Genomic DNA, 69,544 nt, shown 5'->3' with positions numbered 1-69,544 from the left:
ACTTTTGAATTTTACCGTATTATTTATTATTATTTGGCCATGCCATGCAGTACGTGGGATCTTAGTTCCGCAGTCAGGGATCGAACCCTCGCCCCCTTCCCTTCCAGTGGAAGTGCCGAGTCTTAACCACTAGACCGCAGGAAGTCCCAGATGATGCTCATTTTGAACTGTGCGGATGCATCCAGGACTGAGGGTTTTCTAGAGCTTTCCCCAGGGAGGATGTCCCTCCCCTCGGGGAGTGAGACCTCCGAGGGTCCCTGAAGCATGCAGCTTCTAGAGACAGAGGCAGCCATCCTGGGTCTGCTCACCCCGGAAGAGGGCAGCTGAGTGTGGGACGTGGGCAAGTGTAACAAGCACGGAGAGGCCCCGGTTCCTAGCAGTTCCCAAAGGAAAGGTCCCTGAAAGTGGGGAACCATTAAGCTTCTTGGCATCTTAAAACCAAGTGCAATTCAACTTCAGAGATTGTTAACACACCTTCCGAGGCCGTTACTAGGAAGCTTTGTCTGATTAAGTCCCACTCTCGGGGTGTCTTTTTGAACACAAATGTGCTTTTTTTCAAATCCCAGAGATGTAGGATTAAAATTGGATATTCTCTCTCTTTGAAGAAGTTGGGTTTAGGACGAATTCAAGGATGACTGATTCTACAGAAAGGGGAGCAGATTCAGGAAGAAATGAGGTGCAGGGCAGAGATTTCCCCAGAGTGGTCGCTAAGCTGCGTCAGAAATCTGGGGGGAGGGGGAGGGGCAAGAGTCTGCATTTTGCTTTAAATGACAGTTTATCATGCATAGGATAAAGAGCACAAATCTAAGTGTATAGCCCGGAAGCATTTTACCTGTGAACAGAGCTCTGCGACACCTCTCAGGCCCAGACGCGGAGCCCTCAGGCACCTCAAGGTGCTCTCTCCCCGCTGCAAGCACCGAGCCCGCCTTCCACTGCGGCCAAGCCAACCTCTACTCTGACCTTTCTCACCATGAGTTCATTTTGACTGTTCTTGAATGTCACACAAATAGACTTATACATCATAAGCTCTTTTTTAAGCTTTTTTTTTTTTAATGTGTACCATTTTTAAAGCCTTTATTGAATTCATACTTTGCCAACAAAGATCCATCTAGTCAAGGCTATGGTTTTTCCAGTGGTCATGTATGGATAATGAGAGTTGGACTATTAAGAAAGCTGAGTGCCGAAGAATTGATGCTTTTGAACTGTGGTGTTGGAGAAGACTCTTGAGAGTCCGTTGGACCCCAAGGAGATCCAACCAGTCCATCCTAAAAGAGTCCTGGGTGTTCATTGGAGGGACTGATGCTGAAGCTGAAACTCCAATACTTTGGCCACCTGACGTGAAGAACTGACTCACTAGAAAAGACCCTGATGCTGTGAAAGATTGAGGGCAGGAGGAGAAGGGGACAACAGAGGATGAGATGGCATCACGGACTCAATGGACATGGGTTTGGGTAAACTCCGGGAGTTGGTGATGGACAGGGAGGCCTGGCGTGCTGCAGTCCTTGGGGTCACAAGGAGTCGGACACGACTGAGTGACGGAACTGAACTGAACAGCATTGCTTCTGTTTTATGTTTTGGCTTTTTGGTCTTGAAGCAAGTGGAATCTTAGCTGCCCCCCAGGGATCAAGTCCACCCCCTGCATTGGCAGGCAAAGTCTTAGCCACTGGGCCGCCAGGGAGCCCCCATCGTGCACCCTTTTGGGTCTGGTTTCTCTGCTCACGTTGTGTCTGTGAAGTGAATCTGTGTCCTGTGCACCCACGGTTTGCTCTCTGTATTGAGAAGCAGTGCTCCTCTGTATGACTATAGGGCTGCTGCTTATTCATCTTCTTCCCAGGGGGCATTTGAGCTACTTCGAGGCTATTTTGAAGCAGACTCCTAGAAGCACTCTTGTACATGCCTTTTGTGAACATATGCGCTGGCTGGGTGGCGTCACCGACTCGATGGACATGAGTTTGAGTAAGCTCCTGGAATTGGTGATGGACAGGGAGGCCTGGTGTGCTGCAGTCCATGAGGTCACAAAGAGTCAGACACGACTGAGTGACTGAACTGAACTGAGCTGCGCTCATTTCTGTTGGGCAGATATCTAGGGATAGACGTGATGATTTTGTGACTTGAGGGCTTGGCTGAAGGTTACCTCCAGTGGGGAAGGACATTGGCTCCTGCAAAATGCCCACAGCATCAGGGACAGAGGCAGCAAAAACAGACATGAGTTTCAGGGATTCAGTCTGTCCTTGTGTGAGTCTCCTATGAGCTCCAGCCTGTTTTGTTTTTTTTTTTTTTGATAATTTTATTTCTCTGTTTGACTGTGCTGGGTCTTTTGTTGCTATGAGAGCTTTTTCTCTAGTCGAGGTGGTCAGAGGCTACCCTCTACTTGCTGCGCACGGGTTTCTCATTGAAGCAGCTTGTCTTGTTGCACAGCACAGTCTCCAGAGCAACAGGGCTCAGAAGTTGCGGCTCCAGGCCCCAGAGCCCAAGCTCAGTAGCTATGGCATGCGAGCTTCGCCGTCCTGCCGCATGTGAGATCTTTCCGGATCAGGGATTGAACCCTTATCTCCTGCACTGGTAGGTGGATTCCTTACTCTGAGTCACCAGTGAAGCCCCAGGTCCAGCCTCTTTTGATCTCCACCACTTTATATCCACCTCCTGTAGCCAACTTTCTTACCTATGGAATTCAACCTCTGACGTGAGATGCAAAAACTACAGTCTTGCAAAACTGCTTAACCAGCTGCCACACTGGGTAAGTCGAAATCCCCGGGACAAATCCATAGACACAGGACGCCTGCTTCCCTGATGAAACCTGGCCGACGGTGTGGGTGAGTGTTTGTCTCGATTAGAAACTGCCGGACAGTTTTCAGAGTGGCTGTGCCTGTTTCCACTTGCACAGCAGCCTCATCCTTCTGTGATCTTTTCACCCTTTCAAACTTCCCCCACCCTGGTAGGTGGGTATCTGCATTTGTAAAGCAGGCTTTCCTTGGGATTCTCATGAAGGATCAAGGATAAGAAATTGGTTTGGAGGTTCAATGCAGGATACAGGAAGCTTGGGGCTGGTGCACTGGGATGACCCAGAAGGATGGTATGGGGAGGGAGGTGGGAAGGGGGTTCAGGATTGGGAACACGTGTACACCCATGGTGGATTCATGTTGATGTATGACAAAACCAATACAATATTGTAAAGTAAAAATAAATAAATAAATAAAAGAAAAAAAAAAAAAGAAACTGGTTTGGGGAAAGACTGGCAGCTGAAGGAAGCCAGTTAGATCTGGAATTCTGTCTTCACCACTTACTGACTGTATGAATTGGTTGACTTTTTATCTCTCTGGGCTTCAATTTTTTCATCTATTGGATTAATTATTAATCATTGCTAACAAGGATTGAGTGCTTACCGGATGCCAGACACTGTTCGAAGCACTGGACATATATTAACTCGTTCAACTCTCTCAACAAATGATGAGGAGGGTGTTATTATTATTTCCAACCTAGAGATGGGGAAGCCGACACCAGGATCCACCCAGGCGGCCTGGCTTTGTGTTTTGTCCCTCCACACAAGGCCACGTGGAGATGAGATGACAACAGGGAAGTGAAGGTTCTGCCAAGGACGGCACTCCCGGCACATATCGATGCTTCTTCAGCGGGTCTCAACGGGGAACTGCCGTGCAGTTCTATCAGATATGCAGAATTTAATATAAACAAACAAGCGAACAAAAAAGCCAGCCATGATCATGATATATGATACAGCCATAAAGGTAGGATTTTCGTAGAAGCCAGAAAAATCCAGCACTGTCCAGAGAAAAGGACACCTCTATGGCCCCCTGCCTTGGATATTCTCGTCCCTTGGCAGGTAGGAGGCTCTAGAGGAGTGCGTCAGCCTTCACCTAAGTGTCAACCCATCAATTCCCTTCATTCTGACTTTGGATTGAACAAAGTATTGATTTCCTTTCCCAAAAGTTTGTCCTTCCTGAAGAGATTGTGCTGACCAGCCAACCTCAGGATTCCTGTCTCCTAGATGGTTTCATTTCTCAGTGTAAATTAATAAATTGCATTTCAGGTTTAACAGTCAGTCTCTTGTGAGTTGGTTTAGTTTAGGTCATTCCCCACTCCTTTCTCCCCCACCCCCACCCCGACCCCACGACAACAATTAAGTTCCCAGGGAGAGGCCGGAGGGGAGACATCAACAGGGTAATATAAGAAAGATGTCCAAAGAATGGCATGAATATGTGCCCTTTGAGAGTGCAGAGGACAGAGAGGGGGCTTCCGGGGGCAGGGGAGGGCGTGGAAAGGAACTTCAAGGAAGACTTCCTGGAGGAGGAGGACATTGGCACAGGAAGAGGGATAATGCATAGAGGTTGAAATACAGGCTCTGGAGTTGGCTTGCAAGTCTGTCTCTGTTCCCATACTGGCTGTGTGACTCGGTCAAGTTCCTTTATCCAGGTCTCAGGTGCTTCACCTTTAAAGTGGGCATAACACCAGTAGCCACATTATGGGGTAGCTGTAAGGATAAAGTGATTATATATCACACGTGAATAGCTCTTAGCGCAGTGCTGGGCCCACAGGCGGCACTCAGAATGGCTGTCAGGAGTGTCGCTTTGTTAACATCCAAAATGATGCTTTCATTGAGGAGAATGCTACGAGAAGGCAGGTGAGGGCCTGCCTGTCCCCAGAGGCAATTTTGTTTCAAAGGGATGAGTTGAGTCAGTGTTTCCTTTAAGACCCGGAGGGCAGAAAGCTCTTTGCCATACACAGCTCCTTCCGGGAGCATGGTCACAGCCTGTCCTGCGGTTTCACAGAGCCGTCTGTATAATCTATAAGAACCCATCGGCCTTGAGAACTTCCGAGGTTTCTGAGTCACTGTCAGGCCGTTTCAACTTCCCAGCAGAAAGGCCCAGGGCGACTCTCCCCTGAGGCCTTGTCTGGCCTCCTGCATGGGTGGGGGTGGGGTGGGGTTCTTCCTGCTCCCCCCCACCCCTGACAGATCCCCAGCCCGTTCAGCCTCCGCACAGAATCCCAGCATCACCGGGGATGGGGCTGAGCCAGGTTCAGCTCAGGCTGTGCTGCTCTCCCCTATGAGAAGATGCTCCCAGCTTGGTTCCCAGGCCTCCTGCTTCTCCATCCCGTGTCCCGTGATCCTGGGCAGACTTACCTAATCTCCCCACAAGCGTGATTCTGGTGGGGCCCAGAGGAGAGGCAGAGGAGAACAGGTTAGGGGGGCGCCAGGGTCTCCCCGTGCTCTCCTGGGCAGCAGAAACCGCCCCCTCCCGGGTACTTCCTCACCCCCACCCGGTTCTGAGAGCTGACGGAGAACGATGTCCGATTCGTGATCTCTGAAGAAGAAGACTTAGCCTCGGGACCAGGGACCAGGCTGGATCACTCAAGAGCTTTGGTATAGCAGTTTTATCAAAGTGAATAAGGGACAGAGAGAGCTTCTGGCACAGACATCAGAAGTGGGGAGCATACTGCCCCCCTCGCTAGTCTAGGCAAGGCCTTCTGTATTTTTATCAGAGCTTCTCCCCCAACGTACAGCTCAAATGAACAAGATTAGAATTTACAATAGAAAGGTCTTACCGGACCCACTTCCACAGTATACAAGTTTTAAGATCTCGAGATTGGTCAGAAGGTTCCTGTTAAGGAGAAACATGTCCTTGAGCAAGAAACATGTTAGATACGTTGATAAAGATACACTGACTAAATTAAAGATCCACTAAGACAAAGCATTGTAGAAAAAAGCCATTGTCCTGTTCTGCTTCTTGAGAACCCCAGAGCCCTATCTCCTCCCTGGGGAGACTCCTACCGGACTTGCTATCAACCTAAGAACTGACTCTGCGTTTGTTCCCACTTCTGCCTTTGCACAAAACTCAAGTGTTTTCATCGGCCCCAGCTCTTCCCTGTCCTCTTTCTCCTGGCGGAGCTAGGCATCTGAAAAATCCTGCTGTTTTCATTTGGGAATCCTGTCTCTCCCCCTGGGTTCATCTCCTCTTTTCAGCAGAATCCACAACGGTGGGTGCGAGTTGCCGGGTAAGTGAGGCTGGGAGACACAGATCCCTGGGTAAATGGAGAGGCAATACTCTGCTGTCCTTTTAATCAAGGCTACCTTCCGAAGCGGGTACCCAGCCCCACCCCTATTACCAATAAGTGAAACCCACCCACCTCATTCCAGCGCATGCTCTGTCCAGCACTTGTGGGAGCCCCGTCCGAGGGGATGGGTGGGATACAGGATAAGAACGTCTGTTGTGCTTGAGCAGTAGGGTGTACGGTCCAGCCCTGCCACACACTGCAGGGTGATCCCAGGGGACTTGCTTGGCCCCTGTTGGCCTCAGCTGGCCCAGATAATGGATGCTAATAACACCACCGATCCCCACAGGATTGTCTGAGGTTCAGAGAGAAAAAGCTCAGAGCACTTAGAAGAATGCCTGACGGACAGTCAGTGCTCAGTGAAGAAGCCGCCTGATGCTTGTCATTCTTTCTTCAGGGGTGGGGAGGCCTTGCTGTTGACTGCATCTCCCAGCCTGGTCCTTAGCTCTGGAGATTCAGGAGTCAACAGGGCACCCAGGGCCCTCTGTTCCAGCAGAGTCTGTGCAGGAGATCGAGTTACCAACAACCGGTGGCTTGATGAGCATCAAATGAGAGCTGAGTGGAGAGGGGTGGGCGGAGGTGGGGGGCTCCGGAGGCTGAGTGTGGTGGGGGCCGTGACCCATTTCTATCGCTGGCACTGGCTGAGCTGGTTTTAACATCTGTGGACTCCAGTCTCCACCAGAGCACCCCTCCCCCATGCTTCTTTGGGGGAGGGGCCCTTCCATATTCACTCTAGGATAAAGAGAAAGGTCTTCCCAGCGGGGCAGGGGGCCTCACCTTCACGCAGGGCTCTGGGGTGCCTGCCCAGCCCCCTCAGACCGCTTTGAACACACCAGGGGACCTGCTCAAGGGTCCAGCGGTAAGACTGGGCCCCTCTCCATCCTTTCAACAGACTTCCCCAACAGACTTCCTTCTGCAGCTCAGAGTTCAGTCCACCCGGCCCCTGTTTTGGACCAGTCCAGTCGGTGCTGTGAAATGGTCACCCTCGGTCACAGGGCTGTGCAGCTGGGAGCAGCTAGAGCTCAGATCTCGGGGGCGGAGGTTTTGGAACAGAGCTCAGCCTTTAGGCTGTTAGGAGCACTTTGCCACCCTTCTCAAATATGACTCTGTGATTTCCTCCCTGTTTTTTGGTAACTAAGTAAGTTTTCTTAACAACAACAGCTGCTATTTATTAATTAGCTAGTGTACTAATTAGACAATTTCCTTACATCTTTAATCTATACAGCAACCTGATTTCAACTTTATAGAAAAGGACACTGAAACCCAGAGGGGTCAGTAAGAGCAGTAATTGGCCCAATAACAGTGTCTTTTTTTTTCATTGCCTCAAAATGATTAGTACTTTTCTCCCTGATTGAAATGTAACAGAAAATGTGTGCATTTACATTTTGCCTTCTGAAGGAGGGCCTTCAAACCTCATTCACGACCATAGCCAGGAGAATCAGTTTGATTTGCAGCAAGCCCAGATTATGAGAAGGCAATGGCACCCCACTCCAGCACTCTTGCCTGGAAAATCCCATGGATGGAGGAGCCTGGTGGGCTGCATGCAGTCCATGGGGTCGCTAGAGTTGGACATGAGTGAGCGACTTCACTTTCACTTTTCACTTTTCATGCATTGGAGAAGGAAATGGCAACCCGCTCCAGTGTTTTTGCCTGGAGAATCCCAGGGATGGGGGAGCCTGGTGGGCTGCCGTGTATGGGGTCGCACAGAGTCGGACACGACTGAAGAGACTTAGCAGCAGCAGCAGAGCGTGTGGACCTTAGTTCTCTGACCAGGGACTGAACCTGCGCCCCCTGCACGGGGAAGGTGGAGTCTCAAACACTGGACCCCGCGGGAAGTCCCTGCACATAAATATCTGGAAGGGAGTAAGGGGCAGGGGAGAGCATGTGGACACTGTCTCAAGGGTGCCCTTTAGGGTGGGGGTGGGGGTCGGTCCTGGCCAAGAGTATTCGGAGGAGGAGGAGCTCAGTGTAGATGTGGGGCTGCACTGGGAGCTGACGCTGCTGAGGGCCAGTCACAGCTCGTGCCCAAGGATGACCTGGTGCTACTCATTCCTATCGCCTTGTTTGGCAAACCGTTCTTCCTTGATCTAAATAAACATACCCGCCTCCCCACCCCTTTGTCATAACATCCATCGGGTGGAGCCTGCATATCCAGACACGCTCATAATGGGAAGGAAACCTGCCCCCAAGCACCAGTACTTGGGTGGGAAGCAAGAGACCCAGTGCTTCTCCTCTGGGAGGAGTTTGAACAGGTGAAAGTGAAGTCGCTCAGTCGTGTCCGACTCTTTGTGACCCCATGGACTGTAGCCCACCAGGCTCCTCCGTCCATGGGATTTTCCAGGCAAGAGTACTGGAGTGGGTTGCCATTTCCTTCTCCAGGGCTTCTTCCCAACCCAGGGATTGAACCCGGGTCTCCCACATTGTAGGCAGACGCTGTACTGTCTGAGCCACCAGGGAAGTCCTTGAACAGGTAAGCAATGTCACCCAATGGGAACCACGACCGTGACTCTTGCAGCAGAAGGGCGACGGTTTGGAAGGAGGAAAAGTCCAGATGAGAGACAATGAGTGTCTGAAGGGGACAGTAGCCGAGGATGCAGAGGAGAGATATTAAGGGGCACAATCGATAGGGCCTGATTGATTGATGCGGGCTGGCATCCAAAGGCCGTACTTAGGCAGCCACTCCAGCCTCAAGCGTTCCACTGCCTTGCTCTAGCTGGTTCCTGAGCACTCCAACTCTGCCCAGGCTCCATGCTGGCCTCTGCCTGCAAGACTGTCCCCTCCGTCCAGAAATCCTGGGCCCCTAGGTCTGGCTCCCCAGCTAGAGCGTGAGCTCCTGGAGGGAAGGTGGTGAGTCTCTTGTCTCTGAATCCCAGCACCGGGCACAAAGTCTAGAGCGCCTCCCCCGGATGTTTGTGGAGCGAATCGACCCATTAAAAAAAGAGGCAGAGTGAAGGGGAAGGAAGTGAAGAGGGAAGGAGGGAAGGAGGGAAGGAAGGAAGAAAGACCTCCGGGCGCACCATCGGATCTTACTGTAAGCACCCCGCTCTGTGATATTACAGGCTGATCCTCACCGGAGTCAGGCTCGAGAATCATCTCAGTAGCATCCGCCTCTTCTGGCTTCTGGAACTCGATCCACATAAAACGGGAATGGGTCAAAAAGTATCCTATTATCGCATCCCAACAGGGTCAGCAAGATGGACACGTGGCCAGAGGGATGCCTTCTGCAGACAGAGCTGTGGGTGTTGGGGGGCCACTGAGAGCAGACAGAGTACCAAACAAGCAGACAGAGCCCTGACGGCCTGTCCGGTCCCAGCTCCGGGCCTGGATTCACAGTCTAGAATCTCTCCCTCTCTCTGCTTTGACTGTGTTCCCTCCCTTGCTGCTTCCACACTTGCTGATCCCTCAGGTCCTCCGGAGACCAACACGTAAGCCAGAGCAGGAGAAAGGGCTTGAATTAATTCCAGTGTCTTTGTATCTTGCTGTCAAATGGAAAATCTTGCATCTTAGGTCCTGGTTATCCTGAGCTGCTATATTTTCTTTCTTTGTTTTCAGCCAATCGATCAATTTTTTTTTTTTTTTTTTAGAAAAGACTTGTTTTCTTCAATGTCCCATTGTGGTGGTGGTGTTCAGTTGCAAAGTCGTTTCTGACTCTTTGCAGCTCCCACGGACCGCAGCACGCTGGGTTTCCCTGTCCCCCACTGTCTCCAGGGGTTTGCTCAAACTCATGTCCACTGAGTTACTGAGGCAAGTGACCGACGTCCCATGTGCCAGTGTGAAGCCTGGGAGTGTGAAGAGTGACAAGACGAGGCAAGTTCCTCTGAAGTCCCCTCCCAAGGCTGCTTCTGCAGGCCCTGGAGAACCCAGCACTATGGTGGACAGTCTGGCTACTGCCTGGCTGTACAGCTTCATCAACCTGTCTTCTGTTTCTTTCGTGATATGATCAGGACCTTAATTTAAGGTGCTACGCTCCATCTTACAGGTGGGGCCTGCAAAGGGCTGGCTTGCAGGTGTGCTAAGCTGCTTCTGTCGTGTCCGACTCTTGGTGACCCCACGGGCTGTAGCCCGTCAGGCTCCTCTGTCCATGGGATTCTCCAGACAAGTATACTGCAGTGGGTTGCCCTGCCCTGCTCCAGGAGGTCTTCCTGACCTAAGGATAGAGCCAGAGTCTCTTTTGTCTCTTGCATTAACAGGCAGGTTCGTTATCAGCAGTGCCGCCTGCCAAAGGGCTGGCTCGGGTGCTTGGCTGGTTACACTTTATCCTTTCTGTTTTGGTAGCGACCTGAAAATATTCCCTGGTTCTGACTTTCCACTGTCCTCCTGATCTTTTAATTTTTCCTCATTAAAAGGAAGGGTGGGCTTGGAATAGCTTGTGTCCCTGAGCCCCAGGAGGAGCCCAGGAGGCTGGGTGTGGGGGTTTGTAGAGTGCCTTGAATATGCAAGAAGCTTTCTCCTCCAATTCAGCTTTCTCCACAGGGAACAGGAAACGGTCCCTGCGGAAGCCAGCAGCTCACTTGCTCTGGGCAGGAATGGGAGCTGGGCAGCTGGGTTGGCTGGCTCTCTCCTGCAGATCACAAGCTCCGGCGGGCAATTATATACATCTTTGATTAATAAAAAATGGAGCAGTGAATGAATACTTAATCAGCAAGGTCTGGTGGGTTGACTCTTTCAGAACCTGAGCTGGGGGTGTGGCAGGAAGTAATCAAAGGGGTCCTGGGCATTGAAAATGCAGAGCACCACTCCAGGTGGTGGTCTCTGAAAAGGTGCTGTCCACTGAAAAGAAAAAAAAAAACACAACAAAAACGAAAAGTGGCAAGTTATGTTTCATTCGGGGATCTTTCTGAAGAGACGGCCTGGGACACAGCCTCTCACATAGCTCCAAGGAACTGTTCCAAAGAGCTAAGGGAGGAGCCAGGATATCTAGGAGTTTTTACTGGAGAAAAACAATAAACAGACACACAAACACCCAAGCCCCCCCCCCCTCAAAAAAAAGAAAACCCACTCCATATTGTCATACATGAAAAGATAACTGCCAATCACAAAAGCAGACAAGTAGGGGATCAGGCAAGAATCTCCGCTTCTTGAAGTTTTTCCTAGATAAGATGCTAATTATCTGGGGCCAGTATCCTGTTTCCTCCCTTCTTAATCCCCTCTGAGAGCACAGTCTGGTTGCCTGCAGGTGCTGCAAGGACATGACAACCCACTCCAGCGTTCTTGCCTGGAGAATCTACAGTCCAATAGATTGGGAAGGGGAAAGGGGTGCCTAGTGGGCTACAGTCCATAGGGTGGAAAAGAACTGGACATGACTGAACACATTAGACAGCATATTAAAAAGCAGAGACATTACTTTGCGAACAAAAGTCTGTCTAGTCAGTCAGTTCAGCCGCTCAGTTGTGTCCGACTCTTTGTGACCCCATGGACCGCAGTACACTAGGTCTCCCTGTCCTTCACCTACTCCCAGAGTTTACTCAAACTTATGTCCATTGAGTCGGTGATGTCGTCCAACCATCTCATCTTCTGTCATCCCCTTCTCCTCCAGCCTTCAATCTTTCCCAGCATCAGGGTCTTTTCCAGTGAGTCGGTTTTTGAATCAGGTGGCCAAAGTATTGGAGTTTCAGCTTCAACATCAGACTTTCCAGTGAATATTCAGGACTGATTTCCTTTAAGATGGACTGGTTGGATCTCCTTGCAGTTCAAGGGACTCTCAAGAGTCTTCTCCAACACCACAGTTCAAAAGCATCAATTCTTCTGCACTCAGCTTTCTTTATAGTCCAACTCTCACATCCATACAAGACTACTGGGAAAACCATAGCCTCAACTAGACAGACCTTTGTTGGCAAAGTAATGTCTCTGTTTTTTAATATGCTGTCTAGGTTGGTCATAACTTTTCTTCCAAGGGGCAAGCATCTTTTAATTTCATGGGTGCAGTCACCATCTGCAGTGATTTTGGAACCCCCAAAAATAGTCTGTCACTGTTTCCCCATCTATTTGCCATGAAGTGATTGGACCAGATGCCATGATCTTAGTTTTCTGAATGTTGAGTCTTTTTCACTCTCCTCTTTCACTTTCATCAAGAGGCTTTTTAGTTCCTCTTCACTTTCTGCCATAAGGGTGGTGTCATCTGCATATTTGAGGTTACTGATATTTCTCCTGGCAATCTTGATTCCAGCTTGTGCTTCTTCCAGTCCAGTGTTTCTCATGATGTGCTCTGCATATAAGATAAATAAGCAGGGTGACAGTATATAGCATTGACGTACTCCTTTCCCGATTTGGAACCAGTCTGTTGTTTCATGTCCAGTTCTAACTGGTGCTTCCTGACCCGCTTACAGATTTCTCAAGAGGCAGGTCAGGTGGTCTGGTATTCCCATCTTTTTAAGAATTTTCCACAGTTTGTTGTGATCCACACAGTTAAGGCTTTGGCATAGTCAATAAAGCAGAAATAGATGTTTTTCTGGAATTCTCTTGCTTTTTCCATGATCCAGCAGATGTTGGCAATTTGATCTCTGGTTCCTCTGCCTTTTCTAAAACCAGCTTGAACATCTGGAAGTTCACAGTTCACGTACTGTTGAAGCCTAGCTTGGAGAATTTTGAGCATTACTTTGCTAGCATGTGAAATGAGTGCAACTGTGCGGTAGTTTGAGCATTCTTTGGCATTGTCTTTCTTTGGGATTGGAATGAAAACTGACCTTTTTCAGTCCTGTGGCCACTGCTGAGTTTTCCAAATTTACTGGCATATTGAGTGCAGCACTTTCACAGCATCACCTTTTAGGATTTGAAAAAGCTCAAGGGGGATTCCATCACCTCCACTAGCTTTGTTCATAGTGATGCTTTCTAAGGCCCACTTGAGTTTGAATCCCAGGATGTCTGGCTCTAGGTGAATGATCACACCATCGTGATTATCTGGGTCATGAAGATCTTTTTTGTATAGCTCGTCTGTGTATTCTTGCCACCTCTTCTTAATATCTTCTGCTTCTGCTATCTTTCCGTCCAGTCAAGGCTACGGTTTTTTCAGTAGTCATGTATGGGTGTGAGAGTTGGACTATAAAGAAAGCTGAGCACCAAAGAATTATGCTAAGGGAAATCAGTCCTGAATACTCATTGGAAGGACTGATGCTGAAGCTCTAATACTTTGGCCACCTGACGCAAAGAACTGACTCCTTGGAAAAGACCCTGATGCTGGGAAAGATTGAAGGCAGGAGGAGAAGGGGACGACAGAGGATGAGATGGCTGGATGGCATCACCGAATGGATGGACATGAGTTTGAGCAAGCTCTGGGAGTTGGTGATGGACAGGGAGGCCTGGCCTGCTGCGGTCCACGGGGTCGCAAAGTCAGAACTGAGCGACTGAACTGAGCACGCAGGCACACCCTGCAATGGGAGGCATACGAGGTACTTTTTTTGGGGGGGTCTGCACTTTCTGGCTTGGAGAATTTTGAGCATTACTTTACTAGCCTGTGAGATGAGTACAATTGTGCGGTAGTTTGAGCATTCTTTGGCATTGCCTTTTTTTGGGATTGGAATGAAAACTGACCTTTTCCAGTCCTGTGGCCATTGCTGAGTTTTCCAAATTTGCTGGCATATTGAGTGCAGCACTTTCACAGCATCACCTTTCAGGATTTGAAATAGCTCAACTGGAATTCCATCACCTCCACTAGCTTTGTTCGTAGTGATGCTTTCTAAGGCCCACTTGACTTCATATTCCAGGATGTCTGGCTCTAGTTCAGTGATCACACCATTGTGATTATCTGGGTCGTGCTCAAAATTCTCCAAGCCAGGCTTCAACAATATGTGAACCGTGAACTTCCTGATGTTCAAGCTGGTTTTAGAAAAGGCAGAGGAACCAGAGATCAAATTGCCAACATCCGCTGGATCATCGAAAAAGCAAGAGAGTTCCAGAAAAACATCTATTTCTGCTTTATTGACTATGCCAAAGCCTTTGACTGTGTGGATCACAATAAACTGTGGAAAATTCTGAAACAGATGGGAATACCAGACCACCTGATCTGCCTCTTGAGAAATTTGTATGCAGGTCAGGAAGCAATAGTTAGAACTGGACATGGAACAACAGACTGGTTCCAAATAGGAAAAGGAGTACATCAAGGCTGTATATTGTCACCCTGTTTATTTAACTTCTATGCAGAGTACATCATGAGAAACACTGGACGGGAAGAAACACAAGCTGGAATCAAGATTGCTGGGAGAAATATCAATCACCTCAGATATGCAGATGACACCACCCTTATGGCAGAAAGTGAAGAGGAACTCAAAAGCCTCTTGATGAAGCTGAAAGTGGAGAGTGAAAAAGTTGGCTTAAAGCTCAACATTCAGAAAACGAAGATCATGTCATCCGGTCCCATCACTTCATGGGAAATAGATGGGGAAACAGGGGAAACAGTGTCAGACTTTATTTTTCTGGGCTCCAAAATCACTGCAGATGGTGACTGCAGCCATGAAATTAAAAGACGCTTACTCCTTGGAAGGAAAGTTATGACCAACCTAGATAGCATATTCAAAAGCAGAGACATTACTTTGACAACAAAGGTTCGTCTAGTCAAGGCTATGGTTTTTCCTGTGGTCATGTATGGATGTGAGAGTTGGACTGTGAAGAAGGCTGAGCACCGAAGAATTGATGCTTTTGAACTGTGGTGTTGGAGAAGACTCTGGAGAGTCCCTTGGACTGCAAGGAGATCCAACCAGTCCATTCTGAAGGAGATCAGCCCTGGGATTTCTTTGGAAGGAATGATGCTAAAGCTGAAACTTCAGTACTTTGGCCACCTCATGCGAAGAGTTGACTCACTGGAAAAGACTCTGATGCTGGGAGGGACTGGAGGCAGGAGAAGGGGACGACAGAGGATGAGATGGCTGGATGGCATCACTGACTCGATGGACATGAGTCTGAGTGAACTCTAGGAGTTGGTGATGGACAGGGAGGCCTGGCGTGCTGCGATTCATGGGGTCGCAAAGAGTCGGACACGACTGAGCGACTGATCTGATTTGATCTGCACTTTCTAGTTCTTGCTTTCAGTTCTCTGACTCCGCTGGGATTTGCTGACGGTGCGAGGAGCATGAACTCAGGAGAAAGGATCGAGCTGGTGGGCAAATGGGAAGAAATGTAACCTGTGCCCGCCAACGTGGTCCAAATGGAGCCCAAGGAAGCGGTTGTGTGTGTGTGTGTCCCTTCGTCTGTCTGCGGATAAGTCCTCTGTGTGCTGTGAATTTGTGATCTTTTTCCGGCGGGGTTGGGGGGGGCGGTTGCTGACCGTGTGCGCAACAGCATTAAAACTATGTCGATCACAGCAGCTGGGAGGGAGAAAGAGGATCAGAAAGGAAAACAGACGCCGCTGGGGTCAGAAGAGGCCGAGAAGCGAAGGCCCCCGGGCGTAGTCAAAGAGGCCGCGAGATTGCGAAAGCCGGGGCAGAAGGAACTGATGGAGAGCGCGGGGACCGCGGCATCTCCGCCCGCCGCCCCGCCCCGGGCTTCCGGGCGCGCGCGGAGGGCGGGAGAGGGGCGGGGAGGGGCGGCGCGAATGCAAACCTGGAGGGCGCGCGGCGGCACGCCTAGGGATCTCGGCGAGCTGGCCGGCCAGTAGGGCGCGGGGCCGGGGGCCGGGGGCCGGGGGCGCGGGGCTGGAGCCGGGGGCGCGGGGCCGGTGGGGCGGCGCGCTCCAGGGCTGCGCAAAGCACTGGGCACCCCTGTCCCCAGGGCGCTGACCCTGTGCCGGGGACCGGGGGCCGGGGGCTGCGGGTCGCGGGCAGCGAGGTGGGGGCGGGGAGCGGCTCCCGGGTGCTTTTCCGGCGGATGGTGATGAGAAGAGGGGCGCGGCGGGGTGGGGGTGGAGGTTTTGGGGGTCCCAGATTTGGATCGCGGGGGATCTTGAGCGGGGTAGGGGGCTTGGGGGGATGTTTTTTCCATTAGCCCTGCCAGCGGCGTGACTCATCAGCTCACGTGACTAGGGAAGCTGACAAGATTCGCGGAGCTTCGGTCAGTGAACTGGGAAGACCCACTTAACCAAGTTACTGGCAGGCTCAGGGAGGACTTTTGTGGGGTCCCCCAGCCTCTGTGCCTGGCCCAGAACTGCTTCTTCCTTAGCGGCCGCGGCTCTGAAACTGGGGCTCAGCTCCAGCCTCCCCAGCTGCTGCCAGCTGTGGGATGGAGAAGGTTTGTAACTGTGTCTAGCAGTTGGGCTCTGTCCCACAAAGAACCCCTGGTCTGCCCTATCTTGCCCACAGCACCCTGTGGAGCGAGCAGCCTCCGCCTGACTTCACAGAATCCAGAGAAGCCCTGTGGATGAGTGTTGAGCAAGCCTGAAACAGCCAGAAACCAGAGAGCCAGCCAGACCCTAGGAATATCTTCAAGGGCTCAGACGCCAGGCCTGGACAGCCCGGAGGCCAGCAGTGGGATCGCGGCATCGGCTCCCCTGGCGTCATGCAGGGCCGCAGCCTGCCCTTCCGCGTGGCCACGCTGGTGACAGGGCTCCTGGAGTGCCTTGGCTTCGCGGGTGTCCTCTTTGGCTGGACGTCTCTGGTGTTTGTCTTCAAAAAGCAGCATTACTTTGAGGAGCTGTGTGAACCGGATGCCGGGTCGCTGGGCAATGCCACCGGGCTGGATGGTAAGGGAGCAGGACCGTCTCTGAATCTGGTTCCCAGGTGATGGGAAGAAGGGCTAGACAGGACTCCAGGCCCGCCCCCCTCAGCCCCCCGCCCAAAGCCAGGCTTTCTATGGTGAGAAAAAGGGGGCATCAGCCTCCCCCACCCTCAACCTGGACCTAAGAGGTGCCTGGGGAGGGAGGTGCCCGCTCCCAAGGGCTGATTAGCAGCCATCACGGCTTAGCTGTGAAAGGGGTAACTTTCCCCTCGGCAGGCTGTCCTAGATGGAAGAGGCTGCCCTGGACTGGGAACAGGCTGGGTGCCTGCCTGCCAGGAAGGCTGGGACGGGTGGGGGGGTTGGTGCATCTGCCTGGACTCCTGGGATGGGCCCGTCTCTCCTCCAGATTGCAGGGCCCGGGACGAGCAGTTCTCACTCATCTTCACCCTGGCCTCCTTCATGATCAACTTCATGACCTTCCCCATGGGCTACATCTTCGACCGTTTCAAGACCACCGTGGCCCGCCTCATCGCCATGTAGGTCCCAGGGGCACCGGGCCAGGGCTGGGCAAGGGGACTTTGGGCAGAGGCGCAGTTTGCAGGGAGCCCCAGCTCAGGCAGAGGCGCAGTTGGCAGGGAGCCGCAGCTCAGGCAGAGGCGCAGTTTGCAGGGAGCCGCAGCTCAGGCAGCTGGGCACCTTTGCTCCAGCAGTGCCGCCAGGAGCATACCTGGGTGTTGACACCTGTCTCGGCTTTCCCTGTTCCCTTAGCCCCTTCTTCCCTTTATCCCCCCGCTTCTCTGTTGCATGTGACACTGGGCCGTTGGTCGTGCTGAACTGGGCAGAAGGCCAGGACTGCTTCCCGTAGGGGGTGCTGGCCTGGGGCAGGGCTTGTGAAACCAGCAAAGCCTAGAGTTGCCACTGACACCCATGAGACGAGCTCCCACTGCAGGGGCGCAGGTTTGATCCCTTGGCGGGGAACCGAGATCCCGAGTGGCGTGGCCACAGAGAAAAACTGAACTGTCTCTGCCTTGGTGCCGGGGACCCCGTGTCTTCATCACACCCAAGTGCCTCCTCGCCACCCTCCTCCTGGCCTCCCCCCAACCCCATCACTTCCCAGAAGTTAGGCAGGACGGTGGCCCGGGGTGTCTTTGGCGGCGGGGACTTGAGGTTCCCTCCCGCGGGGGTGCCCAGGCCAAGTAGTTGAGGAGAAGGAGGGCCACGCTGGCTCACAGGGGTGCCGCTGAGCTGGCCAGCTTCTGTGATAAGCGGCAGCCTGGGGGGCGTGATTAGGACCCAGCGTGGTGTCTCCCTGGAGGTCCGGGGCGTTCAGCTGTTGGAGGGACTGGATGGCGGCCAGGCCAGGCCGTGGCAGGATGGCGCAGCAGGTCCTTGGCTCTCTGAGCCCTTGGGTGACCGTCTCTGTCGTTCTTGGGCTCCAGTCTCCTGTCTCCTCCTCTTTCCTGTCCTGCCTTTGCCCTTTCCCTCTTCTCTGGCCTTGAGTGTGTGAAGCAAAACCCAGTCTTCCCACCTGCGTTTGCTCCTCCACTTTTACACAGAACATGTCACTTCTGAGATACTTCTGGTCAACAGATGTGTCAGAAGTGAAGTGGCAAGCCATTCTCTGGCACCAGCTGGGTGTCTTAGGTGTGTGCCAAGTGTTCAGTTGTGTCCGACTCTCTGCGACCCCGCCAGGCTCCTCCATCCATGGGATTTCCCAGACAAGGATACTGGAGCGGTTGCCATGCCCTCCTCCAGGGGATTTTCCCAAGCCAGGGATCGAACCCACGTCTCTTCTGTCTCGTGCATTGCACATGGATTCTTTATCTGCTGAGCCATCTGGGAAGCCCTTGGGGGTCTTATAATTTAATTCAATCCTGACACTCTCTCTGGAGGCCCTGCAGCCGACCCCATAGGTTAAGGGCTCGGTCCCACCAGACCGCGCCTGCCCCCCTAAGCAATGGTAGGCCCCCAGGTTCCCTACAACGTCTGTCTGAGTCAGCTACAACTCTTGAGATGCCCCTGACCTCCTCCTTGGATTCAGTTCTTTGTGAAAGGGCTCGCTGAACGCAGGGAGATGCATTGACCAGTGTCTGAAAGGGCATGATAAAGGATACAGATAAACAGCCACATGAAGAGACACAAAGCCAGGTGGGTGGTGGTTCCGAGCCCAAGAACTCTTGCGTCCCTGTGGGCTTGTGGTGCAGCAGCCTCCTGGTCCCTGGAGGTGTTTGCCAACCTGGGAGCTCTCCAAACTCCACACTTAGGGGATTTTATGGAGGCTTCCTCACATAGGCACAATCCATTATTGAGTCCACTTCCAGCTGTCTCCCCTCTCTGTAGAGAAGTGGACACAGGGGTGGAAATTCCAGGCATCTCATTGTGGCTTGTCCACCTCTCCACAGTTAACTCATCAGAACAGTAGAACAAAAGACGCTCGTAGTGTCTTCTTTGCAGGAACTTATACAATTATTGAACCCCTGTGTCAAGGCCTGGGGACAGGGACCAAATATGTAGTTCTTGTCATAAATCAGAATATCACACATAAGCCCTGTTTTTATTACCCCCTGCCTTACGAGATGCCCAGACTTCTAAGAGAGCCCAGTAACCTTGGGATCTTGGTCGTGAAATCATAGCACCTTAGAACTTTAAGCCTGGGGTCTGGATCAGTCCAGTCCTTTCCTTTACAGAAACAAGCTTCTACGAGAGAGTAGTACCTTCCTCAGGGTCACACAGCAAGAGCCGTTTGAACTCAAGGTTTTGTAGACCAGGCACAAACGTCTTTCTTTAAGGGCTCTTAAAGACACAGGGTTAGGGTTAGGGTTAGGGTTAGGGTTAGGGTGTCTTTAAGAGCCCTTCTTAAAGGGTTCTGGGTTGGAGGACCTTGGGACTTCTGGGTTGGAGGACCTTGGCTCCACACATCCTTGCCCCTCCACGCTTCTCTCTTTTTTAAAGAAATGTTTGTTTGGATGCATTGGGCCTTAGTTGCGGTGCGTGGGGTCTAGTTCCCTGACCAGGAGTTGAACCTGGGCCCCTGCGTTGGGAGCTCCGAGTCCTAGTCACCGGGTCGCAAGCGGAGTCCCCCAGGTTTCTCTCTTCGTGATGACATTCTCCGTCTCCCCTTCTGTGTTCCAGATTTCTCTACACCAGCGCCACGCTCATCATAGCCTTCACCTCTGCAGGTGAGTGCTGTCGGGAGGGATGTGACCTCGGGCACCCAGTGGATGGGGCAGGGGCAGAAGGCTCATGGGGGAGACACTGGCCCCACAACTACTCAGATCCACAGACTCTGAGCTGGAAAGGGCCCTTGAGGGCATTATTGCTGGTCTTTAAAAACAGCTTAGTGATAAGTGTGAATAATAAGGACAGGGGAGAAATTGCTTCAGAGAGAAAGAACTAATTCAAAAGATTGCATCCTTCTGTTATGTCTTAAAATGTTCTCTCTTTTTAAAAAATGAAATAATAGGGAATTCCCTGGCAGTCAGTCCGGTGTGCACTTCTGCTTGTGTTTGTGATCCTTGGTTAGGACTAAGATTTCATAAGCTGTGCAGCATGGCCAAAGAAAGAGCAAAGAAAGGAAACGATAATATAAATGGTAATTGTTGAAAATATCCTGACTTAGCAGGGTGCAAACGGACAACTCTATGGTGGTCAAAAAGTTTTCCTCTTCAAATTTTACTGGTCTGTGTGCTGTGATATGCTTAGTTGCTCAGTTGTGTCCGAATCTGTGTGACCCCATGGACTGTAACCCACCAGGCTCCTCTGTCCATGGGATTCTCCAGGCAAGAACACTGGAGTGGGTAGCCTTTCCCTTCCTCCAGGGGATCTCCCCAACACAGGGATCAAACCCAGGTCTTTCGCATTGCAGGCAGATTCTTTCCCATCTGAGCCACCATTCAATGCCCAGTCTGGTTTATTCCCCCCTTTCTTCATGGGGAATAAAGTGGGGAATGTGTAGAGGAGAAAACTGAGGTCAGAGACCCCCTTACAAAGACTTAGAAAAGGCCCCAGAGCAAGTTAGTGGGGAGTGGGGCTGGGACCCTGGCTGTGCTCTTTGCTAGCAGCATCTCCTTATAGAGGCCAACAGATGCCTTTCGGTCTTCTCCCCGGAGTCAGGTCTTGGGGCTCAGTTTTGGGGCTTAGGAGGTAAGAGCACCTTGCTCTGCTGTGAGTGGTGGCCGCCCGATGCTGGTGGTCTGCATTGGTGTTCAGTGAACACAGGCCAACTGAGGTTTCTGTCTGAACAGACCTCAGGAGGTAGCCTGGCACCTCAAGCCAGTTATTTAACACGCACTCTGCTCATTAGCGCGGCTTCATCCCTAACAGCGTGGCCGTGAGCTTCACGTGGCTGGGTGTGGAGGTAATGGCTGGCTGCGTTTTGACGCCCATCTGTGAATCCCTGGAGCCACAGTTTGCCCTTCCCCCAGGAAATGGGGCTTTTTGATTTTGGAAAAAGTGTTGAGACCACAGTGACGCTATTTTTGAAAGGAACCTCAGCCGACCTTCAGGGCGTTTGGGGAGGCACCTTTTCCAGAGACAGAAATTGAATGGTAAGGAGTGTGAACGCTCTAAAATGAGCAAGTTCACCGTGTGTCTCCAGGTAGGGAACAGTAGTTACTAGAATAATAGTTACTTTGGAGAATATTGGGAAGCACACATATGCTATGTTAAGGTTGAATCACTTGGTGGAAATGTTACGCTGTTTTTATTTCTCATTCAGGCCTCTGATTTCACTCAGGAAATCACATAGGGCTGGGGTAATTTTAACACTGGCAAGAGCAGAAATCAGGCTTTGAACATTCTAAGTGCAACTGCATTCAGTTACAATTTATTAACACTGTTTTCATTGTACTTATTTTTATAGTTAGGGCTTCCCTAGTAGCTCAGACTGTAAAGCGTCTGCCTGCAATGCAGGAGACCTGGGTTCGATCCCTGGGTTGGGAAGATCCCCTGGAGAAGGAATGGCAACCCACTCCAGTACTCTTGCCTGGAGAATCCCATGGACAGAAGAGCCTGGTGGGCTACAGTCCATAGGGTTGCAAAGAGTTGGACACGACTGAGTGACTAACACACGCATTCACAACAAGCAACACCAGTTCCTTTTCATTGACACTCGTAATATAAAGATTCCCTTTTTTTTGGCTCCCTCGCTATTTCACTGTGGGATCTCAGTCCCCTACCCAGGGATCGAGCCCTGGCCATGGCAATGAAAGTCGGCATCCTAACCACAAGGCCACCAGGCAACTCCAAGTATAAAGTTTCCTTCAAAAATAATACATTCCTTTTGGATAGTGAGTCACATTAAAAAAATTTTTTTTTAGCAAATAAGACAGGCACGGCCTATGGCCCAGATCATGAAGGTGGACAGAAAGAAGGCAGTGACCTGAAAGGGCGCTGGCAGTGCAGGAGACATGGGTTCGATCCCTGGGTCGGGAAGATGCCCTGGAGGAGGAAGGGGCAGCCCGCTGCAGGGTTCTTGCCTGGGAAAGCCTGTGGGCAGAGGAGCCTGGCAGGGCGCAGTCCGCGGGGCTGCACAGCGTCGGACGTGACTGAGCGGCTGCACCAGCCCCAGCTCCTGGTGCTGTTCTTCCTCAGCCTTGCTCTTCTTGCCCAACAGCTGCCAGAGCCATTGGAGTGATTTTTTTTTTTTGCATGTCAGTCATTTCAAGGGCAAGAAATTCTTTTTATTCATCTTGAATTTCTAACACCAGGCAAACACCCACCACAGAAGAAATGCTCAAAGTCTAATGAACGGAGGAAATGCAGTTCCCGGGCATTTTCTCTCTCAGCTCCCACAGCGCCTTAGGAAGGCAGAAGAGCAGGGACTGTTCCCATCTATCAGATGAGATGACTGAGTCACAGCTTCAGAGTCCAGCTCAGTGCACTGAGTTAGAGGCTGGGTGTGTGGGCTCAGTCCAGGCTCCTCTCCCCTGCAGTGTCAAGATGAAAAGGATTAAGTGCGATTTAGTGAAGGAAGCGGGCAGTGGGTTGAGTCCTGCCTCTCTCGGTAAACATCCAGCCTGCCAACGACCAAGGGTCATCTTTGATGGGGAGGAGGGTCCCTTTGCAGGAGCATGTGAGGGAGCCTTGACAGTCCCCTGAGACCCTTGGAGGGTGCTGGAAGGGCTGCCCAGAATCGGGGCCCTGAGCGCAGGCTTGTAGGGAGCAGAGGGGAGCCCCAGAGTGCGGGGCTCCGTGTTTGGGTTGCTGGGTGGCGTCACCCCACCTCTGTCTCGGATGCTTGCAGACTCAGCTGTGCTGCTCTTCCTGGCCATGCCCATGCTTGCCGTGGGGGGCATCCTGTTCCTGATCACCAACCTGCAGGTGTGAGCCCACCCTGGCTGAGGGCACCTGGCAGGACCTTGGGGTGGGCAGGGGAGGTGCAAGCCCTGCTGCTTTGGCGGCCTCTGATGGGGTGGGCCCCAGCCGGAGTGGCAGCTCCTGGGGTGGAGGGGGCTCTGCGTATAAGGGCCTGACGCTTGCTGGGTGCACGGGAAGTGTTTCACAGGCGAGTGAGTGACTCGGGCTGGTCCTGTGTTCTCCAGATCGGGAACCTGTTTGGCAAACACCGCTCGACCATCATCACCATGTACAACGGAGCATTTGACTCCTCCTCGGCGGTCTTTCTCATCATCAAGGTAGAGGGTGACAATCACCCGTGTCCCCTGCTGCTGGTTGGGCCTTGGGGTGGGCCCCAGGCATCCATAATCAGCTTCTAGCGTAGAAGGCAAGAGCCTGGACCAAGACTCATTCTTAGAAATAACTGTCAGCCCGATTCTTACCTGGACTTGTTGTACCATGCAGTTTATGACAACATGAACCTTGGCACCTCCACCATGCTTAAGTGTGAGCTCAGTGGCATTGAGTTCATTCATGCTGCTGTACAACCATCATCAGCACCCATCTCTGAGACTCTTCTCAACCCTGTGAAGCTGAAACTGTCCATCAAGCAATAACTCCCCACGCCCCATCCACCTCCTGCTAGACCCTGACAACCACCGTTACAATTTCTATTTCTGTGATTTTGGCTACTGCAGGTACCTCTGAAGTAGAATCACATACTGTTTTTTTTCTTTCTGTGACTGTATTATTTCATGTAGCATCATGTCCTCAAAGTTCGTTTTAGCAGGCGGCGGGGTTCCCTTCCTGTTAAGACTGACCCCTGTTCTCTTGTGCATGCCACAGGTGTTACCCGTTCGTCCTTAGAGGGACGCGGGTTTGCGTCCTGCTTTCGGACGTCGTGAGGTGCTGGTGTGAACGTGAGTGTCACACTGACCTTCCCCTCTTGCTTCTGCAGCTCCTTTATGAACAGGGCGTCACCATCAAGGCCTCCTTCATCTTCATCTCTGTCTGCAGTGCCTGGCATGTCGGGCGCACTCTCCTCCTGATGCCCCGGGGGCACATCCCCTACCCGCTGCCCACCAACTACCGCTACGGGTAAGGACTGTGAGCTGGGGACGGTGTGGCCAGAGCCCCTCCTCTGACCTGGAGTGGGAAGCGGGTTTGGGACGGACGTGGTTACAGTAGGGCAGAGGAAACCTGTCTCTGGACAGGAGGACTGGACCAAGGATGTATCAGTTAGCTACTGCTGCGTAACGAACGATCCCAAAACTTAAGGGCTTAAAACCTTTGGTGTTTATTATCTTCCCAAGTTTAGTGGTAGCTGGCTACTTTTACTGATCAGGGAGCTACTTAGTTGCTCTTGACAGGACTTCTTATGCCTGCGATCGTCTGGAGGGCTAGCCGGGGGCCGGCTGGCCTAATGGCCTTACTCACAGGGGATTTGTCTGCTTGTCTGGGGTGGCGAGGATATCTGGGTCACGTGGCTCGCATTCTCCAGCAGGCTGGCTGGCGCTTCTTCACTTCTTGGTTTCAGGGTTCCAAGAGCATGCAGCAACACGCAAGTTTTCTTCAGGTTTAAGGCTGGATTGGCACACTACTTATTTATTTTTAATAAATTTATGTATTATTGTTGGGTTTTGGCCATGCTGGGTCTTTGTTGCTGCATGGGCTGTTCTCTGGTTGTGGAGAGCGGGCTTCTCACTGCTGTGGCTTCTGTTGTTGCGGAGCACAAAGTCTTGGGCACACAGGCTTCAGAAACTGCCGCCTGAGGTCTCAGAGCTGTGGCTCCCGGGCTCCATAGTCGTGGCACACGGGCTTAGTTGCTCCACGGCACATTGATCCTCCCGGATCAGGGGTTGAACCTGTGGCTCCTGCATCGTCAGGCGGATTCTCCACCGCTGAGCCCCCAGGGAGGCCTGGTGCGTCACTTTTGATGGGTTGTCCTGGTTGAAGACGCTCACGAGGCCAGCCCAGATTCAGGGGTTGGGGAAACAGAGCTGCCAAGTTCCTTTGCAAAGGGTAGAGAAGAAAGCAGATGAAGAAACGGGACCATCTCTGCGTCCGCTCAGTACGAGCAGTGGTGCCAGGGACGTTTGCTGGCGGCTCGCTTACTCTCTGGCAGCCTGGCATGCTCTCTGGTTTCATTTCACAGTAGTACTCGGCTGCGTATCTGTATATCCATCTTCCAGATCAGAACAGTAAGGCTCGGAAGAGTTAGGTCTGAGCCACGTTGCCACAGCCAGGAAGAGGCAGGACTGGGATTTGAACCCACGTCTGTTCTACGCTTCCCACCCTTCTATTGCTCCCGTACGTGGCTGCAGATTAGAATTGCTGGGATTAACTGGAGATGTTTCTAAAAAAGATAACGGGAGCCTGCCTTCCACGCCCAGACCTTCTGACTCAGCTGGTCTGGGCCTGGACGCCAGCGCTGGGGCTGTGAAAAGGTGATTCCAGTGTGCAGTGAGAGGGACCATTTCCTTTCCCTGCATCCCACGGGTGTGTCAGGCTCAGCTCTCAGTCCTTGGCTTGGGCTGATAGAGCTTCTGTTTCCACAGTCTCTGCTCCAGAGACAGCCCCCAAGAGGAAGACAAGAAGGAAGCTGAGTCCGAAAAGCTGGAGCTGCAGTCTAAGGAGTTCCTTTCCCCGAAGAAAGGTGAAACCTGCTGGTTAACTCATTTCCCCCCCAAGAAACTGGCCTTCCCCTGCGGCCAGCGTGGTTTGTCACCTCCAGAGCTTTGCCAGGGACTCAGGGCCAGAGAAGGTCAGGTGGCAAAGAGACCTGTAGGATCTTTCTGACTCCCTCAGCCTACAGAGGGTCCAGAGAGGGGCAACCCGTTTCATTTCATCTCTCCTTTCCATCCCCAGCGCACCGTAGCCCTGTTCCCCAGAGCTCAGTCTCCACCCTTCGCCTTGCCTTGCCCGCCCACTCCTAAGCGTGCCTTATCTGTCCAGTATCTGCAGGTCCCGTGGGTCAGCCCTGTCTCACTGCCCCGTCTCCATCTTGCCTCGCCTTTCTGTCTGTTTTGGGTCCTGGGTTACAAATGTCCCAGAGCTCTGCCGGCTGAGGTAGAAACAAGAATAAGACCCTGGGAAGTTCACCGAATGAAGGGAGGAGTGCGCTTGCCAGGCCACATCCAGGAGGAGCCGAAGCAGGATACCCCTGGGGACCCCAGGGTCAAATCCTCGCCACTCCGCCCCTCGAGGAGAACGGTCCCATTGGGCAGCCTGGGGTGAGGCTCAGAGCACTCAGTCCACGGGCTCACCTGGACCGTGAAGATCAGGGCGGGGAAGGTTTCCGTGGGAGACTTGGAGACTGGTGCTGAAAGAGGAGGAGGGGGTGCCGAGCTGCTGAAATCGTTGATGTCCCCGCCATCCTGTACGTCGCCTCTGACTTTCTCCTCTCCTTGCCTGTCTTTTCCTCATCCTGCCTGAGAAGAATCGGGAAGGTTGGTAGTGTGAGAAGCATCCCAGTGTGAAGGGTCAGATAGTGGACAGCAGAGCATGGGAGAGCCGTGCCCCCGCGGCAGTGGGGCTGGGATGTTGCATGGAGGCGGGGGTGTTGCCCTCGGAGAGTCCGGGGGGGGGTGAAGAACAGGTGAGCTCAGAGCTCGGGCTCTCCCGGTAAGACCTGTGCATCCAGTCCCCCCCAATTTAATAGTAGCTCTTGCCCGAATTTTCTTCCCCCTCATCAGAGACCCCGGGACAGCAGCAGGCACCCGGCTCCTTCTGGAGCCACACCTTCTCTCGGCGCTTTGCCTGGCACGTGGTGTGGCTGTCTGTGATACAGTTGTGGCATTACCTCTTCATCGGCACCCTCAACTCCCTGCTCAACAACTTGGCCAGCAAGGACAGTGCGCTAGGTAGGTGGGGGGCCGGGAGGCAGCCCCTCTGTGCATCGCCTTTGGGGACCTGGCACCTCACGTGGTGGGGCGCTGAGCTCAGCAGGGCTCTGTGCTTCGAGGGAGGTCTGAGCCTGAGGTGTGGGCTGGAGGGTCAGGCAGGGCAGGGGCGGGTGGGTGGCTTCCTCTGGAAGGCAGTCCTGAAGAGCTCTCGCCGCCCAACCCCTCTCTGCCCCCTGCAGTCAGCACATACACAAACGCCTTTGCTGTGACTCAGTTCTTCGGAGTGCTGTGTGCGCCCTGGAATGGCCTGCTCATGGACCGACTCAAACACAAGTACCAGGAGGAAGCGAAAAGGACAGGTGAGCCCTGCACTCCAGAGGGTCAGGGAGCCAGCGTGCGGGAGGTTTTTGTTTACGTCCACGCCCATCGTCTTTTTTCTTAAATCCTTTTCTACTTGCATCTGTTCATTCATCCTTCCATGACTCATTCACCCATCCATCATCCATCTATACATCATCCATCATCTGTCCTTTTATCCACCCATCACCCGTCCATCCATCACCCATCCATCCATCACTCATTTATCCATCCATCATTCATCTATACATTATCCATCATCTGTCCTTTTATCCATCCATCACCCATCCATCCATCAGTCATTCATCCATCCATCATTCTCCCATCATCCATCATCTCTCCTTTTATCCATTTATCACTCATCAGTCCATCACTCACGCATCCTTTACTCATCCATCCATCACCCATCCATCCTTCCATCATCCATCCATCACCCATCCATCCTTCCATCATCTGTGCATCACCCATCCATCACTCATCTACCCATCACCCATCCATCCTTCTATCATCCATCCATCACCCATCCACCCATCACTCATTCATCCATCCATCATTCTCCCATCATCCATCATCTATCCTTTTATCCACTTATCACTCATCAATCCAACACTCATGCATCCTTTATTCATCCATCCATCACCCATCCATCCATCACTCATCCATACATCCATACATCATCTGTCTTTTTATCCACTTATCACTCATCCATCCATAGCTCATCCATCCTTTACTCATTCATCCATCACTTATCCATCCTTCCATCATCCATCCATCATCCATCATCTGTCCTTTTATCCATCCATCACTCATCCATCCATTCACCCATCCATCCATCATCCATCCATCCATCACTCATCTATCCTTCCATCATCCATCCATCATCTGTCCTTTTATCCACTTATCACTCATCCATCCATCGCTCATCCATCCTTTACTCATTCATCCATCACTCATCCATCCTTCCATCATCCATCCATCACCCGTCCATCTATCATCCATCCATCCATCCATCACTCATCTATCCTTCCATCATCCATCTATCACTCATCCATACATCCATACATCATCTGTCCTTTTATCCACTTATCACTCATCCATCCATCATTCATCCATCCTTCACTCATTCATCCTTCCATCATCCATCCATCATCCATCATCTGTCCTTTTATCCATCCATCACTCATCCATCCATCACCCTTCCATCCATCACCCATCCATCCATCACCCATCCACCCATCACTCATCCATCCATCACCCATCTATCCATCACTCATCCATCCTTTACTCATCCATCCTTCTATCATCCATCCATCACCCATCCATCCTTCCATCATCCATCCTTCTATCATCCATCCATCACTCATCCATCCTTCCATGCATCATCTGTCCTTTTATCCATTCATCATGCATGCATCCATCCATCCATCTACCATCCATCCATCACCCATCTATCCATCCACCCACTAGTCACTGAGTGCCAATTATGTGCCAGCCATAGTTTCAGATTCGGTAACAGGCCTGACAGTTACGTCCTTGTTCTCACGCTATTCTAGTCTAGAGAGTAGAGAAATGCAAGTAGTCAAGCTTTGCGGCCCCCGAAATAAACCTGCAGGGAGCTGTGGCCACACAAAGCAGGGCACCTACGCTGTGTGTTCCTGGAGGAAGCGGCCTCTGAGCTCCTAAAGGGAGAGTAAGAAGTGGCAAGATGAAGGCGAGGGCCTGGGGGAGTGGCCCAGGGGTGCAGTGGGGTCATTGTTCATGGTGGTGAAAGAGAATGAAACCTTGAGGAAGCTGAGGAGCCCCAGTAGGTGGTTCAGGCACAGGGCGTGCTGGGGCGGGGGCTGGGGAGAGGGGAGAAAGGGCAGGCGGCGTCCTGCCAGGGAGCTGGGGCCTGATCCTGGGACAAGAACGGACGGACAGGGCGGCCTGCTCATTTTGTTGTTTCAGCCTCAAGCCACACGGCCTGTGGGGTCTAGGTTCCCCAACCAGGGGGTTGGACCCTGGCCATGGCAATGAGCGCGCTGAGTCCTAACCGCTGGACCCAGGGACTGCCGGTACCCCTGGAGTTTCATCTCCCCCGCCCCGCTTCTCTGAGCCGCTTCTAAAGCAAACCTCAGACATCAGATCATTTTATTTGTAAACACTTCAGTATGTAGTGCCAACAAGTAAGGCCTCTTCTGTTTAAGTGAAGCATCACCGGGAGGAATATCATTATGACGCCTGAGACAGCCTCCGATAATTTCTCAGTGTCATCTGTTCATTCATGTGGTCCAGTTCGGATTTCGCTAACGGTCTCATCTGAGTCTTTCTGTCACTGGTTTGTTTGTTCAAATTCGGATCCATACAGGGGCCACAGCATAGTAAGTCTCTATCCCCCACCCCCTTTTTCCGCTTCGTTCACTTACTGACCGGACTGGGTTACTTGTCTGGTCAGGTTTCCCACATTTTGCATTTGGCATCCTTTTCGTGTCATTTTTAAACGTTCTTTTGATTGGGCTCTGTCTGTAAACAGGCAGATCGGAGCCTCAGTTTGGTATCTTTTGGCAAGAATAACTTGAGAGGTGGAGCCGTGGGCTTCCTCCGAGGTCTCATCTGCAGACCCTGGGTACCTGTTGCCTTGTTCTTACGATGTTAGGATTGATCCGTGCACTCAGACATTGTCAGTCTGATCCACCCGTTGTGAAAGGTTCTCATCAGCTCAGGCCTTGCTGCTACTGATGCTTGATGCCTAGACCCATGATTTTATTAGGGTTGCAAAACAGAGAATTTCTATTACTCTCTTTTCCTTCTGCTTTTCATAGCTAAAACTTTCTCTAGAACGACAAACTATATTAACTATTTTGTTTACCCGGAAATAAATGCATATTTTTTTCCTCTGTTTGAGCCTCTCTGGTGGCTCGTATGGTGAAGAATCTACCTGCAGTGTTGGAGACCCAGATTCGATCCCTGGGTCGGGAAGATCCCCTGGAGAAAGGGCGTGGCAGCCCACTCCAGCATTCTTGCCTGGAGAATCTCATGGACAGAGGAGCCTGGCGGGCTAGTCCACCGGGTCGCAAAAGAGTCAGACATGAATGTGCAGTGGACACTTTTTCCTCCTCTTTTCTAGTTTCAGAAAAGTGAGTTGGTATCTAAGCAACTCCCAGGGGTAACCACTCATGGTTTCTCTTTTGAAATCTTATTTTAAGTATATTTGACGTGTTTCAGTCCGTCTCTGTGACGATCCTTCTTCAGGTTCAGACTCCCTCATCCTTGACCCCTGGGAGCATGACCAGTCAAGCATCTGTGTCCTTTACAGGAAGTTAGTTTTGGAGAGGGCTCGGGTCCCTTTCACTGGGTAGGTTTCCTGGCCCAGACCCGAAACCACCCATCCCTTCAAACAGTCCTGGGTCCCATTGAATGAGAAATGGTGTTTAACGATGGCAGTCTGGATGCTGGGGTTTCTAATTCTCCTGGGCTCTCAGGGCTTTTAGTCCTCAGAGGTAAGATACAGATAATTTTTTGGATGAAAAGAAAATAAATCATGAATATCTAATACTGATATTTTAGTTCAAATTTTACTTGATTTTTGCATTTGTATCTCTTTTCTTCTGAAAATCATGGTTCCTAAAATACTATACATATATACTATATGTACATATACTGTGTACTATATATATACACACATACATATATATTCTATATATAGTCTTTTAAAAATATATTTCATGCATGATTACTGGTTTAGCAATTGTTACTAATAACAGCGCCAGTGCTGACTGTTGGTGCACCTTCCTTTCCCCCATTCCCATTCTGAAGATACGTCCCCTAGGATCTGTCCGTCAAAATTATGGTATTTTAAGAGTCAGCAACTTGATAGAAAAAGTTGCATTCGTTGGTTTCATCTCGTTGGATTTCTTTTTTTTTCTTTTTGGGGGGGAATGCCTTTGCTTGTTTTCTTCCTATTACTCTGATTTAATTTTTAAGGACATTTTTGTATCAAACGTTGACATTATTCCGAAGCCACAAGTAGGAAACAGGAACCGGCCCACCGCATTTGTTTCCTCCTCGGTCCCCTGGCCTCCCTTCCTGCCCTCGTTTGGTAATTGCTTTGATTTTTTTCCCCCCTAAAAGACAGACTCGTTTGCATGAACAGTTTCCCTTTCTTAGGTAAAAGGCGGTAATTGCTTTGATTTTTTTCCCCCCTAAAAGACAAACTCGTTTGCATGAACAGTTTCCCTTTCTTAGGTAAAAGGCGGTAGCCTGCAGGCTTCTGCCCGCAGCCTGCTTTGTGTGGCTCGGTCCTGGGACGGCCCCTCGGCGGGGCTCCATCCTTCCGCGACTGTCCTTGTTTAGTCGCTCAGTCGTGTCCGGTTCTTTGTGACCCCGTGGACTGCAGCCTGCCAGGCTCCTCTGTCCATGGGGTTTCCCAGGCAAGAGCACTAGAGTGGATTGCCATTTCCTTCTCCAGGGGATCCTCCCGGCTCAGGGATCGAACCTGCATCTCTTGCGTTGGCGGCAGCTTCTTTACCCCTGAGCCCCCAGGCAAGCCCTCGGCCTTTGTCTGCTGCCTCATTCTGTCATGTTCTGCCACAGTCACTCCCCTCCTGCTGCCGGTTTGGACACCTCCAGTCTTTCGCTGGAACCCATGGTCCTGCCCGGAGTATCTGGCTGTGGGTTGTGATCATCTGTGAGTGGCTGACGCTGGCCTGTGATTAGGATAAATCACTGGGGATGGAGGCATGGGTACATGTTTGAATGGTGTTTTGGTTCAGTTTAGTTCAGTCGCTCAGTCGTGTCCAACTCTTTGCGACCCCATGAATTGCAGCACACCAGGCCTCCCTGTCCATCACCAACTCCCGGAGTCCACCCAAACTCATGTCCACTGAGTCACTGATGCCATCCAACCATCTCATCCTCTGTCGTCCCCTTCTCCTCCTGCCTTCAATCTTTCCCAGCATCAGGGTCTTTTCCAATGAGTCAGTTCTTCGCATCAGGTGGCCAAAGTATTGGAGTTCCAGCTTCAGCATCAGTCCTTCCAATGAATATTCAGGACTGATTTCCCTTAGGATGGACTGGTTGGATCTCTTTGCAGTTTAAGGGACTCTCAAGAGTCTCCTCCAAATGTTTAGGAAGTGAGTTATCCACGTGTACTGATGGATTGGAGGTGGGGTGTATGGAGAGAAGGGGTCAGTGTGGCCCCCGCCCCATGGGCGTCCTGTCAGCCTCCTGTTTCCCTTTCGGTACAGGGGCCCTGGCCAAGGCCACTGCCCTGCGCTCGGTGGTGCCTTCCCTGACCCTGACGTCCCTGCTGAGCCTGGGCTTTGCCGTCTGCGCCTCCATACCGGTGCTGCCCCTGCAATACGCCACCTTCATCCTGCAAGTGGTCAGCCGCTCCTTCCTGTACGGGTGCAACGCGGCCTTCCTCACGCTCGCGTACGTGGGCTTGGTGTGCGCTCCCTGATGGGGGATTCCCCGGGACAGGGTGGGGGGTGGGGGTTGCTGGGGGCGGAGAAGTCAGGGGAGGAGACCCAGATGCAGGGGGAGGTGCGCTGGAGGCTGTGGGAGGGGCATAGCCTTCATATCCACGAATGCCCTCCATGTCTGCTCCCCTCTGCCTCTGTGATCTGCCTGGCGAACTCCTGTTCACCCTCCAAAGCCCACTTCTGTTGTAGCTCTCCCAGGGAAGAACAGAAAGAAAGCTTTTTCTTTCCTTGTGGCACTTTTCTTCTTCTTCTTTTTTTGGGGGGGGCGGATATTTTCTTGGCCCTGCCACACTGCTTGTGAGATCTTAGTTCCCTGACCAGGGATCGAACCCACACCCCTTCCATGGGAAGTGCAGCGTCTTAACCCACTAGACCAGCAGGGAAGTCATTATTCTTGCTGCTTCTGCTGGGGCATGCATCATTTAGCATATGGTGGATGTATCTGTGTCTTTTTCCTGAGACCTCCTGGGGCCCAGCCTGCATCTGGGGCCCTGCTGTTTTCCCCGGTCGAGCGCGGGGCCATCTCTGTGTTCCAGCAGAGGTCAAGGGGGGGCCCTGTGGGTGTGAGTAAGTGCCAGCTGGCTTAGACTAGGGGAATGGGAGCAGGGGGTTGACCAAGACCCACCAGAGCCAGGCCCCTCCGGGGAGCGAGGGTCCCCAGAGCCCGCTGGAACCTCCTTTGCCCGCCCCTGCGCAGGTTCCCCTCAGAGCACTTCGGGAAGCTGTTTGGACTCGTGATGGCCCTGTCGGCCGTCGTGTCTTTGCTGCAGTTTCCCCTCTTCACCCTCATCAAAGGCCCCCTCCAGAATGACCCATTATACGTGAGTACTGGGGGGTGGGGACCCTGGCCTTAGACTCAGATCGGGGCGACTTTGTCAGTCTCCAAGCCTGGCCGGGGTGCCCTAGGTGTGGTTCCCGCGGGAACGTTTCTGCACATGGCTACGTCCTGGGTCTTGCTTTTCCAACGGGGGTCCGTGGGAGAACCTATCGTGTGGCGGGGATACTCGAAGCCAAAGGGTTAATGTGGATGGCCTCCCAGGTTGTCGGGGACTCTGCAGGCCTCAGTTTCTCCACCTGTGAAATGGGCACAGCATTCCTCCTTGCCCTGCCCTAGGCGGGTGGAACGAAAAGTCACCCGAAGTCCATCCCATAGGGCACCGTCAGGTCTGAGTGGGACGCAGAGGAGAAACCCAGTGGGATTCTGGTCCCTGCATGATGGTGGACTTGGTCTCACTGCCCCCTCACCCTCCAGGCGGGATTCTGGTCCCTGCATGGTGGTGGACTTGGCCTCACTACCCCTCACCCTCCAGGTGAACTTAATGCTGGTGCTGCTGACTCTCCTGACATTCATCCACCCCTTCCTGGTGAACCGGGAGTGCCAGGGAAGGGAAAGCCCCCGTGAGGTCGCCTAGATCAGAAGCCCCCTCTTGGCTTCCCCGAGGATACGTCATCTTCCTCCCCCTCAGAGGACCCCACATCCAGGAAGACTTGGCCCACCCAGGCTGCTTATATTAAGTAACCATTATTCTTTCCGTAAGACAAAAAGCCGTTTTCACCTGCCTGCCAAGACTGCTTATCCGCAAAATGGAAGCAAAGGCACAGAAAGGCTTTCAGTGTCAGAAGCGGGAACAGCTGGCCCTGGCGAACGCTTGGCCTGAGGCGGGCGATGGGATGGTGAGCTGTGACTCCTGCTTCTCTGGGTCTCTGTCCCTGAAGCCTGAGCCTGCCTGGACCCTGTGCGCCAGATACGCTTCCTGGTGAAGGCTGAGGCTGTCCCGCTACTCAGCATTCAGCAGTGGCACCCAGCTTGCCCCCAGCGGCCCAGAGGATGAGCGCTGGGGGAAAGAGAGGCAGGTGGGTTGGGGCGGGGGGTCCCAGGTCTGCTGTTGATGCCGAGTGGCCTTGAGCAGACCCTTCTCCCCTCGGAGCGCCGGTTTCCCATTTGTGAAAGGAGAAGGGGTTTGGAGTCGGCCTTCCCTGCAGCATTCGTGTTCCACTGGATTGGCTCAAAAGTTCATTTGAATTTTTCATAAGATGTTATGGGGGGCCGGAGGAGGGGGCAGAGATAACCTGAACAAAGTTTTGGGCCAGTAGAAGGTTTTCAGAACAGTGTCAGCCTGCCCACCCTCAGAGCCGTGAGAACCACCTGGCTTGCTGGACCCAGGGGTCTCTGACGAAGCCTTTCAGGGAGGTTTTCTTCAAGAAGGGAGATGATTGTTTTTATAACATTGAGTTATGTCCTAAATCATTTCATTAAAAGAAATAAAGCCTTTCTGTCTAAGACAATTGCTGCTCCCAGGCTCTGGGGCCGTGGTGGTGTGTGTGTGCGTGCCTGTGTGTTCCAGCCCAGACCTGGCCCGGGGCCGTGGACGTGGGCGGTGTGGAGGTGGCTGGCCGCAGCCCCAGGCATGGCAGCTGGACCCAGGGTGGGGCAAGAGCCTCAGACTGGGGTCCAGCCACCTGGTCCCGAGACCTGGGCTGGGGGGCCCCCAGGAATGCCCTGCCTCGCCTCCTCTTGCTGTCCACCCTGCCCCTACCCTGCTGCTACACGCGCCCGCCCCCACCCCCCAGCTGGACTCAGAAGGTCTGACCCTCACAGCAGCTGGGCAGGCCCCCGAGGTCCTTAACTGCTGGCTGTGGCGAGTCCTTTCCACCCCGGAGGCGCCTGTGAGAACTAAAGGTGGTCTCCACTGCCTAGCGTGTGCTGGGCACCCTGGAGCATTCGTTTTACTCAGACCGGAGAGGAGGTGGGTCGTTAAGGGAGAGGGGGTGAGGGGCGGGCTGGGCGAGATGGGAGAAAGTCTGGAACACGCCCGGGGTTTGACTCCTCTTCGCCGGGAGAGGACTGAGGACTGACTCCTGCCTTCGGTCAGTCCGTGATTACTGAGCTGCTGTGGGGTCTGTTCTAGGCACTGGGGCATCGAGAGAGGTGCCCGAGGGTCTGAAGCCAGCTCTTCTCTGAGCTGCCGAGGGCTAATTTTCCGGGGCCGGGCCTGGGTGTGCAGATGACATGATTGCTGACAGATGCTTTCATCCGGTTGTCTTGCTCAAAAGCTTTCGGTGGCTGTCTGTGGCCCATGGGGTGGAGCCTAGATTCCAGCCTGGCAGTGCAGATGGTCGGTCAGCAACGTGATTCCAGTTCCCCCCTCCGCTCCTCACCTCCTGGGGCCCAGCTCATCCCCGCGGGCCCAGGTGTGCGCTCTAGCATCTGTGAGCCTACCCGTTCCTCCCTTCCAGCCCGTCTCTGCCAGGGAACTCTGCTGGGTCCACAGGGGTCCGGCTCGAAATGCCATCTCCTCTGAAAGCATTTCTGCGGCTTTGAGCAGCCCTGAGTTCCCGGGCCTTGGTCATACCCTTCTTGGAGACTGGCCCCCGCCTCCTCTCTTGGCCCCTTTTCCCATTTGGACAGAAAGGCCCGGGAGGCAGCCTCTGGGTCTCACCCCTGGCTCAGGGAATAGCGGCTGCTTGCCAGGTGCACGGTGCCGGTTACTGTCTGTTGGAAGACTGATCACAATGAGTGGAGTCTTGTTCTGGCTTCAGCTTTAACAAGGGACAGAGCAGGGCACACGGGGTGTGGTGGGGAGGGCAACAATCGACTGGGAGCCAAGGCAACCCTCTCGGCATCCCGGCTCGGTCACCAGTGTGACCTTGGATGGACCGCTTCTCCACCTCTCGGTTATTTATCAGTGTGATTGGGGAAATACACCTGCTTCTCTGGACTGGATTAGAAGTTAGGTGCCTAGACACAGTGGGTACCTAACAGATCAAAGCTATCAATACAGTTAACGTCTTAAATTTTGAAAAGGTTGCCTCGTGTCCACCAACTGGGAAACGAATTAATAAAATGGTATGACCGTACAGTGGACTCCTGCTTGGTGATACAGAGGAGTGAGGTATTGATACATGCGACCACACGCATGAACCTTGAAAACATGCCGAGTGAGGGAAGACGGGCCACGAGGGTAGTACGATTCTCATTCAGATACGAAACATCCAGAACAGAAAAATCCATAGAGGCCTTCCCTGGTGGCTCAGCTGGTAAAGAATCCGCCTGCAATGCGGGAGACCTGGGTTTGATCCCTGGGTTGGGAAGATCCCCTGGAGAAGGGAATGGCTAGCCCCTCCAGTATTCTGGGCTGGAGAATTCCACGGACTGTATAGTCACAAAAAGCCGGACACGACTGACTTTCACAGAAGGGAAATGAGAACTCTTAGGGCTGGGCACATGAGCTGCTTCTCACTGACTCATCTTCCCCAGAAATCAGGCCTGACTCTCTGGATAGAGGTGTTCTCTGCACTTCCTGAGAGATCCAGGCACTTGAATTTTTTAGTAACGGCTCTGTTGGGATAGAATGCGTACACTATACAGTCCCCCCGTGTAGCGTGCGCAGCGCATTGGGTTTTAGTGAGTTGTACCACCGTCTCTATTGTCAAGTTTAGAGCGTTTTTATCATCCTAGAAACCCTTCCGTGAGTTCCTCCTCGGATGCGATCAACCGCTCTTTGCAACAAGGAAGTGAGCTCGCCGGGGGTTCACAAGGGTGGTTCCACTCAGCAGCAGGCGGGCAGTGCCACCCTGCTCCCTGCTGCCAGCCTCAGCAGACGGGGACCGCTGCAGGCGGTGCCAGGCGGGGTCCTCTGGGGCAGGGGCAGTCCACCCTGAGGGAGAGGAGGGCGCCTGCTGCCCCCAGGACAGGGACAGTGCGAGTCAGCGGCTGCGTGTGGCCGTCTGCTTTCACCACCAACTTGCGGAAGAGGACAGCAAGGCTGTGACGGGAAGCTTCACCAGGACCATCCAGCTAGTGCCTCGTGGACCTGCTGCCTTAGCCCACGTCCGGGGACTCCCCGGGTGCTCCAGTGGCAGACCCTGTGCTCCCAGTGCAGGGGGCTGGGGTCCAAGCCCTGACCAGGGAATGGGGGTCCTACATGCTGCAACAAAGACCCTGCATGCCGCCACTGAGACCTGGTGTGCCAAGTAAATAAATAAAACATGAAAAAAAACCTATATCTGTCTGACTCTTAAGGTCACATTCCTTTTAGGTGTGGCCTTTTCTTTATGTTCTTATGTTTATGCCGTAAGTTTATTTACAAACCTGTCTAGGATGAGTTTGATCCTTTTTTTAGAGGTTGCGCCTCTTCATGTCTGTCTCGTGGATTATTTGTTAAGCAGTTGGTGTCTTACTATCAAGGAGGGCTGCGCATCCAGACCCAAAGAACAGTCATCACAGCTAGTCACCTTCCCACTGAACATGCTGTATTCTTCCCCAGACTCTCCTCACGGTGGCTCCTGTGGACCGCACAGATTGAGACCCTCTGGCTGCCCTGTGCCCACCCAGCGCTGTCAGAAGCTCTGCGAAAGATGCAGAGACCAAAGGTGGAGGGCAAGGCGGCTCATGCCACCTGCGCCTCGGCCTTTCCTTTACGCTCTCGGCGTTTGTTCTTATGTCAGAAAGAGACAGCTGTTGTAAAGCAGGTCAGAGAATAAAGAGCCACATGATAAAGGGTTATCGCCGTTCATGTCAGCACCCGGAAATGCCCACGGTTAGCACGGGGCCCTGTGTGCCGCCCGAGGTGCAGCTGCGGGTGTCATGACGGAAACCGTCTCCCAGGCCCTTCTTTACAGCATCACGCTGCTGTCACAGGCGTGACTTTAAATGGCCACTTACACCCGCGTCTGATGGCCGTGGCACAGTGACCTCCCCGCTCCGCCCTGCGTCTTGGGCAATGTGCCTCTGTCTCTTCTGTCCCCCCGGGGCTGCCTGGGCGGGGGTCCCAGATGGCAGAGACTCGGGAGAGGGGTGGAGGGCGGCAGGTCGGGGCTGTGAACAATAACAGCCGGAGGAGCCCCTTGGGAGTTTCTGGGGGAACCCCATCACGGTGCTTAATCCTCTTCCCTTGGGCTTCCCTGGTGGCTCGGCTGGTCAAGAATCCGCCTGCAATGCGGGAGACCTGGGTTCAATCCCTGGGTTGGGAAGATCCCCTGGAGAAGGGAAAGGCTCCCCACTGCAGTCTTCTGGCCTGGAGAATCCCATGGACTGGATAGTCTGTGGGTCGCAAAGAGTCAGACACAACTGAGCGACTTTCATTGGTCTAGGGCTGACTGTTCTCCAGTCTGAAGGCGCTGGCTGCCTGCTTCACAGGGCGGTTGGTCCTCTGCTAATTCGAAACCTGGGGTCCCCGCAGGGATGGCCTGGAGCTCCTTTCCCTGCCGGTCCCTCCGGGCCTAGATGATCCCCGAATGCATCGAGTGTGACTTGGGCACAGCCCTGAGTCCCTCCTTGACTGTTCTCCGGGAAGAACGCTTGCTTTCCAGCACCAAGCCCACAGGCTCCCGTGCAGACCCTGGTCCTCTGTTGGTGATGAGGAGCCCCAGGTGGGCCACGTCTGACCACTCCTGGGCCGTTGCTGCCCACCTTGGGGCCGACTCGCTGGGAGTACGCTCAGGGCCCTCTGCATTCCCTTTCCCGCGCCTAGGGTCACCTCCCAAGCCTGAAGGTGGACTCAAGCTGTAGGTGCAGGGGAAAGGCTCAGGGCGTCCCAGACACGGTCCAGCTGTGTGACCTCAAGGCACCCCTTCATCCCCGGAACCTCAGTTTCCTCACCTGTGATGGAGACAATAGACAGCACAGGGCTGGTTGGAAAGACTAGAGAGGACTCGGGGAGTAAAACCTGGAGGCAGCTGGAGTTTCCACGACCAGCTTCCGGGTCTCTCCCACCAGAGCTCGGGACTTGGTTCAGGTGCCTCTGTTTCTTCATCTGTAAACTAAGAATAACAATAGAATTGGATCTTGGGGTTGGACAGATGAAGTGAAGTAATGACTTCAAAGCGCTTGGAACACGACATAAACTGCCCTGGCAGGCAAGTACCCAATCAGCAGCATCTGTGATTCCCTGGGGGGCAGACGGAGTGAGAACTCCAGGCCTGGGGGGGCCTGGAACGTCACTGCCTTGGTTCAGGGCAGAAACCAGCTCGCAAGCATTTGTCGGAACTCGTTTCTGTCTGACAAAGCAGGGCAGATCCTCTTGAAGTGTGTAGAATGGGAAAGCTTCAAGACAAAAACAAAAACTTTCTAACTATCCCAAATCTTAAGCCAGTGAAACATGTCAGCCTTCATATTCATTTCTTGCCCTGCTCTTTGCTTCTGCAGTACTCAGCAGAGGAAATCTGTGGGCACAGAGGGATTGGGTTGTGGATTCCTTCCGGGGCCAGGGGTCAGCGATGGCTGGGGTCCAGCTGGGAGTGCAGACAGCCAGCCCTGCACTCTGTTCTGTCCTCAGGCTGTGTGTTCTTGAATGGGTCACAGCCCCTCCCTGCTGCTGAGGATAAAGAGGCTCCACGTGAAAAGCACTTGGCCCTGGCTCATAGCAGGTCCCGGAGTAATTTCATTGTTAATATATGCACAATATCACCTTGAAGGTCAACTGCACGCTTTTGTTTGTTTGTTTTCTCTTAATATATATTTTATTGAAGTATAGTTGACTTACAATGTTTCAGATGCATAGCAAGGTGATTCAGTGATACTTACACACATGTATTATTTTTGAAATTATTTTCCATTAACGTGTTATGCTTTAGAAGTGAAACGATTTTACTCTCCTTGCTTGGAAGTATCGCACCCAACCCGTGGTTAACTCCTGCAGTTCCTCCAGCTTTCAGCTCCTACCTCCCTTCTTTCCTTTCTAGCCTGTTACCCTGTACAGATTTTCATTGCACCAGGCACTTGTCTAGCATAGAGCTTGTTACAGTTGCAATTTAATGTACAGATTAAAAAAATAATAATAATGCAAGACTTCCATTAGTCTTGGAATTCCAGGTAGGCAGTAATTGTATCTTTTTCTCCCTAATGATAAAGTTATCTTTTTAAAGTAATTTTTAAGAAATGCATTTGGTTTTGGCTGTGCCGGGTCTTCCTTACTGTGCTCCAGTAGTTGAGGTGTGTGGGCTCTGTGGTTGCAGCTCGTAGGCTCTAGAGCTCAGGCTCAGGAGTGATGGCCCATGGGCTTGGTCGCTCTGTACCTTCCGGGTCTTCCTGGACCAGGGATCACAGCTGTGTCCCCTGCATTGGCAGGCAGATGCTTAACCACCGAGCCACCAGGGAGGCCCAATGACTGTGTCTTTTATTACCCCTTGTATCCTCAGGGCTTTGCCCCTTCCCTTCGTGGCACAGAGGACTTCCCTTCTGGTTCCGCCGGTAAAGAATCTGCCTGCAATGCGGGAGGCCTGAGTTTGATCCCTGGGTAGGGAAGATCCCCTGACGAAGGGAAAGGCTACCTACTCCAGTATTCTGGCCTGGAGAATCCCATGGACTGTACAGTCCATGGTGTTGCAAAGAGTCAGACCCGACTGAGTGAATTTCACTACCTGGCACTGAATTGTTGTCGTTCAATCGTTCAGTCGTGTCTGACTTTTTGCGACCCCATGGACTGCAGCACGCCAGGCTTCCCTGTCCTTCACCATCTCCCGGAGCTTGCTCAGACTCATGCCCATCAAGTCGGTGATGCTGTCCAGCCAGCTCATCCTCTGTCATCCCCTTCTCCTCCCGCCCTCAATCTTTCCCAGCATCAGGGTCTTTTCATATGAGTTGGCACTTTGTATCAGATGGTCAAAGTTTGGAACTTCAGCATCAGTCCTTCCAATGAATATTCAGGGCTGGTTTACTATAGGATGGACTGGCTGAATCTCCTTGCAGTCCAGGGGATTCTCAAGAGTCTTCTCCAGAACCACAGTTTTAAGGCATCAGTTCTTCTGCGCTCAGCCTTCATTATGGTTCAACTCTCACATCCATACATGACCACTGGAAAAATATAGCTTTGACTAGATGGACCTTTGCTGGCAAAATAATGTCTCTGCTTTTCAATATGCTGTCTAGGTTTGTTATAGCTTTTCTTCCAAGGAGGTACACAATAGAGGTTCAAGAAATACTGGATATAAGAGACACAGGAAGAGAGAGAGATGAAGGAAGGAAGGAAGGGACGGGAAGGAAAGAGGGAGGGAAGGAAATGAATGACTGTTTGAAGGCAGGGGGCACCTCTTTCACCTCCACCACCCTGAGATCTCCGTTTGCCATTGGCAGGGACTTGCTTGAGGAAAATGCAGGATGACTTGAACCAGGAGGCTTTGGAGAAGGTTGAAGGTGTCATGTTGGGGAAGTGGATGGAATCACTGTATGTTTTATGACAAGAAAACAAAGACTGAAGCATAAAAAACAGAAAAATTTTCTCCTTGCGTTTGGCCTCCCCGCTCTGCGAGTGAAGATGTGTGTTGTGCATAGGCATTAATCAGACTGCCTGAGGAGACAACATTCCTTCTTAATCTCACAGAGGGTCACAACTCCTTAGGCGATAACCTTCCTTCTTAAACTTGGAAGAGGTCCCAGGGACCTCTATATACGTAGATATGCTCACTATATGTGTAGATCTGGATTGTGCAAGCTGTCACTGAAAGTGAAAGTGTTCATCACTCAGTCGTGTCCGACTCTCTGTGACCCCACAGACTGTAGCCCACCAGGCTCCTCTGTCCATGGGATTCTCCAGGCAAGAATACTGCAGTGGGTTGCCATTCCCTTCTCCAGGGATCTTCTGAACCCAGGAAAATCCCCACATGTTGTGTTAATTTCTGCTGTACAGCAAAGTGCATCAAGGAAAGGGTACTCTAGACAGTTGGAATGGTGTCTGAGAGCTCATAGTATATTTGGGAAATAACAGGGTGCTCAATATGATGGGAGCAGTGTGTGTGTGTGTGTGTGTGTGTGTGTGTGCACGCGTGCCTGTGTGTGTGTTTGGGGAGATGAGGTTGTAGGGCAGTGACTCAACTAGCAGGGGGTTCTGCCCCCCAGGGGGACATTTGGCAATATCTGGAGACATCTTTGATTGTCCCAACTTGGGGGGAAGGTACGACTGGCATCTAGAGGGTGAGGGCATTGCTGCTAAACCCCAACCCGGCACAGGATAACACCTCACAACGAAGAAGAATCTGGTCCCCAGTGTTAAAAGTGCTCAGGTTGAGGTCAGGAGGGGCCAGATCAGAAAGACAGTATTTGTTAGAAGTACTTGACAAGTGTTTGTGTGATGAGCTCCAGGTTTTAGGAGCTCATTTTAACAGCATCCAGACAATGTATCAGAGATGGGGGTAGGTTATAGGAAGAGGAGGAAGGGAAAGTGATTTGAGAGCCATTGAAGTGGTCCAGGTGACAGATGGCCAGCAGATGGCTAGAAGATGAGGTGGGGAGGTGGTCCAGGTGAAAGATGGTTAGTGGTTGGTTAGAAGATGAGGTGGGGAGGTGGTCCAGGTGAAAGATGGTTAGTGGTTGGTTAGAAGATGAGATGGGGAGGTGGTCCAGGTGAAAGATGGTTAGTGGTTGGTTAGAAGATGAGGTGGGGAGGTGGTCCAGGTGAAAGATGGTTAGTGGTTGGCTAGAAGATGAGGTGGGGAGGTGGTCCAGGTGAAAAATGGTTAGTGGTTGGCTAGAAGATGAGATGGGGAGGTGGTCCAGGTGAAAGATGGTTAGTGGTTGGTTAGAAGATGAGGTGGGGAGGTGGTCCAGGTGAAAGATGGTTAGTGGTTGGTTAGAAGATGAGGTGGGGAGGTGGTCCAGGTGAAAGATGGTTAGTGGTTGGTTAGAAGATGAGATGGGGAGGTGGTCCAGGTGAAAGATGGATAGTGGGTGGTTAGAAGATGAGATGGGAGGTGGTCCAGGTGAAAGACGGCCAGCAGTTGGTTAAAAGAGGGGCAGAGGAGGTGGGACTGGGTGGGGAGACAAGATGGTTAAGGTGCTGAGACTGTGGATGTGCAGGTGATGGAGAGGGTGGGTGGAGGACGGCCCCGGGGTCTTGGCTTGGGGGTGTGAGTGCAAGGTGATGCCTTCTCTTTTTCTTTTTTTTGTTGTTTTTTTTGTTAAGGTGATGGCTTCTCCAGAGGAAGGGACCACACGAGGAGGAGCAGGTTTGTGTAGGGGTGTGTGAGTGTGTGTGTGTGTGTGTGTGTGAGATGAGTCAATCGGACATGTGTTGAATTCATAACACACGTGGGACACCCAAGTTGGAAAGCTTATCGGGTGACTGGATATGTGAGTCTGTAGTTGTGGACCAAACCTGGTGAATGGCAGGTCTGGGGCTGGAGATGAAGATTTGGGAGTGATGAGAGTATATATGTTGCAGCTTGAGACACGGGGGTGGATGGGCTAACCCACAGAGCAGGTATGGAGTTAGGAAAGAAGGGCACCAAGAAGCCAGTGGATGGCCAATATTTAAGTTTCTGGAAGAGGAAGAGGAGCCCCTCAACAGAAGCTGGGAAGGAGTGGCTAGAAAGGTTGTTAAGAAAAGACGCTGTTTTTAAGGAGGAAGTAAAGAGATATCAGGCGCCACAGAGGTCAGGTAGGACACGAACTGAAGAGTGTCTGTTGGGTTTGGCAATCAGGCAGCCAGTGGGGACCTTGGTAAGAGTAGTTTCTGTGGAGCATCACAGGGTGGGCAGAAACCAGAGTAGTCTGGTAATATAGTGTAAGGAATCGGGGTGGGGGGGCTGAGTTGCTGGCCAGTTAACTCTATGCTATGGCCTTCCCTGATAACTCAGTTGGTAAAGAATCCACCTGCAATGCAGGAGAACCTGGTTCTATCCCTGGGTCGGGAAGATCCACTGGAGAAGGGATAGGCTACCCACTCCAGTATTCTTGGGCTTCCCTTGTGGCTCAGCTGGCAAAGAATCCACCTGCAATGCAAGAGACCTGGGTTTAATCCCTGGGTTGGGAAGATCCGCTGGAGAAGGGAAAGGCTACCCACTCCAGTATTCTGGCCTGGAGAATTCCATGGACTATACTTTCCATGGGGTCACAGAGTCGGACACGACTGAGCGACTTCCACTAAGTCAACACTGCTCATTGGAGGAGCTCGGTTTTGGTGTAAAGAGAATTCACATTGTTCTTTGACTTTACCTCCAGGAAACACCAAATCACCCACATGCTGGCTCAAATTCCAGCAGTGCTGTGGTTTGTTTCCTAGAAGTGCTTCTCCTCTTCTGCCTCTCCTATCTGGTCTGTCAATCTTTCAGAGCCAAGTCCAAGGAACGCCTTTTCAAAGAAGCCCTCTCTGCCTGCCCTTGCCCTCAATGCAGCTCTGATAGCGTTGCTGGAAGCGGGCTCTGGCTGCTTACCGCTCAAACGCCAATAAACAGGCCAGCTTGGTGGGAAGGAAAGCTTGCTTTATTTCAGATGCCGGCAACTAGAGGCATAGGCAGACATCAGTCCAGAGGCTGACACCTCTGCCCCTCAACACTCAGGGGGGCAAGAGCTTTTATAGACACAGGGAGGGGCTACATGCAGAAACAGCACAGCCAGCCCTGACGGTTGCCTTGAAATTGGTCCTCGGTGGTCTGACCAGCATCATCTGGGGTGTTTCGGGTACAGTTAGTCTTCAGTTCCAGGGTCAGCTCGTTTCCATTCTGAGGTCAGTTCTCAGAATTGCGGCAGAGTTTTCACGGCTGCGGTCCGGTCATGATGTATTACCTTCTCCACCCTGGGGCGGGGATTGTTTCCGTCTGCAAGACAGCTCCCAGAATATGGCTCAGAATGTTATCCACAGCCCTTGAGAAGGAGTAAGGTCCCTGACAACGCTTAATGAGGACAGTATTAGTCTTTGATTTCCTTTGTCTCTGCCTTTTCTCACTTCTCTCACTAAACTTACTCTGTGGCTCAGGTTTTTTTTCCAGAGACAGAAGGCAGGCTGAGGACATGGGGACAAGGCCCACAGGGTCCTGGTCTGTTTCAGCAGCACGGAAAATTGGTGTCTTCCCGCACGTGCAAGTTTTAGCCTTCTGTGTCGACTCAGTACAGGGCCTTGTTTTACTAAGAGATTCATTTTGTTTGTCTTGCTTTATCGTCTACATGAGGCCTTCCTGAGATTAGAGACTCAGGATATTTATTGAATGTATGAATGTATGATTCAGTGCTCAGAACCTGGCCCACAATAGTGTTCATGGCAGTTGGGGCTCAGAAAGACACCTGTGGAATTCAAATTAATGGACTTATATACTCTGATCTTAACTCAGCTGGACCTTCTCCAGGAAGTAAATTTCAAGATGGTGAATCAACTGATCAAAAAGCTCCTTCTACGACGTGGGTAGAGTTCTAGGCAGTGAGTAAGAAAGACAAGGTCCCTGTTCTCTTGGAACTTTCTTCCTCCAGGGAGAGACAGATAATAAACAAGAAACCAGCAAAAGAGCAAGAGTGCATCTCTGAGTGTGAAGCGTTAGTCGCTCAGTCGTGTCCGACTCTTTGCGACCCCATGGACTGTAGCCCACCAGGCCCAGGCTCCTCTGTCCATGGGATTCTCCAGGCAAGAATACTGGAGTGGGTTGCCATTTCGTTCTCCATATCTCTTTGGAGGAAATAAATGAATAATGTGGATCAAAGTAACTAGATATGGGAAGTGTGTTGAGTGGGCTTCTTTTTAGAAAGAGTTCTCTGAGAAGGCAACCTCTGAGCTGAGCCTGCTGGATGAGAAGGAGCGAGTATCAAAGCTTCAGCTTGGCCAAAGGAGCAGAAATCAGTATGACAAGGGTCACACACACCAGGGTGGTTAGACAGTCGACGGATAGAGGGCCTTGCCGGCAGTGGTCATGAGCTTGAATTAATTGCTGGTGCAGAGGCAGCACTTTGAATGGGAAGCACGGGCATGATGGGCTTGAACGTACATTATCCAGTGTGGGGTGGCTTGGGCTAGGGAGGTGGCCGCAAAGATGGAGAGAGACAGATGGCCTGGGGAGGTATTGAGGTGGAAGCTGGGGTAGGAGAATGGACGCTGACTGCAAAGACATCCCTTCCAGCCTTGCTGTGTGTGCACAGTCCCTGGGAGAGGAGCTGCCTGGAGGGGAAGGGGGTGTTATCTCAGCTTGGGGGCAGGAAGAGCACTGAACTTCTGAGGCCAGTCCAGGGCACTTTTCGTATCTTAGGCATGAACACTGGACTGGGTCATTTCTAAAGATCCTTCGAACCCTGGCACTCTTGGTCTACTTCAGTTGTTGAAGCTTTCAAATAGGGAAGTGTCAAAGGAACTGTAAATCAAGGTTGATTTCGCAGAGCAACGGCCTGGGTCGGTATCTCCTGGGCTGTTCACTCCTGGGGTGATGTTAACCCTTTCCCCACCTCTTACCTGCCCCAGGGGGATGTTGGCTGAGTCCAGGCAGCAGGCAGTTGATCAGCCCTGAAGTTCTGGTTCCTGCCCTTCATTGCTCCTCTGAGGGTGGGACTTGGAGCTAGAGGAGGCTAACCAGCTTCTTATGGGCTGAGGGGAAGGGAGGGCTTCTGGCTGGAATCAAACCTCTCTTCCTCCCTGTTCATATTTCCTGACTTCTCCCTGGGTTCTTTGGGAGGTCCACCAGCCAATTTGTTTGGGGTGCTCTTCTATGCCTATCAACACCGCCCCCGCTGCCATCAATGGTACCAACTGTAAACTTCATCCTGAGAAGGAAATGGGCCTTGAGGGTTATATGTGACTTCTATGCCATATAACAATTGGCACAAATCTAGTGACTTCAAACAACATACAATTGCTCACAGTTCTGTAGGTCAGAGGTGTGGGTGTGGCATTGTTACCTAGTCCAAGGTTGCTTTGCTTGCCACACGACAGGCCAATGAATCTGAGAGACGAGGTGTGGAGGCAAGGAAGAGACTTTAATCTAATGGGGAAGCCGGCAGACAGAGAAGATGGCAGGATAGCGCCTCAAAGCAACCATCTTATTGGGGTCTGGATGCCAGGTTCTTTTATAGAGATGAGGGGAGGTGAAGAGGCAAAGTAAAAAGGCCATGGATCTTGCGAACTCCTACAATGGCCAGCCTTAGGCAGGGGATGTGTTCATTTCTTCCTTCCTGCAATCCACAGGTGGACAAGGTTCTGCACAAAGTCACTTTAAAAGTCAGGCAGAGGGGCAGGATTCTCTGAGGCAACTCATCCTGTATGATTATAATAACAAAAGCAACGAAAAGCAAGTCGAAGAAACCGTTCCAACCTGAAGTCAGAATTGGCTTCCTCCCTGCAATATCATCCAACCAGTCCATCCTAGAGGAAATCAGCTCTGAATATTCATTGGAAGGACTGATGCTGAAGCTGAAACTCCAATACTTTGTCCACCTGATGCGAAGAACTGACTCATTGGAAAAGACCCTGATGCTGGGAAAGATTGAAGGCAAGAGGAGAAGGGGACAACAGAGGATGAGATGGTTGGATGGCATCACTGACTCAATGGACATGAGTTTGGGCAAACTCTGGGAGTTGGTGATGGACAGGGAGGTCTGGCGTGCTGCAGTCCATGGGGTCAAAAAGGTCAGACACGACTGAGCAACTGTATGAACTGAACTGAATTGCAACAGCATGGTTGCATATTTTCAGCTCCTGGGTCTCCCAAGGCTAGAATCAAGGTGTTGACTGAGCTGTGTTCTTATCTAGAGTTCAGGATCTTCCTCCAAGCTCTTGAGGTTGTAGCAGAATTCTGTTCCTGGCTGACTGTGAGATGGGACTACTCCACATTCCTTACCCTCCCTTCCATCCTCAAAGCCAGCAATGGAGAACCTTCCTCGGGGTGAATTCCAATCGAGTTTGTAATCTCTGACTTTAGAAAGAGCCTACTCTCTTTAAAGGAGTATGCCTCATTAGGTTAGACTCCTCTGGGCTGTTCTCCCTTTTATAAGATCTGTAATACACGGCACAATCACAGGAGAAAAATTCATCCTGTAGACGGCCCCAGGGATTATTCAGCATGTGTGCCCGGGGGTGGGAGAAGGATCTTGGGGGACATCTTAGCATTTCAATCACAAGCGCCAAGAAGGCCATTTTTTGGTGGAGAAGTTTGGTGGCATAATTCCTGGCAATTTGAGGACAAACCATCTGGTAAAGTTAGCACTTCCTTTGCCTTTCGGGAGGACTTGAAACAGTCTCTTGGAAGGTGTGTGTACTGTCTGATTGCAGAGTTCAAGGCCCCTTGAACTCATTCGTAGTTTCCAGGTTGATACACCCTGGGGCAGGGTGTGGGAGGGTGCAAGCAGGAAGGCAGCTGAGCAGAGCGAGCTGGGTATATGCCTGCAGGGCTTTCCGTCTTCAAGCTGTTATGGGAGGGACATAAACCAGACTTGGTAGGTATTGGCCGCCGTGCCCAAGCTGACTTCTGCTCGGTGCCTGGTCGGCCCACGTGCACGCTGGTGGCAGGGAAGACCCCTGAGTACCAGGGCTGCCCCTGGACAGGCTGTCCTAGGGCTGTAGCAAGTTCTCCCACGAGCCCAAAGCTGGGATGAGTCCCAGAGAATGAGACCAGGAAGGATGAAACGCAGGGGAGGGGAGAGGGTCTGCTAGGACCCCCCATGGCTGTGCTGTTATACAAATGGATGACTGAGGCTCTTTAGGGCCATCCAAGCTCCATAGTTACTTTGGGGCTGGAAAGGGGGATTCCTAAGACTAGGGACCTTGCAACATTTGCCTGACACTTCTTGGGGGAAGAGTGCAGGCCCGAGGCTCAAAGGCACAGGACCCCAAGACCTCTGGCTCTTTGCTCATGTGAAATCCAGGTGTGCTGAGCCACGCACCACAGCCAGAGAACAGCCCCACTCGCCACAACTAGAGAAAAGCCCCTCAAAGCAATGAAGACCCAGCACAACCAAAAGTAAATCAATTTAAAAAATATTTTAAAGAAAGGACCAGCATACTCAAATAAGTAAATAAATAAAAATAAATATTAAAAAAAGATGCCCCTTTCCCACCCCTCTGCCCCTGTTGGCCCAAGCGCCATAAGAAGTGGGATCCCAGAAAGCGGAAGGCAGGGACGAGGCTCAGCAGCTCCCAGCACGTCTGCTACACATGCAGGGTCTCGTTCATTCTCAGCGAGGTAGATGCTGTTATCCCCAGTTTCTGAACAATGAGAATGAGGCACAGAGAAGTTACAAAAAGTGTCCAGGGTCACACAGCTTTTAACTGGCAGAGTCACAATTCAAACTTGGACTGTGACTCCAGAACGCACACTCTCAGCCACCGCTTTGTACCTCCACTGGATGTCGAGGATATGGACTTTCTATGGTCGCTAAGCTGTGGATTTCAGACTGTGGATTGTGTAACCTCGGGGCCCTGATGCCAAGCCACCAACTGGGCTCTAAATGTCGGATCCATCCTGTCCTTGTCTGACTGCAATAGCTCTTTCCATACATGTGCTAAGTGGTCCTGCAGGGGGGCCTGGGATGGGGGTGAGCAGAACACAGCTCAAAGCTCCTGTTTTGCCTGCAAAAAGGATCTTCATGACCAAGATAACCACGATGGTATGATCACTCACCTAGAGCCAGACATCCTGGAATGTGAAGCCAAGTGGGCCTTCGGAAGCATCACTACGAATGAAGCTAGTGGAGATGATGGAATTCCAGTTGAGCTATTTCAAATCCTAAAAGATGATGCTGTGAAAGTGCTGCACTCAATATGCCAGCAAATTTAGAAAACTCAGCAGTGGCCACAGGACTGGAAAAAGTTAGTTTTCATTCTAATCCCAAAGAAAAGCAATGCCAAAGAATGCTCAAATTATCACATAATTGTACTCATCTCACACGCTAGCAAAGTAATGCTCAAAATTCTCCAAGCCAGGCTTCAAGAGTACGTGAACTGTGAACTTCCAGATGTTCAAACTAGATTTAGAAAAGGCAGAGGAAACAGAGATCAAATTGCCAACATCTGTTGGATCATCAAAAACGCAAGAGAGTTCCAAAAAAAATCTGCTTTATTGAATATACCAAAGCCTTTGACTGTGTGGATCATAACAAACTGGAAAATTCTTAAAGAGATGGGAATATCAGACCACCTGACCTGCCTCCTGAGGAATCTGTATGCAGGTCAGGAAACAACAGTTAGAACTGGATATGGAACAACAGACTGGTTCCAAATTGGGAAAGGAGTGTGTCAAGGCTGTATATTGTTACCCTGCTTATTTAACTTATATGCAGAGTATATCATGTGAAATGCTGGGTTGGATGAAGCACAAGCTGGATAAAGATTGCCAGGAGAAATATCAGTAACCTCAGATATGCAGATGACACCACCCTTATGGCAGAAAGTGAAGAACTAAAGAGCCTCTTGATGAAAGTGAAAGAAGAGGGTGAAAAAGTTGGCTTGAAGCTCAACATTCAGAAAACCAAGATCATGGCATCCAATCCCATCACTTCATGGCAAATAGATGGGGAAACAGTGGAAACAGTAAGTGACTTTATTTTTCTGGGCTCCAAAATCACTGCAGATGGTGACTGCAGCCATGAAATTAAAAGACGCTTGCTCCTTGGAAGAAAAGTTATGACCAACCTAGATAGCATATTAAAAAGCAGAGACATAACTTTGCTAACAAAGGTCCGTGTAGTCAAATCTGTGGTTTTTCCAGTAGTCATGTATGGATGTGAGAGTTGGACTATAAAGAAAGCTGAGCCCCGAAGAACTGCTGCTTTTGAACTGTGGTGTTGGAGACGACTCTTTAGAGTCCCTTGGACTGCAGGGAGATCCAACCAGTCCATCCTAAAGGAGATCAGTCCTTAATATTCATTGGAAGGACTGATGCTGAAGCTGAAACTCCAATACTTTGGCCACCTGATGCTAAGAACTGACTCATTTGAAAAGACCCTGATGCTGGGAAAGATTGAAGGTGGGAGGAGAAGGGGAAGACAGAGGGTGAGATGGTTAGATGGCATCACTGAATCAATGGACATGAGTTTGAGCAAGCTCCAGGAGATGGTGAAGGACAAGGAAACCTGGTGTGCTGCAGTCCATGGGGTTGCAAAGAGTCAGACATGACTGAGAGACTGAACTGAACTGAACTGAGGGGAGGGTTGAATTGGGTCTTTGTTGCAGCAAGCAGGCTTCTCTAGTTGTGGTGTGGGGGCTTCTCTCTAGCGGTAGGGCGTGGGCTCTCTGGGGCACATGGACTCTGTAGTTGCAGCTCGTAGGCTTAGTTGTGGCATGTGGGATCTTAGTTCCCTAATCAGGGATTGAACCCAGGCCCCCCTGCATTGGGAGCACGGAGCCTCATCCACTGGACCACCAGGGAAGTCCCCTGTTTTGGCTCTTGCTGAGTCATCCTCTGATTCCTGCATCTGTCTCCTTAGTCAGTGGATACAGAGAAAGGATGCCTCCATCCTTGGCTCAAGATGGGAGGTACTGGTCCCTGATTTTCCCACCCCTTCCAATGTGTACACTATTGACTTTCGTTTGAACTGTGGTGTTGGAGAAGACTCCTGAGAGTCCCTTGGACTGCAAGGAGATCCAACCAGTCAATCTTAAAGGAAATCATTCCTGAATATTCGTTAGAAGGAATGATGCTGAAACTGAAGCTCCAACACTTTGGCCACCTGATGCAAAGAGCCGACTCATTAGAAATGACCCTGATGCTGGAAAAGATTGAAGGCAGGAGGAGAAGGGGATGACAGAGGATGAGATGGTTGGATGGCATCACCGACTCAATGGACATAAGTTTGAGCAAGCTCCGGGAATTGGTGATGGACAGGGAGGCCTGGTGTGCTGCAGTCCATGGGGTCACAAAGAGTCAGACACGACTGAGTGACTGAACAACAGCAGTGAAGGAAAGGGCCCTGTCCTGCACATGTGCCAAGGTCGCCCCACCTGCACCTCTGTCCTTTCTGCCTGGATCACCTGTTCCCCTCCCTTCTGTTCACTGCTCATGCGTCCAGATGAGCATCAGCTCCTTATTTCCCTGGAGCCTTCCCCTGCTTCTTCCACTGTGGAATTTCTTCAGCATCAGCAGAGAGTGCTTCTTAGCTTGGGTCTTAATCTTTCTCCTCTTGTTTAACCTGGATGTATTTCCTCTTATCAGCCAGACTGTAAACAAATTGAGGGCAAGGATTGTACTCCTCTGTGATTTTGTTTGCACCTAGACGGATGGCGTGGCTTTTGACATACATCAAGCACGTGAAAGGGAACAGAAATTTGGTGCCACGGAGAACTGAATTTGAGTTCCAACCCCGCTATTTGCCTGAACAATGTACTTAACCATCCATTCATTGAACAATCTTTATTGAGGACCTACTACGTGCAGGCACTGTACGAGGCACCAAAGATACGAGCGCGAGTAAACAGATGTGGTTTTTGCTATTCTGGAGCTTATAGCCTAAAAGGGAGATAGATGTTAACCACTAACCAGACTATCTCTCAAAAAAGAGAAAATGACTAACTCCAACAGGCACTCTGAAGTTCAAGCACGTGGAGTTACAGGAGCGTATGTAGAGGAAGTTAACCTAATGTGGGGAGCGGGAGTGCAGAGTGGGTCAGGAGCCACACTGAGCCTTGGTTTCCTCACCTGCACAATGGAGATATCAGCCACTAGCTCTCTAGGTTGTTGTAAATGAGGTAATGTATGCAATGCACCGTGGTTTAAAATGAGCAGTATATGTTACCATAATGAAGGCTAGTAGGTTGACCAACTAAGTCATTCTTTTTTTTTTTTTAAGTTTTATTATTTTTAAATTAACTATTGTGTATTGTTGTTTGTTTTCAGTTGCCCTGGGTCTTTGTTGCTGAGTGCGGGCTTCCTCCAGTTGTGTGGAGCGGGGACTGTTCTTCCTGGCGGTGCGTGGACTTCTCAATGTGGTGGCTTCTCTCGCTGCAGAGTATAGGCTCTAGGCACGTGGGCTTCAGTACTGGTGGTGCATGGCTTAGTTGCTCCAAGGCATGTGGAATCTTCCTGGACTACGGATCAACCCCATGTCTCCTGGCAATTGGATTCTTATCCACTGTACCACCAGGGATGTTCTAATTGAGTGGTTACATTCTCAAGGAAGTGGGGTCAGGCAGAGATGAACATTTCCTGTCCTCAGACATCCCCATGACTGTGATTCTCAGATACATTTTCCATCAGAAGAGTCAGCTGGGAAGCTTTTTGAAAGGGCACACATGCCCTCCACTCTAGATCTACCAGGCAATCCAAATGTCCCAGGGTGGGGTTTGTGTATTTCACAAAGTCATTACTAAGGCCTCTTGCAAAATTTCAGAGGGCGCACACACAGATCACAACCACTGAGACATGCACAGCTGTAATAAGAAGGAAGACAACCATCTTCCCTCTCTTCCTTCTGCTCCTGGAGGCCACCAAGGTCAACAGGCCGGTGTGGATCTGTTGAGCATGGCAGCCCCACGGTCTGTGGTCGTATAAAGGAAACTCACAGATAGACACTTGCATACGGTTTTTTCCTTTGTAAAGTATTGAGATGGAGCAGGACCATATGGCCGTTCTTGGCCCCCGCCCCCCCACCATGTCATCTGCTTGCGTTTTGCACATGGAAACTTTCAGTCAAAAAGTAAAAGTTCAATCAGAAAAGTGAGAAATGCTGAGACAAAGGAAAAGAATGTAAGGAGAATAAATAATAATACTGTAGTCATTAAGCATAGTCAAGAACTTTTAGTTCTTTCTCAAGGGCTACAGATCATGTTCTGAGCCATATCCTGTGAGCTGTCTTATCGATACTGAAACACCAGGTGGAGAAGTTAACTACACGATGACCCGACTGTACCCAGGACATGAGCGGCCACAGTTCCGATAATTGGCTTCAAAGAAATGGGGACAACTGTCCCCGGAACTGAAGATTAATTGTAGCTAATACAACCAAGATGGCGTGGGTCAGACCGCCGATAGCCGACTTAAAGATGGCTGTCGGAGCTGACGGTGCTGTTTCTGCATGTGGCCCCCCACCCCTTCCCGTGTCTATGAAGGCTCTCACGCCCCGCTTGTCAGGGGTGGGGGGAGTCAGCCTTTGGGCAGATGCCCAAAGCTGTCAACTAGAACGGCGGTGCCTAAGGCCCTCAGGTGAATGTAAAGATTAAGAAGGTAGGATAAGGATACAAAAGCCTTACTGAAGCACAGCGTTGGGATGGTGTGGAGCTCCAGAAATGTTATGTCCAGACTCCAGCCCCATGGTTAAGACTCTGAGCTTCCCCTGCAGGGCGTGTGGGACCGATCCTTGGTTGGGGAAGTAAGACTCTGCCTGCCTCGTGGCAAGGCCTAGAAAGCTGTTTCCAGTTTCACACTGGGCCACATCATCATGATGTCGAGGGGGTCCCTGAAGTCACTGGGATGTCTTTGCCCAGAGTCAGCCTAGGGGAGGGGCCGGAGAGAGGGATGGGATTCCAGGGACAGGAGGCCAAGGGTAGGCAGGCGGATAAGGAGCCGGAAGGCTTGTCTCTGACTTGTCGTGTGGTCTTGGGCAACTTATTTCAGCTCTCTGAGAGGCCGTTTCCTAATGTGTGAAACAGGGACGTTTACATGAAACAGTGCTTGAAAAGCGTATCATGGCGTTGGTTTGCAACACCAGCCGATGTTATTGGTCATCCCAACTGCTGTGTGGAATGGTGTCCCTGGCCTGGGCCCAGGACTGGGAGAATAATGGAGGAGTGCCTAGGCCTCCACTCCTCCTCCAAGGGAAGTGTCCAGCTTGAAATCCAGGGACCAGCTTTTCCCTCTCTGGAATTGACCAATCCCCCCCAAGCCCCAAGTCAGGTAGATAAGCTGAGGGTCGGGTCCGTTGGCCCCGGGAGATAACGGCTGAGACCGTTACTCTGCAATCAGCTCAGAAGTGACCTCTCAGATACTTCTCCATTTGCAGGGCCCCGGGGAGAGCAGAGCAGGGGTAGGCATACAGGCCGGTCAGCCTCTGGGCGCCCTGTCCCTGGTGCCCTGAGCACTGGACGGCTGGGCAGGAGTGCAGGATGAAAGATGCACTGTCCCACGAGGGTACCCCAGAGGAGGCCCCGCCCTGATGGGTCCACGGGCTCAGGGTCAGGACGTCTGGCAGAATCAAGCCTCAGCCCTTGCTGGCCTCTCCTTGGACTGCAGTGAATGTGGCTGGACCTTGATCAGTATTTAGACATTTTGTTCATCACGGTACTTTGGCGTTTATGCTGATACTTAAGAAAAATTGCACAAAGTATTTATTTATCTTGACTACTGGATACTTCTGTGTCCCCTGAACTTTTGCAGCCGAGGCTGGTGTCTCCCTCGCTGCCCCTCACTGCTCGCCGCGGTGGTGACACGGAGCTGGTGGGAGATGGGGAGCGCGGCTGGGCAGGAGGGCGGCCACGGAGCGTCCGAACGACCTTGTAGGAAGCTCTCCATTCCACCTGCTGTCTCCTTGCCAGCAGATAGGGCTCAAGGCTGGACGAAATGGCCTGCTCTAGATCAGTGGTTCTGAGAGGGGCAGTTTTACTTTCCATTGTTATTTGTAAATGTGTGGGGACATATCCTAGTGCCTGACTGGGGGAGGCACGATTGACTTCCAGTGGGCAGAGACCCAAAGATGCTGTTAAACTTTCTATGAGATGCAGGACAGATCACGCCCCCAGCCTCCAAAACAGAATGATTTCACTCCGTAGTAAAGATACAAAGGTTGAGGACCTTGATCAAGAGCCATGGCATGAAGGAAAGAGCATAAAATTTTCACACATTAAGAGAAAGAGACGGAGCGAGAGGAGGAGAGGGAGAAACAGGAAGAGAGTGAAAAGGGAAAGGGGGAGACAGGCAGACAGAGAAGGGTTTCAGCCTCAAAGCTTAGTAATCCCAGCTCCCCCACTTCCCACACAACCTTGGCAAGGCACCTGCCCTCTCTGAATCTCATTCTTCACATCAGTGAAGTCGGGCTGATCGCACGTCCTCATGGGACCGAGGTGAGGAAGGTGAGGATTCAGGGATGTGACGCACAGGAAGTGTGCACACACGGCCCAACAAGAGCTCAGGAGGGCCGAGCCTCCCCTTAATCTCCCCTCCTCCCCCTGATCTCCCTGCCCCCCGGATCCTCCATGGCATTTGCTGGAAAACTGACCCAGGGAAGGCTGCTTCTGGGACTGAAGAGGATTGTTCAGACCTGGACCCTTTAGGGGCACTGATAAAAATTCAGTCTGGACAGTAGTCATGGGGGCTTCTGGAGCCTACTAGGGTGTTGGGACATCTCTGTCCAAACAGGAGGCAGGTCCCTGACGTCCCAACAGAGTGCAGGGCCCAAGGGTGGGAGGACTGAGCCAACTTCTTATCAGCCCCGCTGTCCAACCCCTGAGCCTGGGGCAATCCTCCTGGCCTCTTCCCACTTCCCCAAAGCCTGGTATAAGGGCAGCTTCTGTGGACCAACAGCCAGAGGCTGAGAGCGGAGGCTTCAGACTCTCAGGAGGTAAGACTCCCTCGGCTTCCCCAGGAGGACAGGCCCAGGGCTGGAATAACCCAGGCTCTGTATGGGAACCAGTGGGGACTCCGGTCCTGTGCACCATAATGACCCCTGTCCTCCCCTTCTTCTCCAGTGTGTGTGACTCTGGCCCTGAAGGTGAGTCGCCTGTTCCTGCAGAAGAGCTGGTCTGAGCTGAGTGCTGGCCCAGGGAGCAGTGACGCGCTCTCAGGAAAAGGGACTTGAGCTGACAACCCCCTGCTCTTCCCCTGATCCTCCAGCTCGGGGTCTGTTCGCTGGGAGACAAGGAAGCTCTCTACTTTGCCCTTTAATCTACCAGTTGAGCAGACCCTGCCTCTCCACTGTGTTCCAGGGGCCGTGCAGACACAAGGGAAGTCCCCAGGAGGGAACGTGGAGCTGTGTGTCTGTCACAAGCCTGCAGGGACATGAAAGGCTGCCTGCTCCTGCCCCTTCTGCTGCTGGGGACAGTTTCTGCTCTCTATCTGGGTGAGTGCTCCCCTTCCCTTCTCATCCATCTTCCTCTCGTCTTTCCTGTGTTGTTTTTTGCTCTGGTGAGTCCAGGGCCACAGGCCCCTGTTCAGTCGCCCCAGCCCCTCTCTAGTTAGATTTCTCCTGGACCCAGAGCTGTGACCTGAACTTTCCCCCAGGGCTCCTTTGCAAGGAAAAACACCCCCGTGAAGATGAGGGCTCCTCACATCTCTCACCCCCAAATTACCCGCACGTGGTGTCAGCTGGCATCAGGTTCTCTGCAATTGTGTGTGTGATGCAAGAATTCTGGCTCATCCAACCCCCAAGGGATCCCTCCCTTCTTTGGTTCCAGATGGGGTCCCTAGGAAGACTGGGTGGAGCCATCAGAGCTGGCCGTGGTCCTGGAGGAAGGTGGTACCTGGTCTGATGGCGGGGTATTTCTTCTTTGCAGAGAAGGATGCCCCCCATGTGGGCAGTCCAGAGACACAGGCAGACCTGAGCCAGGATGCTGAAGGCTCAGGGGGGCAAGAAGGAGAGCTGGCTCTGAGTGGTGAGGTGGTGGAGTCGGGGGGAGAGGAGGCCGAGAACGCCCACGACGATGAGGGGGACTCACAGTTAGACCCAGATGACTTAGATGAGGATGTGCAGTGCCCCAAGGAAGAGGAGACAGTGCAACTTCCTGGAGGTCCTGAATGCAAGAGGTGCTACTACAGGTTGGTGCGGACCCCAAGGAGGTTTAGGCATGCTCAGGTAAGCGGCAGCGAGCCTACTCCCAAGGAGTTGGGAGACCAGAGTGGATGCAGCTTTCTCTCTCTATTATTTAGACTAGGGGTTCTCCAAGCCTTGTATCCACCAGAAGTCTTGTTAAAGCACAGATTTCTGGGCCCCATCACCTCAGTTTCTAGATTAGTAAATCCGGGGTGTGAGGGTTTATAACAAATTCCTAGGTGATGATATTGTTGGTCTAGAAATTGCACTCTGAGACCCACTAGTTTAGATAAAAAGCTTTGGTGTAAGAGACACTGTGTTGTGTCCTGGCTCTGCCTTCATCAGCTATTTTATTTGGGCAAGTCACTTCACCTTTCAGGGCTCCTGTATCTTCATTTGTAAAATGGGGATGTATGATACCACCTCTTAGAGAGTTATGGTGAGGGTTTGCTAACACATGGGAAGTATTTAGAATGTCTGTTGTTGTTCAGTCACGAAATTGTGCCCAACTCTTTTTGATCCCATAGAGTGTAGCACTTCAGGCTTCCCTGCCCTTCCCCATCTCCTGGAGCTTGCTCAAACTCATATCCATTGAGTCAGTGATGCCATCCAAGCATCTCATCCTCTGCCACCCCCTTCTCCTTTTGCCTTCAATCTTTTCCAGTGTCAGTCTTTTCCAATGAGCCAGCTCTTCACATCAGATGGCCAAAGTATCGGAGCTTCGGCTTTAGCTTCAGCTTCAGTCCTTCAAATCATTATCAGGGTTGATTTTCTTTAGGATTGACTGATTTGATCTCCTTGTAGTCCAAGGGACTGTCAAGAGTCTTCTCCAACATTGCAATATAAAAGCATCAATCTTTGGCACTTAGTGTTCTTTATGATCCAACTCTTACCCCCATACATGCCTACTGTAAAAACCATAGCTTTGACTCTATGGACCTTTGGTGGTAAAGTGATGTCTGTTCTTTTTAATATGCTGTCTTGGTTTCTCACAGCTTTTCTTCCAAGGAGCAAACATGTTTTAATTTCTTGGCTGCAGTCACCATCTGCAGTGATTTTGGAGCCCAAGAAAATAAATCTATCACTGCTTCCACTTTTTCCCCTTCTATTTGCCAAAAAGTGATGGGACCAGATGCCATAATCTTAGCTTTTTGAATATTGAATTTTAAGCCAGCTTTTCCCATTCTCCTCCTTCACCCTCATCAAGAGGTTCTTCACTTCCTCTTCACTTTCTGTCATTAGAATTATATTGTCTGCATATCTGAGGTTGTTGATATTTCTCCTGGTATTCTTGATTCCAGCTTGTGATTCATCCAGCCTGCATCTTGCATGATTTACTCTGCATATGAGTTAAATAAACAGGGTGACAATATATAGCCTTGACATACTCCTTTCCCAATTTTGAACCAGTCTGTTGTCCCATGTCCAGTTCTAACTGTGGCTTCTTGATCCACATACAGGTTTTTTAGGAGACAGGTAAGGTGGTCTCTTATTTCCATCTCTTTAAGAATTTCCCACAGCTTGTTGTGATCTACACGGTCAAAGGCTCTTGTGTAGTCAATGAAGCAGAAGTAGATATTTTTTGGAATGCACTTTTTTTTCCTCTATGATCCAATGAACGTTGGCTATTTGACCTCTGATTCCTCTGCCTTTTGTAAATCCAGCTTGTACATCTGGAAGTTCTTGGTTCACACTGCTGAAGCCTAGCTTGAAGGATTTTGAGCATGACCCTGCTTGCATGTGAGATGAGCACAATTGTATGGTAGCTTAATCATTCTTTGGCATTGCTGTTCTTTGGGATAAGAATGAAAATTGACCTTTTCCAGTCTTGTGGCCACTGCTGAGTTTTCTAAATTTGCTGACATCCTGAGTGCAGTTGGTGATGGATAGGGAAGCCTGGCATGCTGCAGTCCATGGGGTCACAAAGAATCAGACACAACCGAGTGACTTAATGAACTGAACTGATTGAGTGCAGCACTTTAGTAGCGTCATCTTTTAGGATTTTATGTAGCACAGCTGGCATTCCATAACTTCACCTAGCTTTTTTGTAGTGATGCTTCCTAAGTCCCACTTGATTTCACACTCCAGGATGTCTGGCTCTAGTTGAGTGGCCACACCATAGTGGTCATCTGAGTCACTAAGACTTTTTCTGTACAGTTCTTCTGTGTATTCTTGCCTCCTGTTCTTAATCTCTTCTACTTCTGTTAGGTCTTCACTATTTATGTCCTTTATTTTGCCCATCTTTGCATGAAATGCTCCCTGATATCTCTAATTTTATTGAAGAAATCTTGACTCTTTTCCATTCTATTATTTTCCTCTACTTCTTTGCATTGTTCATTTAAGAAGACCTTCTTATCTCTCCTTGCTGTTCTCTGGAGCTCCACAGTTAGGTGGGTATATCTTTCCTTTTCTCCTTTGCCTTCTGCTTCACTTCTTCCCGCAGCTATTTGTAAAGCCTCCTGAGACAACCACTTTGCCTTATTGCATTCCTTTTTCTTGGGGATGGTTTTGGTCACCGCTTCCTGTACAATGTTACGAAGCTCATCCATAGTTCTTCAGGCCCCTTGTCTCTCAGATCTAATCCCTTGAATCTATTTTTCATCTCCACTGTATAATCAAAAGGGATTTGATTTAGGTCCTACTTGAATCGCCTAAGAGGTTTTCCCTACTTTCTTCATTTTAAGCCTGAATTTGGCGATAAGGAGTTCATGATCTGAGCCACAGTCAGCTCCTGGTCTTGTTTTTGCTGACTGTATAGAGCTTCTCCATCTTTGGCTGCAAAGAATATAATTTGATTTCAGTGTTGGCCATGTGGTGATGTCTATGGGTAGCATTATCGTTTCTGTTGTTGGAAGAGAGTGATTGCTGTGACCAGTGCATTTTCATGACAAAACTCTGTCAACCTTTGCCCTGCTTATTCTGTACTCCAAGGCCAAACTTGCCTGTTACTCCAGGGACCTCTTGACTTCTCTCTTTTGCACTCCAGTCCCCTATGATGAAAAGGACATCATTTTCTGTGTATTAGTTCTAGAAGGTCTTATACGTCTTCGTAGAACTGGTCAACTTCGGCTTCTTCAGCATCAGTGGCTGGGGCAGAGACTTGGATTAGTGTCATTTTGAGTGGTTTGCCTTGGAGACAAACAGATCATCCTGTCATTTTTTAGTCCCACCCAAATACTGCATTTAAGGCTCTTGTTGACTATGAGGGCTACTCCATTTCTCCCAAGGGATTCTTGCCTTCACTAGTTGATGTGTGGTCATGTGAATCATATTTGCCCATTCCCATCATTTTAGTTCACTGATTCTTAACGTGTTGAAGTTCACTCTTGTCATCTCCTACTTGACCAAGCCTAACTCACCCTGATTCACAGACCTAACATTCCAGGTTCCTATGCAATATTGTTCTTTATAGCATCAGACCTTCACCACCAGATGCATCCATAATTGAGCATTGTTTTTGCTTTGGCCCAGTTGCTTCGTTCTTTCTGGAACTATTGTAATTGCCCTCCACTCCTCCTCAGCTGCATATAGGACACCTTCCAACCTGGGGTCTCATCTTCTAGTGTCATATCTTTTTGCCTTTTCATACTGTGCATGAAGTTCTCACAGCAAGAATACTGGAGTGGTTGGCCATTCCCTCCTCCAGTGGGCCAGGTTTCGTCAGGACCCTCCATGTGACCCGTCCGTCTTAGATGGCCCCACATAGCATCGCTGAGACCTTCATTGAGTTACACAAGCTCTTTTGCCAGGACAGTGCTGTGATCCATGAAGGGAGAATGGTCCTTGGGTCACTGTAAGCTCTCCATAAACGCTGGCCATGGGAGTGGGAGAGAAGCTCAGAAGCGGGGGGATTTATGTGTACCTGTGACTGATTCACATTGCTGTTCAGCAGAAAGCAACATAACACTGTTAAGCAAGTATCCTCCAACTGAAAATTAAAAGAGGATAAGAAAGCATTTGACCTTGGAGATCAAGATGCAAAGTAAAGGCCAGAACAAGTGAATAACCACTTTAAACATCTTTCAAATATAATGTTATTTTGTATACATCTATTAAATAATTCCATATGAAAATAATATGAAAACATTTTAAAATGGTGCTTCTAGTTATTCTGAGTATTATTACTCTTTACTGCAAGAAGTTCCTGATGTCAAATAAAGAAGCAAGAGATGGGATTCAGGGGGGCTGTAGACCTCTGATTTCTGAGCTGGAAAAGGATGTGGGGGGTCTCTTGTGGAGGCTGAGGGCCTTGTAAGAAAACAGTGAGTTTCTACCCCACTTTGTCTCTCTGCAGAGAATCTGCAGGCGTTGCTACCGAGGCAACCTCGTCTCCATCCACAACTACCGCTTTGACTATCGCGTGAGACGCTGGTCAAGAAGGAGCAACCAGTCACAGGTCTGGATCGGAGGCGTTATCAGGGGCAGGGTAAGTGAGGGTCAGTTCTCAGGTCTTTTTTTTTTAAGGTGGTTTAATACTGCAAAGTGAATCCATTATTTTTTTAATTTTCATTGTTTAGGACGGGGTTGGGTCTTTGTCGCTGCACCCGTGCTTTCTCCAGTTGCTGCCGGTGGGGGTTGCTGCCTCCTTGCGGTGCTCAGGCTTCTCACAGGTGGCTTCTCATGCTGCACAGCCTGGGCTCTAGGGTGCCGGCCTTCACAGCTGCTGCCGAACGCGTGACAGACCCCGCTCAGTAGCTTTGATCCCAGGGCTTAGCTCCTCTGCGGCACGTGGGGTCTTCCAGGACCAGGGATGGAACCCATGGCTGGACAAGGCAGCTTCTTCAAGGGCAGGCAGCTTCTTCACCACTGGACCACCAGGGAAGGCCCGGGGCGGGGGTGTTTCTGAGTGTCTCAAGGCACCACCTGCCCCCATCGAGCCTCATCCTGGCCCAGGAAGCTGGCTTGTGCTGACTGAGGAGACGTGATGACTGAGCGCTTCTCCTCCTCACCCGTGTTCAGTGGCTCACGCTTGCAGCTTGAAATCTGCCCTGGTGGGTGCATTTACACCAGAGAAATGGACAATTATTATAAACAGGGTTCTTTCTTTCCTCTGCCTCATACCTTCCACCAAAGCTGACTGTTAAACATTTATCAGCAAATCAGTGGAGTCAGGAAGTAGAGTTCATACCCAGCTCTGCGCATGACTGGCTGAATGCCTGCCTCCCTATGTCGGTGTCCTCCTCTGTGAGGGTCCTTCCCTCAGAGTGACCCTGGGGCGGTGCCTGAGTAAGTGCTGTCAGCTGTGGTCCTGGGACCAGAGTATCAACACCACCCGGCAGCTTGTTGAAATACAGGATCCTGGGCTGCACCCCAGACCTCCCGAATCAGAATTCACATTCCCACCAGATCGCCAGGAGATGTGTCTGCTCAGTGAAGTTTGAGAAGCCTGCTCTGTGTGAGAGCTGGAAGTGATGTTTGCTCTTCCGTGTCACTGCCTGAAGACGCTCAGGGATGGGTCTGTACAGTGGGGTCCTAGCCAGGTGACACGGTGAGAGGAGATTATAGACATCCAGAAGGGATGCTCAGGGGACTTTCAGGAGCCCCAGCATCTGTATTCTTGGACCTCTGCCCTCTGACCCAGCCTCTCTCTTCTCTAGTCCCGTTGCAGGAGATTTCGCTGGACTGATGGGAGTCGCTGGAATTTTGGATACTGGGCCCGAGGGCAGCCTGGGAATGGCAGAGGCCACTGTGTAACCCTGTGCACCAGAGGTGAGGGGGCCAGGCGCCCAGACAAGGTGGGGGTGGACTCGCACACAGGCCCCTGTGAGCTGCACAGACACGCCTCCTCTCACACCTTCCCCCATTAGAGAACCCTGCCCTGTGTGTGAGCAGGGCTGAGGTGCAGAGATCCTCAGAGCCACAGTGAGGGGTCCTGGACAGGGCTGGGGGCTCTGTGTCCTCCAGACTCAGCGAGGCTCCTTCCCTTCCTCTGACAGGACGGTGACAAGGAGAGAGTGTGGGACAGACAGGAGGGACACTCGGGAATGGGAGGTGTGGCTGCAGGACACGGGAAAGATGTGGGAACTAGGGCCAGCTGACAGATGATTCCCCAGCTCCCAACAGCACAGCTGCTCGATTTGTGGGAGTTTAGAACAGGGGCGAAGACCACACGGGCTGGAGTCAGATGGCCGAGGTCCTCAACTGGCTCTACGACTTGTCTGCTGAGATCAGAGCAGGTTATCACTCCCCCGAGCCTCAGTTTTCCCCATCTGTGAAATGGGAGTGCTGACAGCCCTGAGCTCTTGGTGTCACTGTGAGGATGGAAGGACAGTCCATAGGAAGCCCTTAGCACACTGTCTCTGCAAGGGAAGAGATCAGTGATTGTAGCTAGCTGGGGCATGGGGAGACATATGGCCCTCAGATTGCCGGGAAAAGGTGAGGTGCCTGACCTGTGAGGTGCCTGATGGTGGGGGTTGGAGGGACACACTCAGGTGGGCAACTGACATCACTGTGCTCTCTGCCACCAGGGGGTCACTGGCGACGAGCTTCATGCAAGAGGCGGCTGCCCTTCGTCTGCGCCTTCTAAACCAGAGGCATGGCGACCCTGCCTCTCCACCATCCTGGCTGCCCCGCCCCACACCCCTGGCCCCCTTGCCCCTCGCTTGTCCACGTCATAAAAACTACACTTCTCACAGCATCTCCTGACTGTTTTCTTCATTGCGCACACTGGAGGACTCTTCGGGGTTGGGAAATCTAGGAAGCTCTCAGTTCTCTGAGGAGTTTAAAAGCTGGAGCAGGACGGCTGAGTGATGAGGGCCGGGGGGTTAGGGTGCCGGAGTGTTTGGCTGCAGCGCCAGCTCGGGGTGGGGGTGGGCCAGGCGAAGACGGGGTGTCTGGCTCCAGAAGACCCTTTCCCAGGGTCCCGCGGAAGAAAGCCTTTGGTGAGCAGTTGGGTAACTGGCCCTCTTGGTCTGGATTGAGAGAGGCGTGTGGGGCGGGGTCGGAAGTGACAACTTTCCAGAATGGAGGCCACATGGTGGATTTAAGAATTGGGTGGAGATGGGAGGTCCCACCAGGGGTCTCCACATGGTGCTCGGAGAAACCTCCTCGAGGGGTGGACGCCTCCTTCAGCTCTGCGTCGTTTTCACCTCAGGTTCAGTTCAGCTCAGTTCAGTTCAGTCGCTCAGTTGTGTCCGACTCTTTGCAACCCCCTGGACGGCAGCACACCAGGCCTCCTTGTCCATCACCAACACCTGGAGTTTACTCAAACTCATGTCCATTGAGTCGGTGATGCCAACCAACCATCTCATCCTCTGTCGTCCCCTTCTCCTCCCGCCTTCAATCTTTCCCAGCATCAGGTTCTTTTCTAGTGAGTCAGTTCTTCACATCAGGTGGCCAAAGAATTGGAGTTTCAGCTTCAGCATCAGTCCTTCACCTCAGGTAGTGGCCCCCTTTTCTCCGTGGGTTCGTTCAAAGGCCACAGCTTTCTGCGAGACGGCTCCCCGACCACACCCTCATGGGAGGCTGTCCTCCTCGCTGCCCTCCATCCTGCGTCCCCTCTCTTGTCCCCAGCCTCCCTCCCCTCACTGGAGGGGCCGCAGTCTCAGCAGGGAGCTGCCTCGCTCCCTGAGGGGCTCAGGGCCCAAGTCAGGCCGTGTGCAGCCAGAATGCTCCAGGGCTGGCTCTCCAGCCCCGGGTCTCCCGGCTTCTTCCATCTTCTCGGGTCCTGTGGTCACTGAGACAGACAGTGTTCCTGCTCTTAGCTTCATTCCAGGCTGGGCTCCAGGAAGGATCGGAGCTTGAGAGGAGAGAGGCTGAGACTGCAAACTGGTGTTCAGAGGGCAGAGAGCCCTGGGTGGTGAGTGAGTGAGAGAGACTTCCTGGGGGTGTGGCTCTACATGGGGCCCAAGGAGCGTGTTCAAGGATGTCTGGGGCACATGTGTACACGGGTGTGTGGGTGTCTTGGTGTGTGCATGAGTCAGTCTTTAGACACCTGTATATGTCTGTGCATATGTGAATCTGTGCTTGTAAATATGCACAAATCTGTGTGAGTCAGCGTGTATTTGTGTGTTGCTTGTGTGCACATTTTCTACATCTCTATGGAGATGCTTGTATGTCTGTGTACATCCCTGATTGTGTGCATCTACTCATGCTTTCTCTTTCTCCACCTCACTCTCAAGGTCACCGAAAGGTGTGGCTCTTGTGTGTGTGTCCAGTTGCGTTCTCCATTGCAGGACAAATCCCAGTGAAATTCTCTCTACTTCTGTGTCTTCTACTTGGGACAACTTCAGCTTTTCATCTGCGTCAGTCTCCTTGGTCTTTAGCCTTTCTGTCTTGACTCCTTTCTACAGTTTCTGGGATCAGAGTCGCAGAGCCACCTTCCTCCCTGGCCACCCCCTGTTTCAGGATCTCTGCTTGTAAAGGAGCAGGGACTCTAGAGCAGGACTTGCAGGGACTCCTCAGGACGCCTGCGAGCCTGCAGTCTTGTCCTACTATGACATTCTCAATGCTGTCCTTTCTGCAAGATGCAAATGATGATCGAAGGATTGCTTCTTTTGCCGTGAGCTCACTGAGTGTTCTGGGCTAGGCATTTTCTGTGTATTATGTCCTTTAATCCTCATAACGACCCCATGAGTTATGTGTGCGGTGCATCCGTATCTCAAACAAAGAAAGTTAGTAGATGATGGAACCAGTACCAACCCCTCAACTGTCTGACCCTAAGTTCATGGTCTTAACCACCAGGGCCTCAAGGGAGAAGCTGGATTCTCCTGGAGTGTGTGTGGCGGGGTGTGTAGGGCGCTGGGTGGTGACCTCCATCAGGTTCTCTATTTGCAGGGCTCAGTGGGCAAATGTCCAGGGCCAGGGGGGAGCTGTCCATGGTTCTGGGAAGGAAGGGGGCAGGATATGAAGGAGGGGCACTTGGCCTTTTCCCACCAGGGACTGAAATGTCCAACGTTGAGAGCCCTTGGGAGATGACACCCTGCCTCAGTCTGGGGAGATGCCAGCGAGTGAGTCGGGGTGGTCCCTATGGAAAGAGCTGATGCTGCCAGACAAAGAGGAAGAGGGGGGCTCTGGAAGTGAAGGTGACCCCAGGGAAGAAGGGCCTGCTGAGTCCATCTCAGGCTTGGATGAGGTGGCCAAGGACCTTTAGCATTCTCAGGAAGAGGACACAGTAGGACTGGAGGGCGTCCCTGCAGGCCAGACCTGCCACTTACTGCTGGTGAGGAGCCCCGTGAACTTTAATCCTGCTCAGCTGAGTGGCCAGCGGCCAAGGCAAGGCCCAGCATGGAGATGGTGACAGCCTGTGTCACCCGTCATTTTCCGCCTTGGGGATCCTGGGGGTGTCACCAGAGGCTGAGGCTGGAAGACGTGTTGGGGGTAGAAGGTGAGAGTCTTGTGGAAACACAAGCTGCATTGTAATCTCCTTCCTTCAGAAGTCTGTGGGGGTGGAAGGTCGGGGCTGAGCTTTGGAGACTTAAACACCCAGTGCTCAGGTGGTTGAGTTTCTGTGAGGGGCGCTCAATTCTCGATCTCTCATCCTGCCTTGGAGGTTCCTTGGCAAATGCGCTACTGGGAAGAACTCATCCACGACTTCAACCTCAATGACCAAATCTGGTGTCCAGTAGAGGGTCAACCAGGGCCAAGTCAGGATGGGGGCCCCGATCACAGTGGGCAGGACAGGTCCTGGCTCTCAATGGGAACTCCTCCTGACCCCAGCATGTGCTCAACTTGCTGCAGGTTCGTCTCTGTTTCTCTCTACAATCCGCTGGAGACCCGGGGACAGATAGATGTCTGGAAAAGACACGAAGGGGGACTGGGAAAAGCCAAGCATTTTTTCTTTGGTTAAATATCTTCCCTGCACATGTGCATGGGGGACCTTAGTTTCCTGGCCAGGGATTGAACCCAGTCACACACTTGGCATTGGAAACTTGGAGTCTTAACCACTGGACCACCAGGGAAGTCCCGCCAAATGTTTAGGATCAAGATACGTGTGTGGAAGTCCCACTCAGTCTCCGACTGTACGACCTGGGCAGGAAGATGAGCCTGGCTCCTCATCCGTAGGATGGGGTGGCCACGCCTGCCCTCCTCTTGTTAGAGCCAGAGGGATGCGTGTGTCCCTGGGGCGCAGAGAATGTGAGGGTGACCATCGCTGTGGGTCTCCACTTCAGCTGGCCAGCAGGTGTCCAGCATGGTCCAGCCCCTCTTTAAGGGTCGATGCCAGGCAGGCAGCAGCAGCAGCAGGCAGGGACAGGCCAGGGCTGCCCACCTGCTTCCCTTCGCCCCAGGCCGCAGCCCCTCTCCTTCCCTCCCGCCTCCTCAGGGGTCGCTGGATACCCTTCACTAGCTTGCCATCAGTGCCTGGAATTTGTGTCCCGGGCGGCCGGCCATCCCGGGGGCAGCGGCTGGATGTGTGGCCCTGGGCACCTGATGGGAGGTGGGAGAGGGGTGACCGACAGCAAGCCTGGAGGAGGGGCTCTAGGAAGAGCCAGACCTCCCAAGAGGGGCCTCCTGGGTCTCTAGACTCATCTCCACCGCAGTGTGGGGTGGGGAGGGAAAGACCCTCCTGGGGCTGAGTCCGGGGAGCAAGAGGCTGAGAACACTTCCCTCTGTGTCTTCACAGGAGGCCCTGGACTCGCTCAGTGAGGCTCAAGCCTCCGGTTCCACTCTTCCTACTGAGCTGGATCCTACCAGCAGCCTCCACCCTGCCCCTCCCACCCCCAGCAATAAAAGTGCTTTCCTGAAACTGATTTCTTGCTTCTTCCTGTCATTGATGTCCTCTTCTGAGCCCCACCCACGAGCTTTCTGCCCTTAAGGACCGCCCCTTCCACCCTACTGGGTTTCATCAATAGGGTCAGTTCAGTTCAGTGCGGTCACTCAGTCGTGTCTGACTCTTCGTCCCCATGGACTGCAGCACACCAGGCCTTCCTGTCCATCTCCAACTCCCAGAGCTTGCTCAAACTCATGCCCATGAGTCGGTGATGCCATCCAACCATCTCATCCTCTGACCTCGATAGGGTCAGAGGATGTCATTCGTAAGGGGGCTGGGGAATGGGGTCCATGGGGCCTGCTCAGGACGTGGGAAGGCACTCAGGCGCTCTTTCCACAAGACGCCCAGTCACTGGGCACGTGCACTGCAGCTGCTATGAGGACCACGCCCAGCCCTCCAGCCTTTCTAGTGGACTCTGAACGCACTGCGCTCCTGCTGTTGCCTCAACATCAGAGTGTAGCAGCAGCTCCCTGGGAACAGTCCACAGCTCCCAGGAGTGGGCGTGTGAGAACTCCAGTCCTTTGCTCCTCAAGTGGAGTAATTCTGGGGCATGTATTGGGCACCGCTTCCCAGGGCTTCCCAGTGGGATCAACTTGCAGTTATCCACTGAGGTGGCTGGCTTTATCACAGAGTATTGGCTGCCTTCTCTTCCCCGTATGAACCCTCTTCTTCACCACGTGTGTCCCAGCACCTCCCAGATAAACTATTTGCTCAAATCCTTTTCTCAGGCTGTGTTTCTGGGGACCCTCAGTGGTAGAAAAACTGCTGTTAATATATGTACAACTCTGTGCAAGGCCTGGGAATTATGACAAGTCAGAGCTTCAGGAGCATA

At 51.7% G+C, this 69,544-nt stretch overlaps 2 protein-coding genes across 6 annotated transcripts; both read left to right on the top strand.

The window, feature by feature from the left end:
• Positions 1–15,557: 15,557 nt before the first annotated feature.
• On the top strand, positions 15,558–34,917 carry SLC43A3 (solute carrier family 43 member 3). Of its 2 annotated transcripts, none has more exons than XM_055547160.1 (13): positions 15,558–15,648; positions 16,293–16,672; positions 17,054–17,183; positions 19,780–19,826; positions 22,892–22,968; positions 23,190–23,282; positions 23,942–24,081; positions 25,542–25,639; positions 26,679–26,846; positions 27,068–27,187; positions 32,411–32,597; positions 33,345–33,468; positions 34,186–34,917. In XM_055547160.1, exons 2-13 carry the CDS (start codon positions 16,489–16,491, stop codon positions 34,303–34,305), a joined length of 1,488 nt encoding a protein of 495 aa, XP_055403135.1. In that variant the 5' UTR covers positions 15,558–15,648; positions 16,293–16,488; the 3' UTR covers positions 34,306–34,917. The 2 variants fall into 2 exon arrangements, with proteins under 2 accessions (XP_055403135.1, XP_055403136.1); XM_055547161.1 differs by having other exon boundaries at positions 33,958–34,917.
• Positions 34,918–43,365: 8,448 nt separating this feature from the next.
• LOC129628573 (proteoglycan 3-like) lies at positions 43,366–64,641 on the top strand. 4 transcript variants are annotated; one of them, XM_055548031.1, is made up of 9 exons: positions 43,366–43,439; positions 43,546–43,588; positions 53,162–53,232; positions 56,944–56,966; positions 57,181–57,314; positions 57,748–58,046; positions 62,299–62,430; positions 63,602–63,713; positions 64,472–64,641. In XM_055548031.1, exons 5-9 carry the CDS (start codon positions 57,254–57,256, stop codon positions 64,528–64,530), a joined length of 663 nt encoding a protein of 220 aa, XP_055404006.1. In that variant the 5' UTR covers positions 43,366–43,439; positions 43,546–43,588; positions 53,162–53,232; positions 56,944–56,966; positions 57,181–57,253; the 3' UTR covers positions 64,531–64,641. The 4 variants fall into 4 exon arrangements, with proteins under 4 accessions (XP_055404006.1, XP_055404007.1, XP_055404005.1 ...); XM_055548032.1 differs by lacking the exon at positions 56,944–56,966; XM_055548033.1 differs by lacking the exon at positions 43,546–43,588 and having other exon boundaries at positions 43,431–43,451.
• Positions 64,642–69,544: the final 4,903 nt, after the last annotated feature.

Source organism: Bubalus kerabau, chromosome 15, assembly GCF_029407905.1.
Source record: "Bubalus kerabau isolate K-KA32 ecotype Philippines breed swamp buffalo chromosome 15, PCC_UOA_SB_1v2, whole genome shotgun sequence".
In the NCBI taxonomy this organism is placed as follows: domain Eukaryota; kingdom Metazoa; phylum Chordata; class Mammalia; order Artiodactyla; family Bovidae; genus Bubalus; species Bubalus kerabau.
This window is presented reverse-complemented; position numbering and strand designations above follow the sequence as displayed.

What these genes read in the sequence shown, in the direction of transcription:
- SLC43A3 (XM_055547160.1), top strand. Translation starts at nt 16,489, where the DNA reads ATGCAGGGCCGCAGCCTGCCCTTCCGCGTGGCCACGCTGGTGACAGGG. An exon ending in TCCTGATCACCAACCTGCAG is followed by an intron (nt 22,969 to 23,189) that starts GTGTGAGCCCAC and finishes TGTGTTCTCCAG; the next exon opens with ATCGGGAACCTGTTTGGCAA. An exon ending in CGGTCTTTCTCATCATCAAG is followed by an intron (nt 23,283 to 23,941) that starts GTAGAGGGTGAC and finishes TTGCTTCTGCAG; the next exon opens with CTCCTTTATGAACAGGGCGT.
- LOC129628573 (XM_055548030.1), top strand. An exon ending in AGTTTCTGCTCTCTATCTGG is followed by an intron (nt 57,315 to 57,747) that starts GTGAGTGCTCCC and finishes TCTTCTTTGCAG; the next exon opens with AGAAGGATGCCCCCCATGTG. An exon ending in GGAGGTTTAGGCATGCTCAG is followed by an intron (nt 58,047 to 62,298) that starts GTAAGCGGCAGC and finishes GTCTCTCTGCAG; the next exon opens with AGAATCTGCAGGCGTTGCTA.